At 34.8% G+C, this 53,214-nt stretch overlaps 2 protein-coding genes and 2 long non-coding RNA genes across 5 annotated transcripts; 2 read left to right on the plus strand and 2 right to left on the minus strand.

Annotated features, from left to right (window-relative positions):
- Positions 1 to 8,729: 8,729 nt before the first annotated feature.
- LOC134235862 (uncharacterized protein K02A2.6-like) lies at positions 8,730 to 10,229 on the minus strand. Its single transcript, XM_062718026.1, has one exon. It carries the CDS (start codon positions 10,227 to 10,229, stop codon positions 8,730 to 8,732), a length of 1,500 nt encoding a protein of 499 aa, XP_062574010.1.
- A 2,508-nt stretch (positions 10,230 to 12,737) lies between these two features.
- Positions 12,738 to 20,616, plus strand: LOC134235863 (uncharacterized). Of its 2 annotated transcripts, none has more exons than XR_009985493.1 (3): positions 12,738 to 12,813; positions 19,068 to 19,252; positions 19,382 to 20,616. It is a non-coding gene; the product is annotated as an uncharacterized LOC134235863 (long non-coding RNA). The 2 variants fall into 2 exon arrangements; XR_009985492.1 differs by having other exon boundaries at positions 12,753 to 12,822; positions 18,966 to 19,252.
- A 10,593-nt stretch (positions 20,617 to 31,209) lies between these two features.
- Positions 31,210 to 32,061, plus strand: LOC134235864 (uncharacterized). Its single transcript, XR_009985494.1, has 3 exons — positions 31,210 to 31,234; positions 31,499 to 31,566; positions 31,748 to 32,061. It is a non-coding gene; the product is annotated as an uncharacterized LOC134235864 (long non-coding RNA).
- Positions 32,062 to 42,098: 10,037 nt separating this feature from the next.
- Positions 42,099 to 44,559, minus strand: LOC134235865 (uncharacterized). Its single transcript, XM_062718028.1, has 4 exons — positions 44,507 to 44,559; positions 44,134 to 44,379; positions 43,951 to 44,007; positions 42,099 to 43,439 (listed from the first exon to the last, which is right to left on the minus strand). The coding sequence occupies exons 2-4, from the start codon at positions 44,253 to 44,255 to the stop codon at positions 42,110 to 42,112; spliced, it is 1,509 nt and encodes a 502-aa protein (XP_062574012.1). The 5' UTR covers positions 44,256 to 44,379; positions 44,507 to 44,559; the 3' UTR covers positions 42,099 to 42,109.
- Positions 44,560 to 53,214: the final 8,655 nt, after the last annotated feature.

The raw sequence follows: 53,214 nt of genomic DNA on the forward strand, positions 1-53,214 counted from the left end.
ATTATTTCAAAATTTATAATAGATCATAATTCATATTTAAGAATATCCCTACTGTATTATTTTTCTTTGATTATTCTTTATTAAGTATAGTTACGCCATATTGAGAGAATGAAACAATGTACGATTTACTGATTGTCGTAATTAATTAGCATATTTAATTCGTTCAATTATTGTAAATTGCACTTCACCCGAGCATACCCGATAGACCGGACATATTTCAAAGCGGTCCGGAATTATTTTTTTAATTATAGTGTTCTCAAAAAATTCAATTTCAACATGTAACTAAGTTTGTAATATATAGTGTTTAGTAGTAATGTTAGTTGTTATTGTTTTTTCTTTTTCCTTGTTCTAATGATCTTTTTGTCCTGAGGAAGGGACAGGGCGTCCGAAAATTTGACAATTTCTATTGTTCGTGTCGTCGGTCATTTTAGTGCTTTATATATATATATATATATATATATATATATATATATATATATATATATATATATATATATATATTAGAAAAAAATGACAAGGCAACAATGTAAGTAAATCATATAAGACCAGATGAAACGTTCTTCAAATATCTGTTTTGAAAATCGCCGAACATGTAAATAATGTACAAAAAATAGTAAACATTTTAATTTACTTCTGGTTTCTATGCAGATTTCGTTCTGTCTTTTAAGTAATCAAAGCACCAAAATTTGAAATACGCTCGGTTTTTTTTTCTTGAAGCCTCAAAAATTAGAGTTTCTATTTTTTACAAGCTAAATGAAGATAATAAAGTCTGATCATTTACGAAAACAAACGATGTAACAGAAATTATTTACAATTACAGGATAAACACGCCTTTATGGACAGTCTTCATCAACAGATCCCAAAGAATTGGAATTTATCACAATATATCGTAGAAAATAACTGTTATTGTATACAGTTTCCAATCGAACCACTTCACAGTCTATCAGAGCGCATTTGTGATATTGCAAATCATCAGCGATGGAAAGAAACTATTCCAAAAGAATGGGCCTTCCTTGAATTAGAAATTAAAATAAGAAAACATTCAGAGAGGACTTTAAAAATTCAAGATCTTACTACTAAAATTGCTGTTGGCATCAACACCAATAATCCAAACGGAAAATTGACAAATGAGAGCGATATGTTACGATACTACCATGACGCAGGAAAGGTTCTTTATTTTAATGAGGAGGGACTTAAGGAGTATTTCATTATTGACGTTCAGTGGTTTATCGACGCTTTCAAAAACATAATCACTGACAAACTTCATTTTAAAGGTATTCCTGTGGCCCGCATAGATTGGGAGGAGTTCTACAGGACAGGAAATTTGGAGGACCAACTTCTGACAGAGATCTGGATGGATGAAGATAAAAGATTATTTGAAAAATACCCAAACGAAAAAGAGCGAATCTCTTTCGGAGGATGGATTTCAAATCCCCGATATTTACTCTACCATAAAACAGAACTCCTCAGTTTTATGCAAAGACTTGGATTGATGGCTGTTGGAAACAAATCGCACTATGTTCCGTGCATGAACAGGAAAGAAATAGAGAAAGCTATTCCTGATCTCATTCAGAGATCGAAAAGTAAAACATCTGTCCTGATCTACAGGTTTAGCTTCTTACCATTTTTCCTCTTCTTCCGCCTCGTTGTGTCTTGCATGCAGTTAAAAGACTGGAAAATATTAATCACTGATGGAACATCATGTCTGTATAGAAATGCAGCTTTGTTTTCCGAAAATAAATACAATATTGTCCTTTCTGTTACGGAGACATCAATACAGCTACAAATATTCCACCCTGTTCCAGGATGTTCTTTAGAAAAAGATGAAACATACAAAATTCAAAATATTATAGAGGATATCTTAAATGACATTTCGGGGACTTTTCACAGAAGCATTTTATATGAAAGAGGCTTTAAATGTCGAGAAGACGGGGGACAGGTTATTGCTGTAGATATCGAAGGACAATATGTGCAGGACAAATATATTTGTGAAAAAGATGGTGAAATTATTTGTCCACTGCATCCAATTAAAGATCAGCATTTCATAAACACCACAGAAATGTCAGAATTCTGGAACATAAGAAAACCGTGACAGTTCATCATTTGAGAATACTGTTTTATATTATTTGTATTATGCTTTGGTCGGCCAATGACAATTTTTTTTTCGAAAAAAAACCTTAGATTGTTAAAAATTGAAAAAATATGAAGAATGTTAATTTCTTTACATTAATTACCTGTATGCTTGCTGTTCAAGTGGACTCTGGTCCTTGAACTCACTTTTGTGATTCAAGAGAGTTGTAAAGATTCAAAGCCCAATTTTAATTTTGTGTGTGTGTGTGTGTCAGTATTTGTTCATTCATTGATTGATATAGCATTGCATTTTTGATTATGTGTTTTTGTTAAACCTATATAACCACAAAATTTGCTTATCACGGATAGACATATTCCAAAACGACCCATGGTCATTATTCGACGTCGAAATATGACCCTTTCCCGTAGAAAAAGTGTAACCACCCTGAAAATTTGCAGAACCCACGTGAAGAAAAATGACCCCCGTAGAAAAATGACTCCCTGTGGATTAAAGTTGAAATTTTTAGGGGGCAAAAAAAATAGATAAAGAAGCATAACGGCCAAAATACTCACCTGGTCTAATTGGGAATAAATTGATGATATGTTGATCTCATAAAATTATACAATTATGGCTATATTTCAAGGTCAATGAATCTGAAGGAGTAAACGATTTATCGAGCCTAAAGGGTCTGGTAAACTTTGTTTTTCGATGGTGGAAATCATCGTACTGACATAAAAACTTAGCATTATTATATATTATTGTATCCTCCGCTTGAAAAGCGGGAGGGTATAAAGTGATCGGGATGCCCGCCCTTCCGTCTGTTACGCTTTTGGGTATCCATCTATTATCTGCAACTTCTCTTATAAATAAAAAGACGTGTTTGTGAAACAGCTACATGTATGCCCCTGAATGGCAACATAGCGAAGATTAAACTTTTCTTAAATGCAATTTAAATATATTGCTACCCAAAGTAGGATCTTCTCACAAGAAATACAATTGTTAAAAAATAATGGCTAAGGATAAGTTTTTGAAAGGCAGGTCAAATTCAAGGGTCAAAATTGATGGTTTCTTAGGTAAGGTTTAATGTAACAAGTATTAAATATGTGAAGTATGAAAACCTAATTTTCTTACTGTGAGACTAACCTGTATACAATGTTCTAAAACTCTTCTCAAAAATTTTATAAGTTCTTTCCTTGATAGAGGCACGGAAAGGAGAATAAGACCATAACAAATTCCGATTTCAGTGAATATATGCAACTCTCCATTCCTTAAAAATAATGGAGCGTTCAAACAAAAGAATGACGTCACAGGTGGATTTTACCTACTTCTCACTATCTTAGCTAGTTAACGGAATGTTTACTAATGGGCTTTTGCTAGAAGCACCTACATTAACTGTTGACGGATTACTTAGACATTTAATAAAACTGTGTCACAGAGCTACATGTCCATTATTGATTATTAATAATAAAATCTATCTACTGGTCATAAATGTTATTTCGTGACATTGGACGAAGACAATAACAGAAACACACTTGATCAGATTAACCCCAGTAAAAGGTGTAAGAAGTATGAAAATACAGTCAATAAAAACAAGGCTTTATTTGTTTTGGCGTGCTTGTCATGGCCATTTAATAATAAATTAGATATAACACAATGTATGCACCGATCATTATGATTATATGGCAGCATAGGTAAATGAATATAGATGATGAGCAAGAGAAATACCACCTTGATCCAAGGAGTCTGGAAAAAAACAGTACCCCCCGGAGACAGCATTTTTTGCAAAATTATGCCAAATGGGTCAAGGGACAAAGTCACGTGACCCATCCGCCACAAACTAAAACTGGGGCGGCAATTTTGCGGCCCAGGGTAACAACAGCACAAATCGTGCACAAATTAGGTACAAATCGCACCAAAATATATGTATTAAGCAAAATGGGTCAAGGGACATACCCGGTAGTCGCATGACCCATCCGTCTCAAACTAAAATTGGGGCGGCGATTTTGCCGCCCAGATCAACAATAGAAGCACAAATCGTGCACAAATTAGGTACAAATCGCACCAAAATATATGTATTAAGCAAAATGGGTCAAGGGACATAGTCGCAAGACCCATCCGTCTCAAACTAAAAATTGGGGCGGCGATTTTGCCGCCCAGATCAACAATAAAAGCTCAAATCGTGCACAAATTAGGTACAAATTGCACTAAATAACCAAATTGGTAAGTGAAAGGCACAAATTGCGCCTTAAGATTGAAATTTTAAAATAAATGCAAATTGCATTGAAAATGATAAATGTGCAACTCGTACACAATGGGGCTCATGACAAGCATCACAGAAATGGTCACAAAACAAAATTACACAATTGATATAATTTCTCAAAGTATAAATAAACATTCTGTTTCCCAAATCTGAAAATTGAACTCCATTATCTCCCTTGCAAAGCATTCTAATATGTGGATAACTGATTGATGCACCACGACCCTTAAACTTACTTACCACAAATGTAGCTCATGCACTATTAATCCTATGTCTGCACTTCTGTCCTTCTGCATTTGCAAGGCAATTTATCAATTATTTTGAGGCAATATATGTGACCATATATGTAACAAGAGGCCCATGTGCCACATCGCTCACCTGAGAAGCTTTAAACATTCCGTTTTTTACCAGATTTCCCCCTTGTAATACATATTATGACCCCACCTTACCCCACTGATCATAATTTAAACGATTTGAAATCTATACTACCATAGGATGCTTTGATTCAACATTGTAAATCTTTGATTCCCCATTGTGGCCAACGTCCTATCCCTGGGGGTCATGATTAGAACAATTTAAAATCTACACTACCCCAGGATGCTTCCACATAAGTTTCAGCTTTTCTGGCCCAGTGGTTCTTGAGAAGAAGATTTTCAAAGATTTTTTCCTATATATTTCTATGTAAAACTTTGATTCCCCATTATGGCCCCGCCAAACCCCGGGGGTCATGACTTTAACAATTTGGAATCTACACTACCCTGGGTTGCTTCCACATAAGTTTCAGCTTTTCTGGCCCAGTGATTCTTGAGTAGATTTTCAAAGATTTGTCCCCATATATCATTATGTAAAACTTTGATTCCCCATTGTGGCCCCGCCCAACCCTCGGGGGGTATGATTTGAACAATTTAGAATCTGCACTACCCCAGGATGCTTCCATGTAAGTTTCAGCTTTTCTGGCCCAGTGGTTCTTAAGAAGAAAATTTTTAAAGATTTTTCCTATATATTTCTATGTAAAACTTTGATTCCCCATTATGGCCCCGCCAAACCCCGGGGGTCATGACTTTAACAATTTGGAATCTACACTACCCTGGGTTGCTTCCACATAAGTTTCAGCTTTTCTGGCCCAGTGATTCTTGAGTAGATTTTCAAAGATTTGTCCCCATATATCATTATGTAAAACTTTGATTCCCCATTGTGGCCCCGCCCAACCCTCGGGGGGTATGATTTGAACAATTTAGAATCTGCACTACCCCAGGATGCTTCCATGTAAGTTTCAGCTCTTCTGGCCCAGTGGTTCTTAAGAAGAAAATTTTTAAAGATTTTTCCTATATATTTCTATGTAAAACTATGATTCCCCATTATGTCCCCGCCAAACCCCGGGGGTCATGACTTTAACAATTTGGAATCTACACTACCCTGGGTTGCTTCCACATAAGTTTCAGCTTTTCTGGCCCAGTGATTCTTGAGTAGATTTTCAAAGATTTGTCCCCATATATCGTTATGTAAAACTTTGATTCCCCATTGTGGCCCCGCCAAACCCCGGGGGGTATGATTTGAACAATTTAGAATCTGCACTACCCCAGGATGCTTCCATGTAAGTTTCAGCTTTTCTGGCCCAGTGGTTCTTGAGAAGAAGATTTTCAAAGATTTTTCCTATATATTTCTATGTAAAACTTTGATTCCCCATTATGGCCCCGCCAAACCCCGGGGGGTCATGACTTTAACAATATAGGATCTACACTACCCTGGGTTGCTTCCACATAAGTTTCAGCTTTTCTGGCCCAGTGATTCTTGAGTAGATTTTCAAAGATTTGTCCCCATATATCATTATGTAAAACTTTGATTCCCCATTGTGGCCCCGCCCAACCCTCGGGGGGTATGATTTGAACAATTTAGAATCTGCACTACCCCAGGATGCTTCCATGTAAGTTTCAGCTTTTCTGGCCCAGTGGTTCTTAAGAAGAAAATTTTTAAAGATTTTTCCTATATATTTCTATGTAAAACTTTGATTCCCCATTGTGGCCCCGCCTTACCCCCGGGGGGCATTATTTGAACAATTTAAAATCTGTACTATCCCAGGATGCTTCCATGTAAGTTTCAGCTTTTCTGGCCCAGTGGTTCTTGAGAAGAAGATTTTTAAAGATTTTTGCTATATATTTCTATGTAAAACTTTGATTCCCCATTGTGGCCCCGCCGTATCCCCGGGGGTCATGATTTGAATACTAGTATTTCAGAATTTACATGACCCCAGGATGCTTCCACATAAGATTCAGCTTTCCTGGTCTAGAGGTTTTTGAGGAAAAGATTTTTTTATGACCCCACCTTGTTTTTGTCTTTTCTTGATTATCTCCCCTTGTGAAGGGACCTGGCCCTTCATTTTAACAATTTAAAATCTCCCTCACCCAAGAATGCTTTGTACCAAGTTTGGTCAAAATTGGCCCAGTGGTTCTTGAGAAGAAGTCGAAAATGTGAAAAGTTTACAGACGGACAGACGGACGGAAGACGGACAAAATGTGATCAGAAAAGCTCACTTGAGCCTTCGGCTCAGGTGAGCTAATAAAAGTTTGTGGGAGTACTAAGTAAATGCCAAAGCAATATTTGAATTGCAACGTTGTGTCATAATATATAAAACAATATATAAACAGAAGGTAAATTTACGACAATGGTCTTGTGTAAATTTTGAAGGCTGCTGACTGTAGGGTTTTTTTCAATTTATCGATACGGGTCAATATACAAGAACATATCGTATCAAAATTAACTTCCAATACGTATCGGACAGGCATTTTTTTCTTCTAATTCTGTTAAAAAGATGGGAATTTCAATCACCAAAGATCATATTTCACTTTTTTGAATTAATTCTGTTCAATAATCATTCAATTTTTTAAGGCAATAACACAGTTTTTAGAATTATTACTAAAGCATCTACAGTGGACCCTCATTTATCCGGACGCTTTGGTTCCCGGTCAATTTGTCCGGATATGTGAAGCTTCCGGATATCTGAATCACCAGTTAAACAAACCAAAATAACATTTAAAAATTTCGTTCCGATGAAAAATCGTCCGGATACTGAAGCATCCGGATATCTGGCGTCCGGATATCTGAAGGTCCACTGTATATACAATTTTAATTTAAAATGTTGATTTTACAGTCATTAAAAGTTTTGATCTGATAGTCATTAAAAGTTTTAATTTGAGGTGTAAGTTGTAATGACCATGAAACACTTAATATTTTATGAAATTCATACGTTAAATGATTTATAAGCCTTTTATGACTGACTTGTTAAAGAATCGAATATATCGCATATCTTTTGAAAAAAAAAATTATTGTATCATATCGTATCTAAAGTTTTGGCTCAATATACAGCCCTGGCGCCTGACTGCCACCTTCCAATCTGCGTAATATTTTCCTCTGAGACTGAAAACACTTTTGTATACAAGTGGGTTGCAACCCTAATGTGAAAAATCAGTGCGTCTTAACTTCAGTTTACTGAATATTCAAAAACTGCAAAGCTTTGTTTAAAGTTTATTCAATGTATAACGACCATATTTTGTACCTAAGAAATGAATAGTCCAATATTTTAAATCATGGTAGCAAAATATGTTGATTGATTAATTATTATTGTATTAATTATTATTGTTCTATTCCCGTGGGGATCCGGGTTAGAATAGGTCCTCAGTACCCCCTTGCTTGTCGTAAAAGGCGACTAAATGGGGCGGTCCTTCGGATGAGACCGTTTAAACCGAGGCCCCGTGTCACAGCAGGTGTGGTACGATAAAGATCCCTCCCTGCTCATTGGCCCTGAGTGCCGAGCATAGGCCCAAATTTGCAGCCCTTCACCGGCAATGGTGACGTCTCCATATCAGTGAAATATTCTGGAGAGGGACGTTAAACAGTATACAATCAATCAATCAATTATTGTTCTACGCCAAGTCGGCAATATTTGTAATATTTGGATGGCGTAACTTTGTATTACAAATCAAGCTGATTTGTATCCATGAGTTCAATACACAACGTGCTGAATCAAAACGCTTATTTATAACACACAAGCGTCTAACTGACTATGACAACAAACAAGTCGTACATAAAATATTCTATTATGACATCTCCCCCTTTTTAAAGAAATCAGTGTTTTAATTTAAACATTGGTAATAAGAATTTATAGCAAAACAAATTTAAATGACTAGATTGTACAAGACTAGATTAAGAAACTTGGCAAGGTATTTGCTTTGGAAAGATCAAGCTTTGAATGTACATTTAAACATACAATTATCAAGTTACTTAACTCTTCAAACATAAAATGGTATTTCAACAATCATAACACAAGACATTCCAAATAATGGAGACAGTCCATATTATGCACAGGTCCATGTCACGCACAAGTCCGTATCCAATCACAACAATTCATTCGAGAGGAATAAAGTCATTAAAACGACTAGGTTTAACAACTGTTCTTCCAGATCGCGTAACAGTCGTAGGAGTTCCAGATCCAGATTGCAATGTTTTCGGTTCATTTGCTTGGTTCGGATTCTCTACTGCTCGGAACGAATCGTTGTCGAAGTTCTCAAATAAAGTGTCTGTTACCGGTATGTCGACTGTTTTCAGATTTTGTGGTTTCGATGATGTAAATTTCACATGCCTTCTATTGCGACGTATGTTTCCACGAGGAGTTTCGATGACGCATGTTCTCTGATCAGGGTCAAAACTCTTGATAACTCCTGTATCCTTCCACAAGTTTTCATTGTCGAGTTTTACCAAGACTCTTTCTCCTTCCTTCAGACTAGGAAGTGGACGTACCGCATTATGCTTGTCAAAGTAGAATCGGTAACGTTCTTTCGTATCCTCATCATGACTGCGGATGGTATTTATGTCCGGCCATCTTGGATTTAACGTCTTGTCCAAAGTAGGTAAAGCTGTTCTAATTCGCTGTCCCATGATCAATTCTGCAGGGCTTACGCCTGTTGCGGCAATTGGCGTTGATCTGTATGCCATGAGTGCTTTGAAAATATCCGGCTGTTTGAGAATGTGTTTTGCAATTTTAACTCCGCTCTCAGCCTCTCCATTCGCTTGGGGATAGTGCGGACTTGAGAATAACTGCATGAAGTTATACTCCTTTGCGAATGTCCTGAAGGTTTGCGAGGTAAATTGGGTACCATTATCTGTAAATAGTATTTCCGGAATGCCCCATCTAGCAAAGATGTTCTTCAATTTGCCAATGACTTGGTCGCTGGTTATACTGGGTAGATAGGCTATTTCCAGATATCGTGAGAAATAATCCATGACAGCTATGTAGTGTTTATCGTCAATTTCGAATAAATCTGCAGCTATTCTCTGCCAAGGACGCTCAGGTAGGGTTGTTGTTTTTAACGGCTCTTTCCTTTGGGTAGGTCTCTGTGCCTGGCAAATTTCACAATTTGCAACTTTGGTGGCTATTTCTTTTGACAGACCAGGCCACCATACAGAGGTTGCTGCACGTTCACGGCACTTTGATATACTCATATGTCCATCATGTATAGTTTCCAGAATCTCACTGCGAAGGACTCCTGGAATAACTATTCTGTCACGGAACAACAGAATTCCTTCAAATATGGAAAGTTCACTTCGCGCAGAAAAGTAGTCTCTAGCTCCTTCTGGTACTGAATTGATGTGATCAGGCCAACCTTGTTTTGTCAAGTTCATAACAAGTCTAAGTTCATTGTCTAGATCTGTCTCTCGCCTTATCTGTTCTAGCTTATGATCCGACACTGGTTTTGTCTCCAAAACAGAGTTCACATAAATGGTAATTTCTTCAACAGTGTTGTCTGTATCTGAATGCTTAGAAGGACTTCTGGACAATGTGTCCGGGACAACCATCTGTTTCCCTGGTACATACTCGGAATACACATTAAATCTGCGTAAACGCATAAGTAGACGTTGACATCTTACGGGTGTTCTGTCAATGTCTTGGCTATTGATTAAAGGTACAAGCGGCTTATGATCAGTAAGCAGTTTGAAACTCAAGTCCGACTAAGTATCTGGAGAACTTCTCACATGCCCAAACTCCAGCAAGGCATTCTTTTTCGATTTGCGCGATTTAGTTTCAGTGTTTGTCATTGTGCGAGAACAATAAGCAATCGGTTTCAGATCGGTGCCTTCCTGCTGAAATATTGCTCCCCCGATTCCATAGCTACTTGCATCTGCACTCACAACTATCGGCTTTTTGGCGTCATAGAAAGTCAAGATTGGGGTTTGGGTGAGCATTTCCTTGATGCTATCAAATGCCTTTTGTTGCGAGGGTCCCCACAGCCACACAACATCTGACTTTAGGAGGTCCGTAATGGGTTTCATGATAGTCGACAGGTCCGGCAGGAACCGTCCAAGATAGTTGATCATTCCGATGATCCTGCGCAGTTCATTCACATTAGTTGGCGCATCCAGCTCTTTGATTGCTCTGACTCTATTCGGGTTAGGACTAATGCCTTTCTCACCAATGATATGTCCAAAGTATTCTAGCTGTGTTTTCGCAAATTCACACTTGTCTTTGTTAAGTTAAAGTCCAGATTCTAGAATCCTGTCAAGCGTTTTCTTCAGGCGAGTGTCATGTTCCTCACGAGTCTTTCCATATATCAATATGTCGTCCATGATGACCTCGGTGCCCTCAAGTCCATGAAGTAGGGTTGACATCTCTCGTTGAAAAATCTCAGGTGCAGATGTTATCCCAAATGGAACTCTCTTAAAGCAAAACCTGCCCAGTGGGGTTATGAATGTAGTAAGCTTCCAACTGTCTTCATGCAATGGCACTTGATAAAATCCACTAGAAGCGTCAAGTTTGGAAAAGTATTTTGCTCCAACAAGTTTTGGTGAAACATCGTCCAAGTTAGGAAGCATAAAGTTCTCTCGTTTAACGGCTTCATTCATTTTCTTTAAATCCACGCAAATACGGATTTTCCCATTCTTTTTCACAACAGGTACCATGGGGGCACACCATTCGGTAGGTTCAGTTACTTTTTGTATGAAACCAGTAAGGTTTTACCTCTTCTTTCAATGTTATTTTCATTGGGGTACACTTGACAAGTCCACATGAGCCAAACACACTAGCTTCGTCAACACGGCAAATAAGTTTAAGTTTGTTAGCAACACTTCGTGCCAGCAAGTTACTAGTCTGAGGCCCTTCGACCACGTAGATGCTAAAGGTGTAGTCAATTCCTTTGAACTTCACGGTTGCGACAAACTTCCCTCTACAGTTGAGTTTTCCACCAGGACTCAGCAGTAGCGACTTCACAGGTGTCAGCTGTGGTTGACATAGAATCCTATTGAAAGTTACATCTGACATAATGGTGATGTCAGCACCTGTATCAATCTTGAAATTTACTGGGAGGTCACATACTTTCAAGGTCACTGTCCAAGGGTCATCTGTTTGGTCACAGTTTACAGATCCTAAATGAAATGCTTCATCAGGTGTTCCATTGTTTGAGTCATAAACATGTAACACTGCATGTGCTGATTTGGTGTTTTTGGACAACAAACTTCAAAATGGTTCATTTTGTGGCAAGCTTTACAACGTTGGCCCATGGCTGGACATCTTCCCTCAGGTCCATGCCTACGGTTACATCTACCACACTGTTGAACACTTGGTTTCCTGTGACTATGTGCTTGTTTAGTAATGAAATGTTTAGGTGATGACTGTTTCTGCCTTCCATACCTTTTAACTTCATCCAGACTTTTGAACTGTGTAGTTTGGTCTTGGATTTGCGTCTTTACCATTTCTGTCTGACGTGAATACTGTATAGCCTCTTCTAATGTTAGTGTGCTTTTGAGCTGCAGATTCTCAGACACTTCTTTATCTTTTAGCCCAATAACAATCTGATCACGTATTTAATCGTTTTTGTCTTTGAAATCACAATGTTCTGCTAGTTCATATAAAGCTCTAATAAATGCTTCTGAAGACTCACCAGTCCCTTGTTTTCTTTCTCTGAATCGTGCACGTTCGTGTATGACATTTTTCTTCGGGACAAAATATTCATCATACTTCTTCATCACTTTCGAGTACTTTTTCTTGTCTCCCTCATCATCAAACGTAAGCGACTTGAAAATATGCTCTGCTTCTTTCCCCATCGCATATATCAAACAATTTACTTGTATATCTTCGTCGTCTTTATGTAATTTTGTTGCTATTCTATAGCGTTCAAACCTTTGTTTCCAATCCGGCCATTCACTCGGATTACTAAAGTTGAAACTCGCTGGTGGGTTAAACTTCGGCATCTTGCAGCGCAATGGATTGCCTTCACTTCTGACACCATGTAATATTTGGATGGCGTAACTTTGTATTACAAATCAAGCTGATTTGTATTCATGAGTTCAATACACAACGTGCTGAATGACTGAATCAAAACGTTTATTTATAGATTCAACTTTCGGCAGCTCCCTGCTACACATTCGCGCATGCGCATTGAGACTTTCGTTTTCACTTCGGATTGTGAAAAAGAAAACACTTCGCACGCAGGATTATGTTGCTCTGGTAAGTTCCTTTTTAATCGAATTTTAAATTCATGTCTCAAGAAAGACATAGATATAGACTTTCTTGTTTTCTTATTAAAAATAAAATAGTATTATGCTATTTTACTCAATTTATCAGGTTCAGTACAATCAGTACATTTAGCTCATTGTACTTACAACAGAAAAAAGCTTATGATCAGCTGTTTTACCCCATAGATATTGTTGGTTATGTGCAATGATTAAAACACTGTAAAATGGTGCACCACAGAAGTCATGCTGATAAGAGGGAGAAAATCTCTCAATTAAATTTTAATTTAGCTACACATCTCATCTCATCTGTAATCTCAGCGAGATTGGTAGAGACTGAATATTTGGTCTGACGTCTACTACCAATCTCAGACAGGTGCCATACAACGTGATTCGGGATTTTTTGCTCCAACTTCGGCAGCTCGTTTCAATAAATACAGGCTGAAATAAATTAGCTGCCCGCCTCAACTTTTTCCTTTGAACATCCCTAAAAGTGTCTATCACTATAAAACTTTCCTTTCTTACCTTTAAAAGGTTTAAATCCAGTAAAATATAAAGTTGTTTATTTTTCCTGACAGCATAATGGCTGTTTGCTATTCATTTAAACCTTCGATTTTGAAGAGTTCCACAATAATCTGTTTCCAATAATTCGTACTATTACTATTTCTTATAAGAATGATCTATAGTATGAATTATTGGAAACAGATTATTGTGGAACTCTTCAAAATCGAAGGTTTAAATGAATAGCAAACAGCCATTATGCTGTCAGGAAAAATAAACAACTTTATATTTTACTGGATTTAAACCTTTTAAAGATAAGAAAGGAAAGTTTTATAGTGATAGACACTTTTAGGGATGTTCAAAGGAAAAAGTTGAGGCGGGCAGCTAATTTATTTCAGCCTGTATTTATTGAAACGAGCTGCCGAAGTTGGAGCAAAAAATCCCGAATCACGTTGTATGGCACCTGTCTGAGATTGGTAGTAGACGTCAGACCAAATATTCAGTCTCTATCAATCTCGCTGAGATTAATCTCATCTGTAGCACACTGGTCTTAAAAAATAGGTATGGATGACAGAGCTAGAGCACAAAAACTTATGCTTGATTGTGAATTAAATTCTCTAAATTCTTTTCTCAATTGTACAAAAGGTAGATTTCATTTCTGTCAATTACTTCTCCAATATTTAATAACTGCACATACAGATACTGATAGCTGCAGTGTGTTAGTCTGTTGGACCAAATAATTTGCCTCTCAAAATGGCAGTGTATACTGTAACATTTTGAGATGGCAGTTTGAAAACGGCCACTGTGAAATAAATCAATATTTGTGCACAATAAATATAAACTTTTTTTTCAACTGGTAGCACTGTAGCTCTCAGACCTGTCAGTGTCACCCAGTATATTTGTTTCAGACAGCTACAGTTCCAGGCGCGGATCCAGAAATTTTTCAAAGGGGGGGGTGAGGTTGGATCCAGAAATTTTTCAAAGGGGGGGTTTGAGATTTTTTTCAAAAGGAGGGGTTGAAGGCGAAAACAGTTAAAATGTATGTTGTACACATACATATAGTTAAATAACTCAATAGAATATCGATACAGGGTGGAGTATGGTTTTTGAAAGTGGGACGTTGATCAATCTGGGAAAAAGTACTTGTATACATTACCAGAAAGTTTTTGAAAAAGAAAGGAAAATAAATCTCCGAACCTGAAAATCCTATTTTGTAAAGGGATGGGGTTTTATTTTGTTTTTACAACCGAATTTCTTTATATATTACAACATTAGCCTTTCACCTTACATTTTCTGTAGTAAAAACAGAACAAAAAAATTGGAACTTTCTTGTTTTTCTTTCTTTTTTGCAAATCCAAAGGGAGGGTTGCAACCCCCGTAACCCCCCTCTGGATCCGCCACTGAGTTCTGCAGCTATTTTTTTTATTATGACTACAGCCTGAAGGTTTTAAAAAATGTTAATAAATTAATTTTAAAAAGGATATTTTCTCCCAGAATAATTGTTTGTAATAATTACCTCATAAAATATTTTAATCCCATCTCCGTAGATTTTTCGAAGAAATTCTATCTTATGATTGGTTGAAATCTGTCGCGTGAAGGAGATGGGTTACTTATTCCCATTCAATTGTAAATCAATATACAGTCAATGTATTATGTAACATAGGCGTAGTCACAGGGGGGGGAAGCGGGGGCACTAGCCCCCCCACTTTCAGATCTGGGGGGGCAAGAGTATGTCTGTGCCCCCCCACTTTTTAATGAATAACAAAATCACAGCTATTTTGAAATAATATTAACACATAGTTTTATCATAAAATTGTGTAGAAAAATTGAAATTGAAAGTAACTTGCCTTTGAAAAAAAAGTTCGCCACTACCCCCCCCCCCCCCCCCCCCCCCCCACGAAATAGGATTTTCGAGTTTGGGGAAGTATACCTTTTTTTTTTTTTTTTTTTTTTTGCTTGTCAAAGAATTACTGGACTTGATTGAGCCCCCCCACTTTTTTTTTTTTTTGCTTGTCAAAGTATTTCTGGACTTGAGCCCCCCACTTTTAATTTTTTTTTTTTTTTTTGCTTGTCAAAATAATTTCTGGACTTGATTGAGCCCCCCCACTTTTAAGTTTGTGACTACGCCGCTGTGTAACAAACACAATGTGACATCATAACAGGCACAGTTTAAGGGTGATGAAGCATGTAGTAGAGAAAAAAAATTATAAACCACAGATAATATGTAAATGTTTCATTGGTGGGGTAAATTTGTTACATAGTTTTTTAGTGACAGGGTACGGGATGATACGTGGTTAGTAAATTTCATACATGACGCGGCTTCACCTCGCCAGGTATAAAATTTACTAACCAGGTATCATACCGTACCCTGTCACTAAAAGACTATGTAACTTACTAATAGTACATGTACCTCCTAAGTTGTCATTTAAATGATTTGATGATATCTGCACATAATCATCACTAACACATGGGGTAAGTCACATGTTGCATACTTTAATAAAACTGATTATATCTACTATATCTTTTACATGGTGTACAAGATTTGACTGACTTATTATACCCCAGGATTAAAAAGTGGAAGGGTAAATAATGTTCGTGGTGTCATCTAGCTGTATGTCTGTCCATCCATCCATCTGTCTAGCTGTCTGTTTGTCTGTAAGGCTTTGGGGTACCCATCTCTTATCTATAACTCCTCTCATACCACTGAATGAAATTTGACAAGACTTTCACAGAATCTTTAATACATATTGCCATTGTGCATCTCCTATTTTACTTTTTGATCCGACAGTCACATATTTTGGGTTTCCCATAGCAAAACATGGTCACTGCCATTATATTCATCATGTTCATATGGGAGGCGGGGTATCATTTTAAGTGAGCTCATTGTTCACTACCTCTAGTTTATCAAGTTTTCTTGGTTGATTATGAACATGATAAATTAAGAGTAATATTTGAATCATTTATAAAGAGATACCAGCAATATCAATATTTATGCCCTTCCATGAATATGGTCGAGGCATTTAGTGTTTGTCATGTCTGTCCTCCATCCTTCCGTCTTTCCGTCACACTTTGCATTTAGCTCTGTTCAAAGCTCAGTTTCAAAAAAACTATCCAACATACCGATATTTTCATCAAACTTAATCAAAATATGCTGATAGATATTGGTGAGAGCTATGCAACTGCATCAACATCTTTTGACCTTGTCCTTTCCTTTGACCTTGACCTCACTAGTCTTTTCTTAAATCAGTGTCAAACTTCATATGCTGATACACACTGATGTAAGCAACTCACCTGTCATTTTTGACGTTGACCTTTCATTTAACCTTGACCTCATTTTTATTGAAATTGTTTTTAAGTTAGTTTTAAAGAAACCATTTATAATTTTTTTTTAATTTCATATGCTGAAACATACTGATGGGAGCTTTTCAACTGCATCAACAGTTTTGACTTTGGCATTTCCTTTGACCTTGACCTCCCTTTAATGAAATTAGTGTTAAACATAATATGCTGATACATACTGATGTAAGCAATTCAACTGCATCACTATTCAAGATTATATATTCTGATCAAATTTCATACACTAATACAAGTTTTCATGTTGCATTACTAATAGGAATTAATTGATTGAAAGCTGCCACTTGGTATTAATCAAACATTTTTGATTAGCAAGGGTGCCTTTTCCGTAATTATGAAATGTGTGGACCAAAGGTCATGGGTTCTTATGTGGTAGTGGCATTACTGATAATTGCTGAATATTACTGATTAGTCGAAATGCATTTTATTGTTCCCCTACTCTGTCTATGGGTATTAAGTAACCAAAGTAAGCATTCTAAGTGTATACTGTAAATCACTTTTTATTCGCGAGAACTTTATTTTCGCATAATTACGCGAGACAGTGTGCTCGCGAAAATTAAATTCTCCCATATAAAAGTATTCGTTAAGTTTAAATAGAAGAATAGCTGCAGATCTGTAGCGTTATGGCTTTATATATTTGTCTTTGACCATAACGCTACAGATCCCGTAATGCTAATAAAAGTGCAATTTTCGGTGCAATATTTTGGGAAGAATTTCTACACTTTTCAGCATCGGTCAATTAAATACCTTTCACTCCCTAATTCTAAGCATATTATTTACTAATCTGTATATTTTATCCATCTCCCAACCCTTAAAAGTCATCTCTACAAGACTTTAGTGATAAACTTGCTTGATTAAAATTATTTGTTAGATTGCTGAAAATTTACTTCAAGTGAGTTTATTGCCTGTAGAGACAACTATAAATGGTTGGGAGGTGGAAAATTATAAATATTGGCTGCACAATGTGTCTAGAATTAGGAAGTGAAAGGTAGTTGATTGACCAATGCTAGAAAGTGAAGAAATTCTCCTCGAAAGAGCGCAAAAAATATTGCGCCGTAAATTGCACCTTTTTTGCATTACAGGATCTGTAGCGTTATGTTCAAAGACAAATATATAAAGCCATAACGCTACAGATCTGCAGATAATAGAGCAATAACCACAACTCGTGAAAATTTTGTCTCGCTAATCCAGAATCAATGACTATCTTGTGAAAATAAGGTGTCGTGAAAATTTAGTGATCTTCAGTAGTTATGATAAGTAATGGTGATAAGCAAAATTGTGATTGCCGTTTAGTTTAAATTACGAACCAAATTCAAGCATTGGAAAAGTGTTGCATGATGCTCAGGAGACCTATAAAGCCCATGGGCCTTTTGTTTAAATGTTTACAAACTTAATTTGTATCAATATTAAACTAAGGTCTAAAGTACAAGCTGCATGTATTTACTTTGTTAATTAATAACTTAATATCATATCATTATGTTCATGCACGGGTCTAGGGAAGGGGGTCCCCCCCCCTGGAATTTTCAGAGCTTTTAAAGCAATATGAGCTGCATCTTGGGTGTCAGAATTTTTTGTAGCAAAATTGTAAAAACTTATTTGAATGACAGAAAAATAATGTAAATTAAATTCTGTTGTTCATATTTGCGATGAAAGAAGTATTTATAAGCTTTATTTGAATCAAAAATACATTATTGTCGTCCTGTACAATAATGGTTTCTTACATAAAAGAGTATATTTGACTGCATATAGAAGTCTTTCTCCTGCTTTATTTAAGTCTAATTGATCATAAAAATATAAGTTACATACAAATGTTCTATAATAACACATTTTAACAGCAAAAGCAAATTTTCAAATATGCAGCTCATATTGCTTTAAATGTATATAATAATACTAAACCAAGTAAAAGTGACCCCCTTAGACACTCAGGACCCCTCCTTAAAAACTGGGATTTATGTGAAATTGGTATGAAAAGTCATAGGTATGAAGCTTTAAAAGTAAACAACTCTTCACCCCACCCACAAAATAGGTATTTCACTTATGGAAAAACAATTTAATTTTTTTGCTTTTGACTTGGGTGGACACCCCCTGCAAAAAAATTCTTGGATCCCCTCCTTTTATCACAATTAGGTATTTTATTTCAATATTAAATAAGGATGATAATAATAATACATGTAATACTATACTTATTAAGGGCTATATCATAGAGATACTTATATTTTTGTTTTAATATTTGTTTTTTTTTAATCGTTTAAAGTATTAATAACAATATCCCTTTTTATTTAGCTTGTACAGAAAAGAGATATAAAAGGACTTCATGGAATTCACCAACATCGAGACATTGAAGATCCTGAAGCATTCAAGTACAAGATGACAAAGCTTAGAAAGCTGAGTTGTCTTTTTCACCATTGGCCTGCCTTGCAGAGTTACTTCAGTTCCCATGACGATGTTGAGAAACCAGACAGATGAAGTGATGTACATCATATACATGTATTAAAGACAACAACCATGAACATGTATATGTGAATCAGCTTCCCAAGTTTCATTATTCATCCACTTAATGATTTTTGAAGGTAAAATTTTGAATGTCTAAATGTTTTATATAAATATTGTTCATATAAATGTACATTTAAATTAAATTTTAAAAAAATGCCTATAGGAGAAGCTGATATTTAAACATTTAAATTATTGTCTTTTATCAGGCTGATGAAGTTAAGATTGGGTACTTGAGGGACATCAAAGATGCTGGCCAAATTTCTTTTCAAGGATATGGTGGTATCCAACCTTGGCTTTCTAAATCCAGCAAATGGAGGAGATCTACCACGAACTGCCCTTACTGTGCTAGCACAGAGATTCACTTCCTTTGTGCCCACGGATCAGTGGGAACAAAGGGAAAAGGAATTCATGGATTACCAAACAACTCCTGCTCTGGACCTCCCAAGTTTTGTGGAAAACACAAGAAAAGATGTCTACTGCATGGGATAGGATTCTGGACAAAAAAATAACATCACCAAGACACCAATGTATCCAGTGATGATTGATTGATCTTATGTTGTTTAACATCCCTCTCAAGAATGTTTCACTCATATGGAGACGCCACCACTTGCCGGTGGAGAACTGCAAATTTTGTCCTATACTCGAAATTCAGGGCTATTGAGCAAAGAGGGATCTTTTTTTGTGCCAGCATCTACTGCAACTTCGGTTAGTACGGTCTTATCCAAAGGACCGGTCTCCACATCCTATAGTGGGATTGTAACCCGTTACATAAGGATCAACTCCATAATTCGTGACTCGAGAGCAGTTTCCCGTGATAGTCAAAGCCATGCTTTAATATTGTGCCTAACTCCAGTGTTGGATGTGAATGAGTCTTCTCTATGGTGAAGAAAATACAGACAGAGCCCCCTGCTAGTTTCGACAATAAAACAATCAGTGCCCTTCTTACTACCAAATTAAAAACAACAGTGTAATCTGAACCATGAAAGGACTTTCTCCAGTCTGGTGTACAGGAAAAAGGCTTGTGTTTCATATAACAAGGACTTTAGTTTTTTTTTTAAAAGTAGTGATTAACTCTTTGGCTGTTTGTGTCTTGACTGTTGACTGAAAATATTCTTAAACTAAATTTTTAACAGATCTAGAGGGAGGGACTGGACTTCTCTTCTCCTTTTTTTCCGAGAGAGAGAGAGAGAGAGAGAGAGAGGGAGATGTTTTTCTGTAATAGGTATTTCTGCGTTTAATATGTTAAAATAAAGTATCCCAATCTGTGCCTTTTCTGCTCACAAGAAAGAGTATTGAGTATTGCTTTGTTTATACAATGAAGATACCCGTTATACCACCATTGACTTGGTTACGGGCTCCGACCACCCACACAATGTCGCTTGAAACTTAAAAGGATGTCACAAAGGATTTTTATTTACATGTTTAAGTTCTTAATGGAAAGAAAAATGATCTTCTTAAATTACCATACTAGTAACATGCAAGGTTTCAACATTGGAAGATTCTGGCGAAACTTTCAGTTTGGCGATGACATTTTTGAACAATCTTCTAAAGTATCTTCCTTACAGGAATATGCAAGAAAAGGTTATAATAAGGAGTATGCTAAAGATAAATATTTTCTCCATATAGTATGAAATTATTTTAGTCAATGGAGAAAGTTATAAAACTCACCCATAATACGCGGAAGGGGGGGGGGGAGGCTTACTTTTCTGAGAGTAATCTTATGCTGAATGTACTTTTAAGGTCAAGATCTAGTAGATGAAAGATGCCTACAGATTTATAAAATTTGAGAAATTAATTTCTTTAATGATGCTTTATAACTTAAGCTTGGTCAAATAAGGTGTTTCGGGGCATAATTTGTAAGAAAACAAGTTGAAAAATCATATTTTAAACTATCATTTTAATAGAGAAATTATGCATGTTGTGTGATTCTATGAAAGGTTGGGGGGGGGGGGGCAGTAGGGAAAGCACAAACCTGGAAGACCCTTTCACAATTTGCTGGATTCGCCTCTGGTTTATGTACCTGTAAGTGATATGTCATTTTGTTAGCTTGAATTTCAATAGTAATACACAATTAAAGTAGCTATATTCAAACAATGCAGTATTGCTTTCATGTACCGTGTGCTACATATACTGTTTTTTTATTTAATTTTTTATTAATTTAAAGAAAGTATACATTTGTTTGGCTTATTAAGTTGCGTTAGATATGTTAGAATGCTTTGAATGAAATCAGAAGAAAAAAAATGTTCAAACGAAGAATATGTATCATAAATATATATGATAAAGAATAATTAAGAAATCAATGGAAAAGACAAAAAGATTCAGTTTGGACACAAGTGAAATGCATAGTTTGTGTAAAATGTACCACCCAAAATCCCCAGCTGGGACTTTCAACAGGTATAATAAACACTGGGGGTGGGGTGGGGGTCTCTTTTGCAATACAATAGATTACTACAAGTTTACAATCTGTTTTGGCTTTAAAGTTCTTTAATTATCATTTTAAATCTTCATAACATCAAGGTTTTGCGATATATATCATATCTCCACACGCAGACATAGACCTGCGCTCCCCATGTAATTCTGTAAATGATCGACGTGTGATAAGTATATATAGGCCTATAGGTCTACCCCTCTATACCATAAAATATGGATATTTTATAGTGTAGAGGGGTAGACCTATATATATACTTATCATACGTCATTTACAGAATTACATGGGGAGCGCCTATGCACGTAGAATTACATCACGGAACCTTCACATGCAACGTGTAGATAGGGTTCTGAAGACTTATTGGTTTACCTGTTTACTCTGCAGTGTCAAACAAAAAGGGTAGGGTGGGGGATGAGGGGTTGTTGTATGTATACATCCTTTGTGTTTAATTAGCACAAGCGGTAACCCCCCCCCCCCCTCTATCAGACTAGGTATTTTAACCAATTAGACAAAAGGTTGGTATTTCAAGCACGTTTATATCTTTGTAATTCTAGCTTTCTTCGATGAATACTGCATAAAATATAGTAGCATTGAACATTCACGTAAACAGGCGATTGCACGAATAATATGCGTACAAGCAGTTATTCTTACTAAAAGGTTGGTATTTCAAGCACGTTTATATCTTTGTAATTCTAGCTTTCTTCGATGAATACTGCATAAAATATAGTAGCATTGAACATTCACGTAAACAGGCGATTGCACGAATAATATGCGTACAAGCAGTTATTCTTACTTTCGCTTTGAGTGTGAGGTGACGTCATAATAACGGTCACATGGTGTGCACGGAGCTGCCTTTAGACTCGTTCTAAAAGATTTTATTACAAGTTTAGCTTTTAAAAAAAGCTTAGAGAGTCAGCCAGTGGATTTTTCTTCTCTGTGATAATGTTTCAAAGAATCATAGAGAAATGAAAAAAAATGCCTCCAACAAATTTTTAATCAGTAGCAGAGTTGGGCACTAAATTAATATTTTTTCTGCATAGGAACAGAAGCGTTTGTGCATGCAGATTCTTGAATATTTGTCTCAAAATCAAAAAAAGGGAAAGTATGTATAAACATTTAAGTTCCAATTCACGTAATATAATTCAAAGAAGTTATAAACCTACAATCTCATTATCAGATCTATAAGATTTTAGGGGGAGGGGGATATATATTATATGGACATTATGCCATTTTTAACAAAACGGAGCCCAATAAGCTTCACTGTCATCCTTGTTAGAGTTTATAATGCCGCCGGTTGAATCACTCTTGGCTATGTGTTTAGAAAACAGAAACACCCTTGTCCCTGCGATACTTAAGGACATACGCAACGTACCTTACCTACTGATAATTTTCCAAGATATTCTTAATTTAAACTTATAATATCATTACATGTTCTTAGACAAAAAATCAGCATGCGTTACCAGGGGTTTTGAAAAGATATCGAATTTTGAAAATTTTCGCATTTTTGAAATAAAAATGTACAAAAATTATAAAACATGAATTCCAGATATTTTTTCATCAAAAATTGTTCTAGAAGAGGTGTACAAATCCATATAGGCCTATAGATATTAAAAATATTGCACACAAGTCCTTCATTTAGTGGAACTCTTCAACTCCAGGGAGGAACCCAAAAAAGTTCAAACTACGTTGCGTATGACCTTAAACAGCCGTACTGAACCTTCGTTTGAGAATACAAATAAAGGATTATTGAAATACCTAGTACATTTTCTAGTACATTTTAGAATTAAAAAAAATAAACATTTATTGTTCATTTAAACAGGTAACATGTAAGCTTTGACGGTATAGCCTAAGCTTTTTTTTTTAGTTTATTAACTATCGTCATTTGACTTACTAGTAACTAGCTGAATTTTAGCTTAAAATTTTTTCATAAAAAGTAGAATTGAAATAAAGCAAACATTACTACGACCTACAAATTAATTTATCAGACCTCTTATAATATAATAAACCTATTTATTCATAAATAATATAATTCTGGTTGTAACGCTATATTTGATTGGATAAAATATTACTTTATATCGTATAAAATGGTTTGCCTACCTCACAATGACTCGCGTCAAAAACGTATCAATCCGCCCGACGTTACATTCAAATTTCGTACAAATTGAAGTCATTTTGTTAGAACAATCATCTTTTTTTCTTACATCAAATGAATGAAAATTAAATTATAAGCAATGAATTTAATAGCTACCCATTTTATACGGTATAAACTGGGTTGGAACAGTTTACGCTTTTTTATAAACCGCTTCGCGGTTTATAAAGCGTAAACTGCCCCAACCCAGTTTATACCGTATAAAATGGGTAGCTATTAAATTCATTCCTTAAATATGATTGCCACAACCTAGATTATCAGGTCGTAGTTTATGAAAAACAAGCCAATATACGGATAAAAGAAAGCATGCGCAGATCGGGGGAGGGGGGTTTCCAGGGCGGGGCCATAGGGAGTTATGGTTTACGACATTTAATTGCAAAAACTCAAAACCTTCTTGAGACATTAACTGGAAATGAAAGTTTTACACAAAGTCACACAGAAATATGAATTTATGACATTGACGTTTGAACCTCAAAATACACAGGGGTATTCCCTACGCCATATATGGCCATAGGGAGTTGTGGTATAAAATTTCATTGCAAAAGCTCAATGGGTTATAGAGATATCGCGCGAAAACAAGTGTTTAAACAGACGGAATTTCTGAATTTAATACCTTGACCTTTGACCTCAAAATCAAGAGGGTCTTCCAAAGGCCACATAAGGTGTAGACAGTTGTGTAAAATTTTACTGCAAAAGCTCAAAGACTTCACGCAATATTGCGGAAAAGTGAAAGTGTTACAGACAGACAGAACTATAGATGGACGGGCAGACAGACTGAAATTGATATTCTCTATTTCAGCGGGGGGCAACAAACGAGCAAGCTTAGCCAGTTGTGTTTTCTTTCCGAAGTATCTGTTGTATGACTTAACAAGTCTGTCAGCTTTTAGCATCGGGATCGAAATGATTTGTAGTGAAAACGAAAGTAAAAGCAGTAAAAACTGAAAAAGCTAAAAATATGTAGTAAAGCTATGTTTGTGCTGTAGATTTAAATACATAAGTAAAATACCTTCAATATATTTTATAAAAGAGCTTCAATTTACGCGTCAAACACTAAATTCATCCAAAAGTAGCAACTGTATGCTTCGCTGCGTAGAACACATGATCAGGTGCGAACCAGTTAAATTACTGCGAACCAGTAAACTGCTTGAAACCTTCTTTACAAAAATAAGCATCGGGAAATTCCTTTTTTGAGTTGAATTTACAGATTACTTTGGTGTTTAATAGGGATTTATTGGTTTATAATCTTTATTGATTTTACTGAAATAAAAATAGCAGGAATGATTTACTGCAGAACCACTCCCAGAATTCCAGGTCATGCAAGCGCATTGGAAGTTCTTCGTACCATAACTAGTCAGCCCGCGGGCTGACTAATAACACACAAGCGTCTAACTGACTATGACAACAAACAAGTCGTACATAAAATATTCTATTATGACAATATTTTAGTCATAATTTGAAGATGTTGTCAAACAAAAATGTTCCAATAAGGAATTTACATGTTGATTACTAACCAATCAATTGTACCTTGATTTTATATTAAAGTCTATGGACAGCGCATATGTTTTTTTTAAAGATATTTTAAGAATTAGTCTGAATTTCATCTACATCTACATCGTACGTTGGTCCGTCATCTTTGACGATTACTCAACGGCGCAGCGCTTTGACAACATTGTTAGAAAGATTAAAATGTAAAAACGGTTAAAAGGTTAAAAAGGGAAGTTTTCAGCTCTTCTGTCAGCAGCCAGTCCGGTAACCGTAGCGGCCCTGAGACTTACTAGTAGAGGTCTCCCCGGCATTGCCTACTGACTTCACTAGAGCTTACTTGCTCCCTGAGCCATCTAGAAGGAAAGTAATGTAAGCCCCTGCTTGAAGTGTACCAAGTCAGGGGCCTCAGCAACAGATGCTGGTAAAGTGTTCCAGGTTATGATAGTCCTGGGGAAGAAACTGAACTTATAGATGTTGGTTCTGCACTGATGATGTTGGAATCTGTAGAAATGGGAGGATCTGGTTCGACTTGACGATGGAGTGACATACTGAGATAGCGGGATATCTACCAGGCCTTTCCATGCCTTATAAAACATGGCGAGCTGTGCCTTGGTCCTACGACTCTCTAAGGATTCCCACTGAAGACTGTCTAGCATGTCTGTAACACTGCTGGTATTCCTGTATCTATTTGTGACATACCTAGCAGTTCTTCTCTGGACCATTTCAAGTCGGTGGATGTGATCCTTTGTGTGGGGATTCCATACTGAGGCACAGTACTCCAATGTGGGCCGAACTAGTGCCATATATGCCTCTGTCTTGGTCTTCTCATTGGTGATATGGAGGTTCCTACGTAAGAAGCCAAGAGTAGAATTAGCCTTCTTAATTTCAAACTAATCCGAGTATTATCTCTTCGTGAAAATATGCGTTTGTTTGTTTATTAAAATATGATATAAAATGAACTTTATACCGAAGAAATTTAGATAATTTTTTTTTCAATCAAGGCCAGACAACTCTTAGAAACTTTCAATGTGCAAAATGACCGTCTCTGTACATGTTATTAGTCTTGCCCATTTTGGTTCATTTCACTTATCTTTATCTAAAATCGTCGAAAATCCCTTCATTATACATTGAATACCTTAAGATGGACGGAAACTGATATTGGAATAAGGGTTTTGAATCTAAAAGTGAAAATTGAGACGCCCTTTTAATATTTGTAATTTTGTACATTATACAGCAAAACTCTGCAAAGATTAAAACAAATACATTGTAATATTTTTCAACATGCAAATATGTCCCCGAACCAGTTTGGCCAGTCTAAAATGTTGTAACAAAAACTTGAATGGTATCACAAGAGACAATTATATGCTTGATACCCAAAGCAACTATTTTACTCACTTTTAGTAATGCAAAGAAAGCTCATGCATGTAAAAGCAGACTTAAATAAAGCCGCTTCAAAATCGTGTAAAAGCAAACTTAAATAAAGCTGCTTCAAAATCATGTAAAAGCAGACTTAAATGAAGCAGCTTCAAAAACATGTAAAAGCAGACTTCAATAATGCCACTTCAAAATTATGTAAAAGCAAACTTAAATAAAGCCGCTTTAAAATCAGAACACAAATCTGGCAAAACACTGACAATGTTATCCAACATAGGAAACATAATGGTTTTCTTATATCCTGAGACGCATTAGTTACATCTCTTGTAACCAGCCCATAATTTCTTAATAATAAATGATTTGATTGAATTCTGCCAATCATGCAAGTTGATGACAAAACTGATTCCTGATATTAAATAGCATTTGACGGTAGAAAAAACCATAATACTCTCTGAGATATATGCTATAAAATTAATCATATGATCAAAAGGAGGGGACCAGATCTGCTAGAATGATACCCGTTGCCTGAAATTGAAAAAAGACTTTTTCTTTCTGTATTTTGAGATACACCGGTTTGAAGGAGACTGGCTACAGCTAGCTCATGAATAGCTCTGCAAAACTGAATAGGTACATGTACATGGAGGGAAAAAGATTCTGTAATGTAACCTGGTCCACAGAAACCGAGAAATAGCATCTGGAATTTATTTATTATTATTATTAATTTTATAATATACCTTGTATATGTTGAGCTTTTAAATGTACATTGAACTTAAAAAGTCTGCATAACTAACATCCCGACTAATGCCATAATTCTTTTGTTTTTAGATGATTTGTGATTAAATTGCTGTAAACCAAAGAAAAAATTGTCAATATGAAGGTTTTTGTTTTTTGGGGTTTTTTTTTTTTTTTGGTTTAATTTAATTTAAACTTTCAGCACAGATCATAATCCTTAATACAACAGATACAAGTTCTAGGAAGGCGATATCCCTGTATTACTCCTCAGGCCAGTCAACAGGTCAATGTGGGCAACACCAATGTTTACATGTATTTAACACCACACCGTAACCATTGAACTATCTAAATAAAATTGAAGTACATTAATTATATAGATTATTCCTGCCATACACGACTAGGAAAGGTTTGTTCCCATCTCGCCTTAACTGTAAAATTTAACATTCCCATTTCGCCTTAGTAAGCTCTCAGGTAAATTAAGGTGATGAAGATTTAATATATTTAGCATGAAGTAATTTCTAGAATTAGATGTATTACTTCATTCACAATATTCATAAACTCATATTAATTGTTAAATTCAATCTAAAAAAAATAACATTTAACTTTTTATATGGCGTGACGTGTCCTACAATTTAAATTCCCAAGAAATAGAATTAATATTTATTACATTTACACATCAATAAGTCTAGTCTCTAGATAACTTTTTTTATTTATTAAATATTTATTTAATTATTTTGGGGAGTCGTTTAGAAAAAAAATTTTTAAACGTTTAATTATTCGATAAATTCGATAAATTCAATTTTTAAAAAATAAAGTCTATGTTCTGTATGTATATTTAAAGAAATTGAATGTTTATGTACATGAAATGGGACGATTTTTTTTTTTTTTGTTTAACAGACCCCCATATTTTCTTTGAAAATTATATAAAAATGGCATTACTAGATCACCGTAGAAAACGTAACAAACGTGGGAAATCCCAAATTATTGCAGCCCGGAGGACCGGGCTGCTCTATACATATAAGTTTAAGTGTTAGTGTATGGGGATTGGGGTGGGAGTAATTATTTAGAATTAAAGGTTTTCTAATCATTGAAAAGATTGTTAATCAGAATGTTCTTTCCGTTTATAAATTACGAGATACATAATATATTTACTTCCATGAAGTGAATCTGTAAAAATATATTTGTTTTTCACATTTAATCTATAAATTTGCTTATCATTTACTATGGAAAAAAACGACAGGTCCCCTTTTTTAGAACATCGAATTTTACTTCTCGCATAAAAACGTACTGCATAGTTCGTGTTTTATATTCTAAAAATGAAAGTTCATACATTTTTGAATATAGGTGATGCATGTGTCTAACTTCAATTTATATTTTATGCAGCAACATTTACTTGAGGAATTGATCAAGTTTAATAAATGGTTTCGTTTTTGTTTGATTTTTATCCGAAAATAAGTTTTCAGAATATTCGCGACTATCGTTTCCATCAATTATACGCATGCCTTTTCACACATATCGAAGCGGTTTGATGATCAAGACTCATTTTCATTGTTTACTTTATATATTTCCCGGGCGACAATTGATGGTTACATCAATGTTTTCTTGTTATTACTATGTGAAGGTGATCAGTGGATAGATGGATAGTTTACAGATTATTATGCAGGGTCTTGGTTTCTGAAAGCAAGTTTGTAATTCTGGTTTAAACCACGACGGATACACGACTGACGTGTATTGGATTTAGGCAAATTCTCAAATGTGCAGCAATACACAACTCACTAGATATTGGTTTTGGCGAATGGCAATGGTGGAAAAAGGGGTCATATTTAGTCAGAATTTCCCCTTGATAACAAGTATGACGTCATTAATTTGAATCTCGCATTGTATGGAAATTCGTAATAGCGAGCGCAGCGAGCGTCGCGAAGCGACGCTCGTAACTGCGAGCTCTAACGACAACGCCTGGGCGAAGAGAAAATTCGGACTACTGCACATTCATTCTTTAGAATTTTTTGCTGCAGTAATTTTGACCCACAATGCATCACTTAGCAAAGTTGCGTTCTCGCGAGAATGACGGCAAATGTTCAGCAAAAAGTTTACTCGCCTTGATTTAATGGATACATATTGAAGATAAATTGTAAACGTAACTTATTTCATTAACTTTCAGCACGGTTCAATTTTTTCTTGGTATTTGTAACTTACATACGACGTCATGTGACGTCAGAGTCTAGACGCACCAAATGTCACGTGCGGTTTGACGAGCCCGATCTAAATTAAAACAATAGAAGAGTTTGCGCTCGCTCTAACGGTCGCACCGTCAACATATTAATTAAAAATATGACAATTAATGAAAAGATTTGGGTCAAATTGAACTGTACCTCGATTATGTTGAGCTGGAATAGCAGGTAACAGGGAAACTAAGGAAGTTACAGTGACTCTGAGTCAGGTGCCTACTCGACAATGGCGACATGATGTTCAGAACGTGGCGGTGCATGAGTTGCTACAGCTAGATCTACTCTATGTTTTAGGTCTGGATACGGAACTTCTTGTGATTTCTCTGGAATAAGGTCTCCTGGCCTTCGAAACTCTTGATACACGTAACATATTTACTTGTATTTGACAATAAATCAGCAGATGATGATCGATTAATTTTTAAAAAAAAAAATCTTTGCGTCTGCTTCTTTCAATTTACAGATTCAAAAGGAATGAACGAGTCTAAAGGCAGCTCCCTGCACACCATGTGACCGTAATTATGACGTCACGTCACACTCGCAGTACAGTTAAGGCAACACATGAAAAAAATACTGTAATGAAGTCATAATGAGGTCTGACGTCATGACAGTTGCTCCGCCCTGATTGATCCATATAAGGAAATGGTGCGATATTTGCAAGAATTTGTAATAAACAGCAATATCTTCATGTTGAAATAGAAAATAATTAGTGATTTTCTCGTATATATAATAGCATGTCTTTAAAATAATTCTCTTTTAATTGTGTCGTTTGTCTGCATTCGGCTTCAGCCAAGCGCTTGCACTCGGTGACACGAAATGTTGTTTACATCTAAAAACGTGGCGACATCAGCTGAGATTTGCAGTAGATTTAAATGCAATAACCACACAATCTTCAAAGAAAATAGGGATAAAATAAGAGACACGGCATTGTTTCTTCCTTTTACGAGAATATGAGGACATTATTTCGGAAAATGGCAGAAAACTGAGACGATATGCACCAGCTCCGTAGATCCATCACTGCACTGAAATTCCAGGCCAGGTAGGCCCCTATGTATACGCATATGTAGGTACATGTGTAGATCTACAATATGTAGACATGCTTTTGTTAACATAAAAAACCCGAGTGTGCTCATGTTCATTTCACATCATATCACAGTCAGTGAAAAACTGTAATGCAGTGCCTTGTGTGTAACCACACACGCCCAATACTAAGTTGCACACTTTTTAGAATTATTAAAAATTAATTGCACTAAACATGTACTGAGTTCCTGTCAATTAGCTCATTTTTTTTTAGACAATATGTGTAATAATGGAGGTCATCAGTAACAAAAATTTAAACTAAAATAAATTAAATGAGATGTTTTCATTGTTTCAGTCAATGATTCACTAGTGACTAGGCCTATACAAGCTATGATGTCTTTTGACATATTACAAATATACACAATTTAAAAAAAAAATCAGTATCATTGTGTTGAAAACATAGAAGCCCCACTTCAGATCTATGGTTCTAATTTTCTAGAATTTCTAAAGTAATGAAAAAAATATTCATTTTTTGTTTAGATTACATGTTCATTAAATTATTTATATAATATTTTTATCATTGTAGCTGTCAAGAGTATCAGACTTAAAGAATGAATATATAAAAAATGCATCATTTCTCCACAGGGTATGTATACTTCTAAAGCATTTCACATTTTTAAAGTTTGCATGTACTTTACATTTTTTTCACTTTGGTAAAGGAGAAACTCCGTACGAGTTTCACTTTCCCAGAGAGGTTTTGTAACACATTTTTTTCCATTTATATGAATTACATAAATTCACTACAGTATACAATGTAGCATAGTTTTTTGTAAAATGTAATTCCATTTTATTCTACAATGTATATTTAGTAATTTCATAGCATATAACTGCATACTATATTGTGTTGTAGGCATAGCTATTCCTGTGGACTAATGGATTTATTCAGGCAGGAAGTTAATCTATCATTTAAGGAAAATGGTATACTCAATATTAGCTATAAACCATACAAAGTTTTGATAATAAAACTAACAGAAGAATTGAAAAACATGTACATGTATATGCATTCTATGTTAAATGTTTCAATGCATTTTTTAATTTCATTTTTTAAAACACAAATTACTTTCAATAATGGTATTTCCTGATTTTCTCATATTTTCAGAATTCATTTTATCCACAAGAACATGAAGTGATGGAAATAATTTGCACCTGCCCAGCATTCCTAGGCCTACAGTCTATCATTGGATTTGAAAAGAAATGTTTATTTAATAAATTTTCTAGATAAACAAAATAATTTGACTTTTTAATTTATTTACTGTTCATGTGTTGAAAAGGCCATTAAGATTTGAAAATCTTAACTTGCATACTATTTTGTGTGGAGGGTACTAATGTCCATAAAGATCTTATTTCCAGCATGTGCATTGTGTTCATTTATTTTTTAATAATATTTAAAAAAAAAACCCAGAAGACTAGCTATCCCCCTAATTGATTCAAAATAGGATAGGGGACCACCATTTGATTTGATTCTGAGGGAAAGGGGGGGGGGGGCAGGCGAGTTTTTCCAAATCAGTTTTTTTTTCTATTTTCATGTCAATGAAGGACAGATTAATATTTATTTCCGATTAATAAAATGAAGGACAGATTATTTATTTATTTTCCCCTTAATTGAAAAGTCTAACGTGAAAAAAAATGTTTAAAACTCGGAGATCACTGATCTGCAAGTATTTATTTCTAAAATCTGCCAGACCCTCCCCTCGGAATAAAATGGCTGTCCCCTTGACAAATACAGGAGTATAACCCAATCCTTTCTTATTAGTTCCTAAAACTTAAAACTTAGTTTATATCCCTTAATTACCAGTAAGCGGTCTGAATAACCGTCTGATTGAAAGCGATCGTAGAATCTGATCTGAACATGATCTCGTATGCAGAAAGACAAAAAAAATATGAACACAAGTTTGTGTACGATAGGCGTCGGAAGCAAATGAAAGGGGGCTAATTGAAAGGGGGAGGGGGCTTAATCAAAAGAAAAAGGTAAATTCAAATGCCTACATTACGTATAAAATTTGCAAATAAGTATGGAGGCTAATCCCCAGCCCCCCCCCCCCCTTTCCCCCACCCCCGGCCGTTCCGACGCCTATGCGTACAGTAGTGTGAGAGGGGAATAGATATATAATTAATTATTAATGAAGTCTATATTTTAATTAACCATTTGTGTTTTCCTAAATATATCGGCAATATTTAGACCTGTTTGTATGTAATACTACATGTATATACACATCATTGAGGAAATGCGGGAGGTTTGAAAGACATTCAATGTAAACAATATATGGAGAACGAATACACAGAAAAGAAAGAAATATCAACGATTTTTATGCATACCGTTTGATAAAGTAAAAAAAGGGGGCCAGCCCTGTCCGCATGTATATTTATTTAAAATTTACGAGGTAAACAAACTATATCAAGTTCTCAAGAGTTATCTCCCATGCTGGGTCAATGATGCGTTTGAAAACTAAAATTAGATTGACTCTTCCAAGATTTCAATTTTTAATCAAAAAGTGCAAGGGCAAGGCGACAATCTAAAAAGTAGGTTTTTATTTTAAATTATTTATTTTATTGTATAGTTTTCAAAAAATAATGCTCATTTCTTTGTAATCCTTAAGTTAATTTATAATTCGCGATGAAATTAGGAAAATATCCTATTTTTCATACATTACTGTCTGTTTTAGCTGAATAACTTAATTATATCGAAAAACTAACTGAATGAGCATCACTTTTGAGAAAGTATAGATACATAGTGATAACATAAAACATTTTGCAGTTAATTTTTTGTTTGCCTTGCCCTTGCACTTTTTGGTTAAATTTGACATCTCATTTCTTGACCTAAAATCGGAGCCAACGTGACTTCAGGGTGTCACATGATGTCAAAAAATACCGATGTGAAAAGCGATGGACATACTCTTCAAGATAAGAAATAGCTATTTTAACTAGAGTGTCTTTCTCAAAAATAAAACTGTTAAACATTATATGTATCGAATTCCGTTAGTTTTTATAGAAAATGTTGCCTTAACTGTACTGCGCTCAAAGCGAAAGTAAGAATAATTGCTTGTACGCATATAATTCGTGCAATTGTCTGTTTACGTGAATGTTCAATGCTATTATATTTTATGCATTATTCAATGAAGAAAGCTAGAATAACAAAGATATAAACGTGCTTGAAATACCAACCTTTTGTATAATTGGTTAAAATACCTAGTCTGATTAAAGGGGGGGGGGGTATATCGCTTGTGAAGTTGTGCTTAATTATCATTAAACACAAAGGATGTACACATCCAACGACAACAACCCCTCATACCCCACTCCCACCCCAACCCCAACCCCACCCATTTTGCTTGACACTGCAGAGTAAACAGGTAAACCAAAAAGTCTTCAGAACTTTATCTACACAATGTCAATTATATGTTCCGCGATGTTTCTCCGTGTAGAGATATCGATGGTATTCCAAAACCTTGACATTATGAATATTTCACACTTTGAAATGATAATTTAAGAACTTTAAAGCCAAAACAGATTGTAAACTTGTTGGTGTCTATTGTATTGCAATATAGACCCCCCCCCCCCCTTGCGCATGTTTAGCTGTTGAAAATCCCAACTGGTATGACATTTTACAGAGACATATGCATTTTAATTACTTGTGTTCAAACTGAATCGTCTCGTCTTTTCCATTGATTTCTTAAATTATTCTTTATCATATATATATTTATGATACCTATTCTTCCTTTGAACATTTTTTTCTTCTGATTTCGTTCAAAGCATTCTAACATGTCTAATGCAACTTAATAAGTCAAACAAATGTATACTTTCTTGAATTTAATTAAAAAAAATAAATAAAGAGACAGTACATGTAGCATACGGTACATGAAAACAACACTGCTTTGTTGAAATCTAGTTACTTTAATTATGTATTCAAGCAAAAAACTAGTAATAAAACTTAAAGATCATCATCATAATTCATAGGTGACATAACACATTCACGAACCAGAGGCGAATCCACCTTTTTTTGAAAGAGTCTTCAAGGTACATGTATGTGCCCCCCCCCCCTCTCCGCACCCTAGCAACGACCTTAAAGGCCCTAATTGAAGCTGACAACCCCCCCCCCCCAAAAAAAAAATTAAACTGAGCACCCATAATATCCAAGTTTGTTGTAAAGGGGGGGGGGTCTTTTACTTTTCGGTACATTTTTTTCTTTCAAATGCTGGAATTTGCACATTTTGACGCTGACCAGCAACTAAAAGCTGTCCTAGGGGAGCAGCGTCTGAACTAAATTTGCGTATAAAAAGTACACTCAGCAAAAGAGTACTCTCAAAAAAGTGAGGCTCCTCCTCCACGTATTATGTCCGGGGCGTTTTAATACCTTTTGTCTTCATTGACTAAATTACTTTCATACTATAGGGAGAAAATATTCATCTTTAGCATACTCCTTATCATAACCTTTTTTTGACATATTGCTGTAAGGAATTTACTTTAGAAGATTCTCCAAAAATGTTATCGCGAAAGTTTTGCCAGAATCTTCTGATATTGAAACCTTGCATGTTATACTATAGCTAGTATGGTAATGAAGATCATTTTTCTTTCAAGAACTTATTATAAATGATAATCCTTCAAGACATCCTTATAAGTTTCAAGTGACATTGTGTGGGCCCGGTTGGGGCCCGGGACCAAGGTAGTGAAGGCATAACGGGTATCTATTAGCAATAGGCAATACTCTTTCTAGTGAGCAGAAAAGGCAGAGATTTGGATACTTTATTTATTTAACATATTAAACGTAAAAATACCTATTACAGAAAACATATCTCTCTAATATCTTCTCTCTGGAAAAATAAGGAGGGAAGTCCAGTCCCTACCCTCTATATCTGCCAATGTGTACCATTAAAATTCAGTTAAGAATATGCAAAACAGAGGATAGATAGTTTCAGTCAACAGTCAAGACACAAACAGTCAAAGAGTTAATCACTACTTTTAAAAGAACCAAAGTCTTTGTTATATGAAACACAAGCCTTTTTTACCGACTGGAGCAAGTCCTTTAATGGTTTAACAAGATTAAACTGTTGTTTTTAATTTGGTGGTAAGCAGGATACTGATTGTTTTACTGTCCAAATTAGCAGCGGTCTCTGTCTGTATTTTCTACACCATAAAGAAGACTCATTCACATCCAGCATTGGAGTTTGGCACAATATTTAAAGCAATATGAGCTGCATTTTTGAGAATTTTATTTTGCTGGTAAAATGTGTTATTATGACCAATCTGTATGTAATGTAAACCTTTATGATCAAAAAGACCAAATTAAAGTTCAAAAAATGTTTCAGAAGAAATATATCTGTACAACCGAATATGAAGTATTATACAGTATTATATAAGAAATCATTATTGTACAGGACGACAATAATTCAATTTTGCTTCAGTCAAAGCTTATAGAAAGTTCTTCCATAGCAAATATGAACAACAGAAGTTTACATATATTCTATTTTTCTGTCATTGAAATGGTAAATTACAAATTTGCAACATTTTTTTTCCGATGTCAAACATGCAGCTCATATTGCTTTAAGCATGGCTTTGACTATTTCACCACCACTGGATACTGCTGTACAGTCACGAAGTATGGAGTAGATCCTTATGTCATGGGTTCAAATCCCACTGAGGGACGTGGAGACTGGTCCTTCGGATGAGACAGTATAAATTCGGGTCCCGTGTTGCAGTACCTGCTGGCACAAAAAAGATCCCTCCCTGCTCAATGGCCCTGAGAGCTGAGTATAGGACAAAATTTGCAGCTCTCCACCGGCAAGTGGTGGCCTCTCCATATGAGTGAAACATTCTTGAGAGGGATGTTAAACAACATAAGGTCAATCAATCATCACTGGAAACCTTGGTGTCTTGGTGATGCTATTTCTTTTGTCCAGAATCCTATCCCATGCAGTAGACATCTGTTCTTGTGTCTTCTACAAAACCTGGGAGGTCCACAGCAGGAGTTGTTTGGTAGTCCTTGAATTTGTCTTTCCTTTGTTCCCATTGATCCTAGGGCACTATGGAAGTGAATCTCTGTGCTAGCACAGTTAGGGCAGTTGGTGGTAGATCTCCTCCATTTGCTGGATTTAGGAAACCAAGGTTGGATACCACCATATCCTTGAACAGAAATTTGACCAGCATCTTTGATGTCACTGCATAATAGAATTTTCTGACCTAAAAGATATTTTTAGAAGTCATTTATAAACAGAAAATAAATAAAAATGTCAAACAAATAATTAATTGACCCAAAATGATATTTTTTTTTATTAGTCTCAAGTTAACAAGGAATCTGCAATACAAACCTCTGTAGTGACGATGATTGATTTTCATCTCATGGTCCACCATGTAAGCTCTTGTCATTACATGAGTGGCTATGATGTTGTCATTCAGCTGGGTGTTGCCGTCTATAAATGAACACAGTTGTGAGGTCCTTGATCAACTTTATGATCATTGCCTTAACAAACTTCTCCAGGTAATTCCTCAACCAATTCAACATCTCCTTCAAGTACCCAATCTTTACTTCACCAGCCTGATAAAAGACAAAAAGGTTTAAATATCAATATCTCCAATATATGAAAGCCGGATAGGCTCATTTCTGAGAAGATAAAAAAACTTAATGCGTTATAACAAGTTATAATCTCATTATAACGACTCAGTTATCTCGTTGTAACGATTTAGTTATCTTGTTATAATGAGTTAATTATCTTGTTATAACAAGTTAGTATCTCATATAACGACTAAGTTATCTCGGTATAACGAGGTAGTTATCTCGTTATAAAGAGTTAAATATCTTGTTATACCGAGTTAGTATCTCGTTATGATGACTTGAGTTATCTTGTAATAACGATTTAGTTGTCTTGTTAAAACAACTCAGTAATCTCATTGTAACGAGTTTGTTATCTCGCTATAATGAGTTAATTTTCTCGTAATAACGAGATAACTAAGTCATTATGATGAGTTAATTTTCTCGTTATAATGAGTTTATTTATCTCATTATAACAAGTTAATTTTCTCATATACCGAGTTACATGTAATTGTCTCGTTATAACAAGTTAAAAACTGGTCTAAATGTGATATATCTTAGTGATAGGTAGTAATTAAAACCGAGTCGATCAAGTTTGCAGGTGCATCCAAATTTAACGCCTATGACCTAATTGCTAATGTCTCCATATTCCCCTTCTTCAAAACATTTCTGACTATCAAAATAATATTTATCCCATGTTTAACCCTTTATCCCGTTTATATAGCTCATGTGATATCGTTTTCATATCACACAGTTGTGACATCACAATGGATTTTGCATTAGAGTGACGAAGTAAAATGAAATGGGGTCCTATATAAAAAAACAAGTGTCAAACATTTTCGAAGTGTAAAAAAACATGGGAAAAAAAGAATCTCACATGATTTGTATTTGGATATGATTTTTTTTCCAACTTGTTGGGTGTTTTTATCCCCTCGCCAAGGCTCAGGGATAAAAACCACACAACTCGTTGGATAAAAATCATATCCAACTACAAATCATGTGAGATCATATATATATCACACTAATTTCAATAAAGTGAGGTCAAGGTCAAATGCCATGGTCAACTCAAAAAATGTTGATGCAGTTGAAAAGCTCTCATGAATATGTATCAGATGAAGTTGAAAAAAATATTATAAATGGTTCCTTTAAAACTGACTTAATTCAGAGAATTTGTGTCCCCCACTTAGGGAAAAAGTAAACCAGGCGCAGTTCGGGGGGAGGGGGGGGGGATGGGGGGTCAGATCCCCTTGACTGAATTTGTAGAATTATTAAATTGATACATGTATACTGAAGCAAATAAAATATGCAGCCCTATAAAGGTTTGATTGCTTATTCTTTATTATGTGTATAGAAGATTCTATTTATATGGAATATTTATCACACTGTAATGATGATTTTATGAGTTTGTACAAGCCAGACCTCATAAATTTTCATTTCTCATGTTGAATACTATCATTTAGTAAAAACAAAGTTTTTCGAGAAAAAATATGGATCTTTCGGGATGCGAACCCGGGCCCTCTCACATGTGAAACGAGAGACATACCACTAGACCATGGGGCCGCTTTAACCTCGCTAAAATTATATGCAAAGATGTAGTCACATACATGTACATGTATATTTAAAGAATATAAAGTCAACCGAGAACCTGTTTTATACGTAATAACTCTCCTCATACCCCTGTGCTAAAAATAGCGACATATAATTAATACAATAAATACTAGTGAAGACAAACGGGGTAGGACACTTTGAGAGGGCTGAGAGAGGTCCTAGGGAGTTTTGATATAAAATAACATTGCAAAAGCTCAAAAACTCCTTGAAATATTGCCCAGAAATGATAGTGTTTCAGACAGCTCAAATTGAAGCCATTTGGGGGGAGCTGTCTTATTGTCCACACAGAAATTAAATTATAAGGTGTGCACTGAGTTCAACTGTTTCCTCAGAGGTATCTAAATAGAATGTTCAAAATAACCCAATTAATCATGGCAAAGTTAGAGATGATGGTTTCATCATTTTCAATGGTTCTGAGACTGAAATTCTCGATTTCTTTGAACTTAGCAATCAGTGCCATCCGCACTTAAAATTCACCTTTGAAATCTCTGTTGATTCAGTGAGCTTTATTGACACAATAGTGTGTAAAAGAAGAAAATTTCAAGAATCAAACAAACTTGATTTCAAATCTTATATAAAACCATCATACAATTTTAAATATCTACACAGAGAAAGTTCTCACATCCTGGTGGTATTCAAAGGTTTTATTAAAGGTGAATGCATACGTGTAAGACTTGTGAGAAATACCAATGACACTGAAACTCTAAATTTTATTCTACAAGACTTTAAGAAAAACTTGTCAAAGAGAGGCTACTCTGATACAGAAATAGAACCTATTATCACAGGTATAATTGGAACAGGCAGAAATGAGATCCTAAATAAAGCAACAGCCAATTGAGAATCCACAATGAATTGATAATGGTTACAAAATAATTATAATAAGAGAATCAAAGGATTAAAAAACGCATCTTAAAATATTGGAAAAAATGAAAACAGACACAAGATGCAAAGAAATATTTACATTGGAACCAATTTCAGCAAAGAAAAAAGCATAGGCGATATAATTATTGGATCACGTTTACCACAAGAACACACTGCTAGAAAGGACTCCTGAAGAGGCAGACCTTAGGGCAAGTATCCGTTACAAAAACTTCCGAAACACTCTTTAATATATTTGTATATACATTTAATTTAATGAATGCTTTATTACCAACAGAAAAGAATGTCGCAAAGTTTGGTTTAGAGTGTAGGGTCTTAATAAATTTCATGGATAAGTCTGGCTGATTTATGTCTTTGTTTTATAACCTTAATTTGATAAATAAAGTAGATCTACTCGAATGATTATTAATTACAAACTAGAAATATATCCATTGGAGATTAATGCCCCGTCGAATGTTTATTACCAATGTAACATGAAAATTTGTATTAGTGTAGTATGAATCTAGAAAATAAATCCTCACCAAATCATGTATAAGTAAATGCTATATCTTTTGTCTTTATAACTAAGCAAAATACAAATTAAAGAAAGGGGAAGTTAAGATGACAAGAATATTCAAGAGGAAAAGTTTTTGATACAGTTGAATAGCTCTTACAATGTACTAATACATATCGGAATAAAAGGTTTGATAAAAATGTCTTGATTTATTTATTTAAAACGGAGCTCAATACCATTTAAGAAAAGAGAGATCAAGGTAAAAAGGACCTGTTAACGATTTATTTAAATTGTGATTTGTTTTAAAAACGTCGGTCAACATTTGATTTATAGATAATTGTACATGTATTTGCTATCAATGTCATTTTATCATGCACAGAATTTGCAAAATTTGACTTTTATCAAGATTGTTGATATCTTTGTATCAACTTATTTGCCAATGACGTGCCTGTTTAGTAAATATTCATCCATGAACGTAGAGCATGCGGTCCTGCACACTGCACACCTTATCAATTATGTGGAGGACATGAACTCGATATGCTGGTGACAATAGTAAATTGCTGCATAAATAAGGGACGATATACTCTTTAGTGTCTAATACTTTAAATTCGATGGGATATTAACGTAATAATGAAGAATATTGATTTTTTTTTAATTGCTAAAAATAATTAATATAGATTGTCTCCCTTTCATATAGTATGTTTTGAAAAATCTGCTCGGAAGCTAAAAATCTACTGTTATAATCTTTTTACTAAAAACTGTATCAAACTTAAGAGAAAGTATATTTTGTAAAAGTATTTAGTGAGTTAAAGTATCACTTTATAATATTGATATCGCCCGCCCCTGAATGAAGGTCTGTCTCCGATATTCTTAAATTATACGAAACCTCGAGTCCTCGGTATATATTAATTAACATTGATTATCTTGCTCATTTTAAAGTTCACTAGTTGATTGAAGCTTTGCATCTAGTCTGAATGTAAAGTGTCAGAGGTCAAAAACAAATCATTATTCATTTATTGACTAGCTTCGAGGGCAACATGCGTATTGTCGGATTCTTGAACCAAACTGTCTGCCTGAGGTCATTAGGCAAACAGTTTGGTTCGAGGGTCGACAAAACGTATTTGCCCGAGAACATAGTCAATAAATATTTATTATACCTTTTCATTTATTTACTTTTTTTTTACATATATGTATTTTGTACTATCTTCCGCGATGTAACCTCAGGTCCTTACTTTTGAACACCAACAAATGAAAATAAGATTAAGCTCCGCCTATTTTGTGACGCAATCAAGCATCTCATCGACCGGTCCAACATCTCACTTAGCGGACCAAAATCGTTTTTTATGCCTGCTTAGGAAAATATTAGAAATTTTAGACTTTTTCGTATAGATTTGTATATAGGAACAAATTTTTAAAGGTTTAACAAAACAATTCATTGTCCGTCAAATGATTGATTGATTGTATACTGTTTAACGTCCCTCTCCAGAATATTTCACTGATATGGAGACGTCACCATTGCCGGCGAAGGGCTGCAAATTTAGGCCTATGCTCGGCACTCAGGGCTATTGAGCAGGGAGGGATCTTTATAGTGCCACACCTGCTGTGACACGGGGCCTCAGTTTATACGGTCTCATCTGAAGGACCGTCCCATTTAGTCGCCTTTTACGACAAGTAAGGGGTACTGAGGATCTATTCTAACACGGATCCCCACATGAAGTCGCTGCTCTTATTGTATCTAATCTCAAAATTTGTAAACAAGTTCACAACGAGGTTCCTATAAACATTGATAGCATCAATTACAATTCAAAACAGAATATTAAAAATATTAATAAGCGCAAAGTACAAATTTTGTGTATGAATAAATTGATATTAACAAATGCGATACATTTCATAATCAACAACAACAATGGCATCCAATTTTTTTCAGTTTAGCTCATGCAAACTCACTTTCAGATTATTTATTATCTTTCGCTGTCCACATCAATGACTTGCCAGACTCCTTTCGAACGTATTTCCTGTAAATCATATGCTCCTCTCACATGCCCCGTTGGACTGGATGTCATGTAAATAAAAAAGCAAGGCCTGCTCAAGGGAGACATTACATAATAGGGCAGTCTATCTTCAATGAACCTGATGATCTTCCATTTTCCTTCTGGTCCAGGTAAACCTTCTACAGACCCACAATATCCGAGTTGTCCACTTTCCATAATCATGTAATAGGTAGGATACTTCACAGACCTGATATGAAAAATGTTATCAATTACTCGTTCTTTAACTTCTTCAAAAAGAAACTTGCAAGCTCTTTTTCGTAAATTTTTCTCTCCCCAAATTGATCCTTGTCTATCCCATCCAAACTTCATATGCCATTCAGGCCATTTTGCTGGGCGAATAAGATGCATTTTAGAGCAAAAGGTATCATCTTCATCTAACCGAAAAGGGTTAATGGATTTCACACGCATGAAATGCTGAAAATGTCTAAGTTCTGTTGGGTTGAAAATGGTCAAGAAGACAATTTTCTCGAAACTTGGTTTCGTAACGTTCTCCACCATTTCGCAATCTGTCTTGTCGGTTTCCTTGATAACGGCGTAAACGCCACTAGTGCTAGCTTGGTCAACATTACTACTTTTCTTTATTGCATAAAGTTGCCATAGAACTAATGTCCTCAAAATCGCCAAGCGTGAGTAGAGATCTATGTAAGCGACAGCACGACTAACAGACTTTATGTCTGGTTTTGTCATAAGATTTTCTATCTTTGCCTTTAGTTTTCCCAGAAATTCTACTCCTTTATAAATCGGAACTCTATCCTGAAGAGTCTTTATTTCTTCGTCATTTGCCTCGTCATGAATTCCTTTTAAGTACGCGTGTGTTGTGTAAAACAGATCTTCAAGTCCACATGCTTCTGACGTAATTTCAGAATCTTGAAATCGCTCAAAAGGTGCATATGTTTCATCTTCTTGGATTTTTTGGACATTCACTCTCATTTTATCTCCGACATCTTGAAAAATACTTGTTATTGTTCCAAGGGTTTTAGCCACAGATTCGGCTACCGGAACATTCTCTGCGATTTTCTTGGAGCATTGGCATACCTTCGCTAGTTTGGAAAAAATATCTTCCTGTACTTCTTCTTCTACACACTTGTGTAATTCAGATACAGTGTTGCCTGTTTCTTTTGAATTTTTAGGACCTTTAAATACCTTGCCTAACTCTTTTTCAATGTTTTCTTCGTCAAGTTTTATCTTTTGAAAAGATATGTCTCCATCCACAGTAAAATGTCCACTACTTACCGCCATGCTATGTAAAAAGAAATATGAATTCAGATATTAAATTATGATTAACTTGGTCAGACGATACGTTCCCAAAATATATGTATAGTATATCTTCATAATATATGGAAAAAATATACATTGTCAACATTTTTAATTATTTTTTTAAATTTCTAAACGGGTTTCTAATTGTTTTAAAAATTTGAAACACTAAAAACGTTTTTTCCTAAAGGATCACATGTATATATAAGAAATGTCATCCTCTGGTATCTCGCAAGAAGGCCTGGTAAGGTACTTGGAATTTTTGTGAGTAGCATTTATTCTTAAATGACAAAATCTTGGAAAAAATCATAAATTATTGAGGAACGTCGACGTCTCATCTGTCCTTAATAGGCAAATTGGATACTTTACTCACACGGGTAATATTAACTCTGCTATATTGTTTTTAAAAAATAAAGAAGAATCCTAATGATATTTCACACTTTATTGAAACTAGTTATTTAAAAATACACTTTTTTAATAAACTTTTGATATCATACCTGGACAGATTTTGTAGATTGTCGTCATATTCATCTGTTGCATCAATGACTGTGAACCTGGAAGAAAAATGAATGATCGATAGAATCCAAAGGAATATGTTAAGAATTGATAACGCAGATATAATAATGTTTTAAATTAAAGCAGATTCGAAACGCAGAAGTGTCAAGTTTAAGTTTAAATACTTTTCTGAGGAAAAGCTCCCACAATCAATGTCTGTTTTTGTCGCAGCTGAGCTGTCATTATTAGCAACAGAACTTCTAGAAAATGATTTCCCAAGATCATCGATATTGCCTTCCTTCTCCATATTTAAAATAATTTATCTTTAGAACCTTGTTCCTTTCATTTCTACTAGGGTTTTGTCGACAAATATTTATTTTCGTGTGGCTTTCTGACTCCCAATTTTTTTCTCAGATCGTTATATTTGTTTCCTGTATAATAAAATAATGTTATAAAAGTCTTTAAAAATCTTTTCTGATAATAAATATGGCAAACAAAATTGACATATTCAAAGTTAAAGTATCCTTATTTCTGAAATAAACATACAGATAAACTTACATCTACGCCATGTTTTTACGCAGTTCTGTTTGAAATTGCAGTTTGGAACACAAAAGCTTTTTCTCCTCCAGTGGATTTAAATACAAAAGGTGTGTCTTTACCTGCATTTAAAGACATGCAATAAACATATTGCAATCTAGAATAACGTTTATTTAGTCGTTTGTATTGATTGAAAGATAGAATTTTGGAACTGGTATCCATATCAGGATATCGGAAACATTGAAAGAGATCCAAAAGGTAAAGACAAACAAGGAACAGTGATACTTTTTACAATATTTCCCCCGATATATGGATTTTCATATCATTTCTAATCTTCGATCTAACATGCAGTTAATGTGAAATTTATGAAAAGAGCTTTAATGTAAAGGTGGTTCAATACAAAGATAGGTCAAGAGATCAAAGTTTGTGGTACCCCAGAAAGGTCTTATCACAAGCAAACGTGTGGAAAATTAAAACCAAAGCTTCAGGAAATCAAAAGTTATGGACGATCGAGGTAAAAGTCTTTGCGGACAGACTATATACGAGGGGTTATCAAAAAGTTCGTGGACTGAGGCTATAAAATTAGTACTATGTAGTCTGAGCTTATAAAATTTTTATGGAACATAAAACAACAAAATGTAAATAAATATTGAAAATTTTAGCTTGATACGTTCATTATTTTCCAAATTATTATAAAATAAAAATGACATTATATCATCACCCGGCGCCGTCGCCGTCGCCGTAAAAGTTTAGTTTTATGACGTCCGACAACGTCATTGTTTTTCAATGTCTGCTTCTTCTATCTCATACACTTATTTTTATGAGATTCCCTGGAGCTGAGTTAGGATTTTAACACGTCTTGCAATCATGCAAAACCTGGCATCAAATAATTTTTTGCAACTTTTTTGACTAGTTATAGATGTGGTACTTCATCTGTTCATTGTCCAACAGTTTACTAATTTTGATACATGTTGCATATAATATAGATTTCATACACAGACTGCATGCTTTTCACATGAAGCTCACCTCGACCAAGTCGAGGTGTTAAAGGTTTAGGTCATGTCACATTCAATCTCTCACCAGAGGGCGCGCTCCGTGTTGGAGCGGAGCGTAAAAATGCCCTCTGGTGAGAGATTGTCATGTCACATTCTCAAATAACTAAAAGCCCTACCTGGACCAAACTTGCAGGGATGGTACATCTGGGGATGCCCACTACCAGACTTACTTTTGATACTGGATCTGACCTACATTTTGCAGATGAGTGACCAGGTAAAATTTTAGGGGCAGGTCCATTTCCAAGTAAAAATAAGCCTTCCTAGACCAAACTTGCAGGGATGATGTATCTATGAAAAAAGAATGGACACTACCAGACTTGCTACGGATGCTTGATCTGACCTACATAATTTTCCAGATGAGTGACCAAGTTAATGTTTTTGGAGTAGCTCAGTAGTTGTGTGACCTGTTATGATTTTACTTGCATGGGTGATGCATCTAAGAGTCATCAATTACAGACTTGCTTTGTATGTAGGAAATGAAAGACATTTTCTTGATTAGTGAACAAGTTAAAGATTTAAATGGTACAGGTCAACCTCTACTGAACTAAAAGACCTATTTAAGGACAGATGATACAAAAAATGGATGCCTGGATTGGTATATATTTTTTGCCCTAATTTCATTGCAAATGGTGCAAATAATAAATTTCTAGAAAATAAAGAAATTCTAAACCTTCTGTGATGTTCAAAAGTATACCCTTCTGAAACTATCCTTATTAATCTATACAAATATTTTTTCATCAAATTCTATTTTTGTGCAAATTTGAATAAAAAATTAAAAACTACGCGGTGAAAGTTATTCATCTTATTCATTTAAACATGACCCAACTTGTTATTTTTTAATTCTTTACAAATGTTAGTTTGTATCATCTGCATCTGGCATTAAAAAGAACTTGCATGGACATTGTTTTCAGGATGCACACTGCATGGCTATAAAAAAATATGATGTGAGATTTGCATTACTTAAACTGATAACATTTGTCGAGATGAGTTTCGTAATCTTTGATATACCTAGGCCTATGTTTTAATAATTCAAAGCACAGTCATTAATGGTAAAAATTTACTGCAAAGTGACTCAAATTTTTGAATAAATTGGTTTCTTTAAAAATATGCGTTTTTTTCTTACCTTTCCAAGGACCAAAACAAAACACAAGTTTTTTTTTCTTACGTTTTTAGTGTGGTGCTGCCATCATATATACTTCACACCTTTGTAAATTAATTGTAAATTGGACGAGTGCCATGTTGTAAATTTTGAACTGATTAACGTAGCAGTCAACACTGTCTCTGCTACATGTACATATGTATGGCATATTCACAAAGTATTTCAACTGAAAAAAACCTTACTAAAGAAATACGAACGAGAACTCTTAATTCCTGCCTATAGTTTGCACCAATGTAATTCACTAAAAATGGCAATTTGGCTATAATTTTTTTGTTTATATGAAAAGAACAGTTCAATGGTAATTGATGAAAACTGTTCAAGTATCATGAGGGTATGATTTTAATTTTTAAGGCTAGTTTAAACTTAAAATTTGGATTTATTCAGTTGCAATTCTTTAGGAATAATAGAGATTTTTTTTTTAAAGGTCAAAGGGCCTTTGGGTTACGGATCGAACCCGAGGGGGGGGGGGGTATTTAAGTACCTGCAGTGATCCACAGACACTTGAATCTGTAATATTTTGTAACCCATGGTATACTGAATTATTTTCCCCAAGGAACAACTTCCAAAGGTGTAAATTCCACAGGTAATACACTAATACTGTCGTTACTTATATTTTTCTGTTAACTCAGTTGCAAAATACACTGTAGGACTACCAGGACTAAAGTTAAAAAAAAAAAAAAAACAAGCATTAGTCAACATCTGTAGGGTAAACTGATCGCAAGTCGAACATGACCGCGAGTCGAACGCATTTTTAACGTCACAGGGTCTACGCCTTATGATAAACAATAAATGGTAGGCAACTCTTGATTATCTGCCTTCTTTTTTACCCATCTAATCCAATCGGCAATCCTCGGCTGACTCCGCTACGCTCCATTCAAACCTCGGATGTGATTGGTGGAGGAATACGCATCAGATCCTTACATTTCTCCGCCGGAAACTGCCTTATCACTCATTTCATATTTCGCTCTGCATAACGTCCTTCGAAAATGTTTCTTAATTTGTGCAATTCTTTATCGTAAATAGGTTTTGATTACACAATCATGTCAGTAGGCTTTGAAAGCAAGAAAAAAAATGTTGAGTGTGGCACAAATTAATGCCGATTTCAAATGTATGACATTTGAAACAAATTCAAATAAGATCACATGACTGATTCAGCAAGATGGTAACTCACTATTAGGTTACAGACTACTAATTTTACCCCTATTTCATTGACCACTCAAGTAGTTCCAGTTTAAAAATAGAGGTTTTTTCTTAAAAATTCTTTGGGGTGTTTATGGGGTGGACTGATGTTATTTTTGGGTATAGATGGAAAGGAGAGGGTTTGAAAAAAAATATAAAATTGTTAAAATGTGAAATTTTGCACTTGCGCGCGTAGTAGGAAGGGTGTAAAGAGGCCCATATTTACCCTTTCCCCGAAGAGAAAGTGAAAAAAGCAGGGTAGGGGTTATTTGCGATGCCTTAGCAGGAACTGCATGCGATGGATTTTCCTGAGAGTCTGAAAAATTTTTGGACTTGAATTCTTCTTACTCTGTGCCAAGTTTCAGGTAAGTTGAGCTGGTGTAATTTTTTTAATCATTTTTTATAGTATAAAGGAATGTATAGCAAAATAATTGGTAGTCTGTGTCCTATGAGGTCAAAGGTCAAATCTCACGTTAATCAATTTACTGGCATTTTTTGGATAATTTGGAACTAATTATGCAGATTGTTGACAAATTTTATGGAAAAAATTGTAATTTGGAGAAGTTAAATGGATTTAAATAACTGAAAAGGGGGAGGGGGGCACCTGCTCAGCTTGTCAAAGGGATGACGTAATGTGTGCAATTGATGTGTGTCAAACATTTATGCAATATGAATTTTGATTCTATATATAATGTTGTAGGTGACATAAAACCCATTCCTCACCTATCCTGCTATTTTAAATGCCAAATGGAGTTCAAAAACCAAGGTATGTTTTAAACATTTGATTGTTCAGATTACACTGTTGTTAATAGGAAAGTAATGCCTAATTTCTCAAAACTTTGGCTACTTGGGGTCTGTAATTATAGTTGACACAGTTACTTATTAATTTGACACAATTACTTATTAATTATGAATGTGAACTAAAGTTGAAATTCTTAAAAATTTATTTTTTTTCAGTGGCTCATTTCTAGCTGACTGATGTGGGATTGCAAGCAGTTAGAGCCTGGATGGGTGGCTTCATAAAAAATCAGGCCAGTTGCCAGTCAGAAGTGAACAATTTTGTACCAGTAGCAGAGACAATGATCATTCAGAAAACAAGATACAGCTGTCAACAATATTACAGTCCACAACAGCCAAGTTAAAGGTATGTAGTCAACTGACTCTTAAGTTTGTATTATTTTTTTTGTGTTTGATTTCTTTTTTACACTGTTTTCATCTGTCATCATCATCTCTTGCCAATCAATGTGTACTCTCTGAAACTTTCTCTTTTTCCTTCTTCTTTTGGAATTGAATATCTGCTGTCTGATTGCTGGCACTGATCTGTGATTGTCCAAGACAGGGGAGGTCAGTAAGGTGCTCAACATTTCATATGGGATGTTTGGTCCTACTGATTTCTTCTACTCTTGTGGCATCTTGGACATCATTGTCGGTGGTCGCATATCAGACAAAATCATCATTTTTTTGACAAGGACATGTGTTTCAAGATTTTGGATAAACACTGTGCAGAAATAGTGATACACAAGACAGACAGAATTTATGTACTCCATTTTAATAGAACCTTCTCTAACCCCCCCCCCCCCCTCCCTGTTTTAGCTTCCAAGCATCTCCAGGAGTGATTATAGGTGACACAGGCATGGTATATTTTCTATGCTGAACCATTGAAAGTATATAGACATGCTTTTTAATCATTTTGGTTTTTTTGGTACCTTTACAGTGCAGAGTTGCCTCCCCTTTTTCTACAGCAGCCTGAAGAATGTATGTAGGTAAAATGCATACATAAATTCCTTTTCTGGTAAATTCAGAATTATAAAATCCAAAATTTCACAGAATTTTTGGTATTTATTATCTAATAATGCATATTGTTACAAGAAATACCCATCAAAGAAGTCTTAATATGACCAGGGATAATCCAATTAGAGTAGTAAGTACCACTTCCTGACAGAGGCTGAATTGACCAGGTTGGATAATCTGCTTATAACAAAGGTATTAATCTCTTTTCCTTAACTTTTATACTAATTTTTTATAGCCTATATATTGCAGAATTTTTTAATATTTGTTTTACTAAAATTAAAATGTGCTAAATATTTTTATTTTTAATATTTCCAAGAATTTTATGCTTTTTGAAGGTATTTTTTTGAAAAATTGTTTAAAATATTTACTTATGCAATAGGTTAAGTTTTGTTCTTGAAATTTGTGTAGGACATATATATCTAGTATACAAAAATATAAGGAAAGAAAATAACTGTCATGCATGTGAGCTGTGAGCATTTCAAATCTGAGAACTGTGTGCCTAATGCTTATTTTACCCTCTGATTTAAGGTGTTCCAGCACATCAATTAAAGGGCCATAACTCTGCTTAGGAATCATCAATTTCAATGAAACTTCACCGGCCACTTTGTAGATACAAAAGACTCCAGCATGTCAAATTTCAGCAAAATCAGACAAGGTTTGTGTCCTTATTAGGTTACAGACTACTAATTTTACCCCTATTTCATTGACCACTCAAGTAGTTCCAGTTTAAAAATAGAGGTTTTTTCTTAAAAATTCTTTGGGGTGTTTATGGGGTGGACTGATGTTATTTTTGGGTATAGATGGAAAGGAGAGGGTTTGAAAAAAAATATAAAATTGTTAAAATGTGAAATTTTGCACTTGCGCGCGTAGTAGGAAGGGTGTAAAGAGGCCCATATTTACCCTTTCCCCGAAGAGAAAGTGAAAAAAGCAGGGTAGGGGTTATTTGCGATGCCTTAGCAGGAACTGCATGCGATGGATTTTCCTGAGAGTCTGAAAAATTTTTGGACTTGAATTCTTCTTACTCTGTGCCAAGTTTCAGGTAAGTTGAGCTGGTGTAATTTTTTTAATCATTTTTTATAGTATAAAGGAATGTATAGCAAAATAATTGGTAGTCTCTTCTATAAAATGTAATTTTTAAATGCAAATTTCCAGCCAAGACATTCTTTATCATTTTTATAACCTTTGTTACACTGTAAATAGTGCAATTATTATACACATGGCAGGTAAATTTGAAGCAAGAAAAACTGTTGAGAAATTAGTTGAATTTTCATCTTTATATGGATTATTTTTTAGGACAAAAGGCTTATACAATCTCAAAAAAGGTTTGTTTTGAATAATTTGGTTGTTATTTTCAGCCCAACTCCTTTTATATTCTTCAAAATCATTTCAGAGTGGTGTTCCAGAAAACAGCAATGAATGAAATGTCTCGTATTTTCAAATATTTGCATATTATTTTGAGTTAATGGCATTATGATAATAAATCCTTCTCAATCTTCATGTTAAAAATAAGATGATGAAACATTACCCTGCCACTCTGCAATAAATACACATGTCCCATCCAGCTTTTCAGTAGCTCTTGATTCGTTTATGTTGCTTGCGATTGCTGCACTTTTAACTAAATCAGTTGCAATCACTTTAAAGCCTTGAAACTTCCTCTTACTAGCTGGTTCATCAATTACTCGAGTCTCAAATATACAAGAAACCTTCTGTTGAACTTTCCCACACTTCTCCATTTGTTTTGCTATTTACCTTCCCCGTCTGGTGTAAACGTCACTCGTTAACTCATTCACTTTCCTTTCGTACGTTATTCCTTGTTTTCGCAAAGATGCCTTACCGACGACTAGACTGGCAGTCTAACCGACGACACGATCGAATCAAGCGTTTATAAGGAAATCACCTGTTCCTAGTCATAGATTTTTAGAAAAAATAATTAAAAATACAAGTAGCTATGAATTTGCTGAACTAGTTTATGAGAAAATTTTAAGTCGGGATGCCCTGTGTATACGAAAATTTTTCCTAGATACTTTCAAATTCTACTTTACTTATACATGTATTATTATTATTTTCTGAAATTATGCATATTATAAAATATAATAAAGAAAAAAAGTTTTAAAAAGTTAAAAAAAAATTAAAAAGCATAAATAGAAAAATGTGGGATTCGAACTAGCAATCACCATATTAGTGTTTCAGTCATCTTTTTCCTTTTTCATCTTTAATTTACTTTCCAGTAATCAAACCAATGTGCCAATAAAGTCATACTTGTCGAATGTATAAATTTAAAGCTAAAGAGAAGAAATCTTCAATGAAAACCCCATTTAAAGGGGCTGGGTGGTTGTTGTTATTTCTAGACTATTTTGATCTCCTTTAGGAGAAGAGCTCCATATAAAGACATACTAAAATGATCAAATTTTAAAACTAAAATTTATTTAATTTTTCTTGCCAAATGATAGTTGACAGCTTAAGATATCATATCTAAAAAAATATGTTATATCTATGGCACGCCAAATTCACAAAAATTAGCTAAACCTAGTTTCACAATTGATAAACTAGGGGCGAATTTGTTTCTCAAAAACTGGGTTTAGTTTTGAACCAGTTTTTTAAACTGTTCATTTGTTCCATAAGCTGGTTTTAAACTAGTTTAAACCCAGAACCGGTTTTCCATTTGTTTTTGCTGTAACTGAAACCAGTTCGTTAAACCAACCAAACCACCTCGATCCGATGGTGGTTTATTCGGTTTACGAAAGAGCGGGAAGTATTCCAGTATGGCGGTGATGAAAGATGGTGACTATTATAATAAAGAAAAAAGTTATAAATTATTGTTTTTTCGAGGACAAACAACTCTTTTGACTAAAATGCCACATTCTGATATTTGATGTTTTATATATAAGGCTTCAGAGAATGAATTAATGTTGCATATTGAAAATAATGGTGTTTGTTCAATTATAATGAACAGAATATGTTAAATTTTCCTTTTCAAAAATAAGTTTTGAATCATTTGGCCAAACTTCAACATGCCTGGTAAACTGTGGAACATACTGTAAAGAAGCTTAAATATTGGAAATCTAAAGAGTAATTATTTATACCCGAGTGTTTATCTTTCCATGTGTGTGAAAATGTGGAAATTGTTCATTTGATTAATGTTTGATCGAGGCATTGAAAATATAAAACCTACACTTTTAACTATAAGTAAGATAATCAAAGAATATGAATACGTTATAATTTCTTGGATTTTTTTAATTTAGAAAAAGATTTTAACAATTTTTTTTCATGTGTAATTTGGTTAATTGTTCTGCATCTTTTTGACGCCATCTTGTATAAACCGTGCAAACTGTTCATTTGTTTTACCGAGGTAAACCGGATTGAAATTTAAACCAGTTTGAAAAACTAGTTTTAAACCTTAAACCAAAACCTGAACCAGTTTATGTGCAACAAATTCGCCCTAGGTTTATCGACTGTAAACTATAGTTTACAAACCGTAAACTATAGTTAACGATTCGTCTGTAAAACTATATTTAACGGTTGTTAACTATGGCATGTCAAACGTT

Source organism: Saccostrea cucullata, unplaced genomic scaffold, assembly GCF_032062105.1.
Source record: "Saccostrea cucullata isolate Sc308-1 unplaced genomic scaffold, CSIRO_AGI_Scuc_v1 ctg9103, whole genome shotgun sequence".
NCBI lineage: Eukaryota > Metazoa > Mollusca > Bivalvia > Ostreida > Ostreidae > Saccostrea > Saccostrea cuccullata.

What these genes read in the sequence shown, in the direction of transcription:
- LOC134235862 (XM_062718026.1), bottom strand. Translation starts at nt 10,229, where the DNA reads ATGCGTTTACGCAGATTTAATGTGTATTCCGAGTATGTACCAGGGAAA.
- LOC134235865 (XM_062718028.1), bottom strand. Translation starts at nt 44,255, where the DNA reads ATGGAGAAGGAAGGCAATATCGATGATCTTGGGAAATCATTTTCTAGA. An exon ending in GGGAGCTTTTCCTCAGAAAA is followed by an intron (nt 44,008 to 44,133) that starts GTATTTAAACTT and finishes TTTTTCTTCCAG; the next exon opens with GTTCACAGTCATTGATGCAA. An exon ending in AATCTACAAAATCTGTCCAG is followed by an intron (nt 43,440 to 43,950) that starts GTATGATATCAA and finishes CTTTTTACATAG; the next exon opens with CATGGCGGTAAGTAGTGGAC.